The sequence below is a fragment of the Setaria viridis genome, chromosome 7 (genome assembly GCF_005286985.2).
Source record: "Setaria viridis chromosome 7, Setaria_viridis_v4.0, whole genome shotgun sequence".
In the NCBI taxonomy this organism is placed as follows: domain Eukaryota; kingdom Viridiplantae; phylum Streptophyta; class Magnoliopsida; order Poales; family Poaceae; genus Setaria; species Setaria viridis.
Window position 1 is genome coordinate 24,459,853 of NC_048269.2, and position 60,948 is coordinate 24,520,800.

A 60,948-nucleotide genomic window follows, 5' to 3' on the forward strand; every position below is an offset into this window, starting at 1 on the left:
CAATATCAATATAATATATAGTACTATAGTAAGTACTAAAGTGTTGTCCCTTTCGTATAGCGGTTCAAGATCTCGTCTTTTCATGTCGAAGACACGGGTTCGATTCCCGTAAGGGATCTGATTGCTGAGTTCACGCTGTCTATCTGTCTTTGGTCCGTCAGCTTCCTCTCTCGAAGCAAGATGAGATGAGATCACCCCTGATCTAATTGAACAGGTTTAGAGGGTATTTCCAGATGCTAGCAGCCTCACCTCACTGCTGCTGAGGAATGGAAGAGATTGTACCAAGTCCATAATGATCAAGATTCCACACAGAAGGGTAAAATCAAGGGCCTTAGCTTGGAATCTCCTAACTTACCTTAGCACTATTTTCTCACTGAGGCAGGTGAGGCGGCGGGCAACGAGGGTCGGGACCAGGCTCGGTGATGGCCGGTGGTGACGAGAAGGAAGGGCAGCGACGGTGACGAGTCGGAAGGGCAGCTCTCTCTCTTCGGTGCGGGGCTCAAGTGTTGTACGCCCGGAGCTCCGGCGCTCGGGCGGACGACGGCAAGGTGCGGCCGGGGCTCCGGTCAGCGGAATTTTTTTTAATTTTTTAATACCCCTTTAGTACCAGTTATTTATTGCACAACTGTTACTGAAAGTGGATTTTCCAGCTGTGACAGTTGCAAAGATTGCACTGCACTGCAGATTTGCAATGTATCCGGCGTTTTGTTCTCATCTGCACGCAGCTTGGAATGGCACAGGAGCGAGGGCGATAACGACGAGGACCAGGCGTAGGGCAGCTAAAGCTACGTGCAAGTTGATCGCGCTCTTGTAGTCTTGTCCACTCGCTCAAAGACCTGGACTACTGTGCCCAGGACCTCCTTGGGGCCCTGCCTGGAAAAAAGTTCAGGATCTACCTTTTCGACATGTCCTTTCACAAGGGTAGAATTAATTTTTTTATTTATTGAATGCAAAAGATAAAAGACTAGCTTGAGATGATCTCGCTTATTTCCCAATTCACTTATCCCTCACTGCACAATATTCAAGATTGGCTACTGCACACTTTCTCTCTTCTAAATTCATGGACTTAGAGCTAGTGCTAGCTACTGCACACTTTCTCTCTTCTAAATTCATGGACTTAGAGCTAGTGCTAGCTCATACCATTGGAGACGCTACGAGCCACTGCTGCGGCTGTTCCTCAATAAATGGTAGCAGTTTATGCAGATCCCCGTGTTAATTATGTTGCTGCAGCACTGGTCCTGTGCTGATTGTTCTTTTTATACGAACTTATTTGAGCTAAAGAATGTTGTGGTTATTTTTAAAGTTTTCATGACTGTAGCTTGTTAGGAACAACTCCTCTTCTTCTTCTTTTTGAAAAGATAACTCCTCTTCTTTAAACAGGTAAGAACAAATCGTTGAGCCTGACCTACCATGTGTCTCTGCAGCGGCTATGCAACCAGGAATCATAAGAAGCACCAATTAGCTAGTAATATCTTTTACAATGTAATAATATATAGGCAAACACTAACTTTGAAACCAAATTGGAGCATGGGAGGAGAGCATAGTGTCTGTTAAGTTTATGAGAAGTGAAAATATCCTACCTGCTAGAGCTCCTAGGAGGCTGCACGGCTTTGCTCTTGTTCAGTGTCCTTAATCAATCCCTTGAGCAGGAAGAAAGCGAGTAGAGCGTTGAACCTTTAAGCTAAATAATTGGGAGACTCTCTATTGGCTCTTTCCCTGTTCTTTTCCTTATTTTTGTTTTTTTTTGGCGAAAACTTTATTTTTGGGTTTGGTAGACAAGATGAATTGAAAGCTGGAGAGAGGGATAGAAAAAACATGTGGATCGAACCAAGCGGCAAGAGGTGATAGCTTGTGTTGGAGGAGAGACGCGAGGGACCAGGGAAAATTGTGGCGATGCACACCAGCACAGCACGATGGATTCGATGGATCCTCGTGGGCACTAATTAACATGAGAGACAGAGAGAGGGAAACGGAAAGAAACCTTGTGAAAAGCATTGTCAAACACACAAACTCAAACATCGTTCGAGGTGTCGCTAGGACAGTGTTTTCCACGATGATCACGCACGCCCATGAAACACACCGAATTCGATCTAGAAATCCTGCCCCGGTTGCTTCTGGGCTTGCGTTTGGGAAGGGATGACTAATGAACATGCGTGGTGTACGGTATACCATATATCTCGTGTTGGGGTCGCGTTGGCTTTGTCATTTGTGTCCACAACGACGACAGTGAAAGGAGGAACGATAAACGGTCAAAGCTCGCCGTCACATGTCACAACGCTCACAGGTCGTGGTCCGGCGTCGGAGCTCGATGCCTGTTCGCACAGGAGCTAGCGCGCGGGGGTCCTATCGCCGGGATCTCGTGGGATTCGGACGCTAGCTAGTGCCCCGCATGGCGCCAAGCCGCGGCCGACGTGTCAGCTCCGCGATGCTGGACGGACGCCGTAGGCCTGAGCTGTAAAATCACGTGCGGATTGTGTACGCCTCTCGTCTGCCCATCGGCGACGCCGCGGCAGCTAGCGTACTCCCAGCGAGAGCTACTGCTTACTCGAAAGCCTAGAACGCACGGCCGTCCTGTGCTCCTGCCGCGACGGATACAACAGATAGTATGTACACGGTCGAGCACTTTGTGCCTTGGACTTGATTATTACGCAAGCCGTCGTAATTCCGATCCGGCACCTGCTGGCTGGCGCAAGACGACTGAGCCATGCCGCGAGCAACACGACGGCCGCGTGTAGCCAAGTGCACAACATGTCGCAGCAGCAGGCAGGGCGCCCGAGCGCGATACGCAACGTGCGGCCTGCGAATCGACCGAACACGGCTGCGGCTGCAGTCCCATCGGTCGGGCCGCGTACGCTCGATTGGCATCTCGGCAGGATAGCAGCCCTAGCCGACGAGGCGCGCGTGGGTGCGTGCCTGCATTGATCCTGGAAGACTAGCTACGCACGGCCAGCACCTGTCGGGGCGAGACTCGAGAGGGGAAGCCAGCCAGCGCCCGGCGGCGTCGAAGCGCATGAACGCAGACCGCAGGCGCCGCAGACGGGCGCGCAGACTGTGTGTGTAGTGACCCCCGTGGCCGTGTCGACCACCACTTAAGTTTGATCAAGATCGTCCTCCTCGTGTCGCGCGCAGTCCAACGCCGAAGATACCGCGCAGATCGGATGGCAATCGATCGATGGCGCTGCCGCGGCCGTAGCGTCTTCGTCAGGATTCAGAAACCGGGCGGTCGATCGCATTCATCCCGTCGATCCAAGGTGATGACCATGTCCAAATAAAAGGTAGCTCGCCACGCGCCATTAATGTCGCCGCAGCATCAGCGGCAGCGACGACCGCCAACCGGATCGCAGATGATCTCGGCTTCGTAGCCGTGAAGGTCGCTACTTGCTCCGATCGGCGTCGGACATTAAAGACGCGCACTGTCTGTAAGCAGCGCAGCAGCCAGGCAGCAGGCAGCACCACGACGAAACGGGAGCAGACGTTACACGAGTGGTCTGCACCAGCACTTGACTGAGTGGCCGGCGGATCCCGAGGGAGACAGGGAGATCTCAAGTGCATCCTCTTGGGAGGGCGGGGGCCAATCGGCCGCCGGCTGCCGTGGAGGCGTGGCCGGTCGCGTGGAGCCAGTCAGACTGCCACAGGCGGAGCGGAGGCATGCTTCATCAGCCTTCAGCCGAGAGGTGGTCAGTGCTTGGACGGCCGGAATACGCACGACAGGCATTTGCAGCGACCCTTTTATTTCCTTTTTTTACACTGTACGGAATAAAGAGGGTTTATCTTCATCCCTTGGGAGCATTTACTAGCTATATAGCACCATGGTCTCTGGTCTCCTAACGTTACAACACTAGGACCCAACTCCAACTGTGTCTTTTTTTTAACTTCTTGTGTACTTAGCAACACATCGTAGCCCATGGATCCCTCGACTCCTCTTTGTTAAATAAAAAATGAGGATGCTTTAAAAATTGCAACATTCTTTTTGAAAGAAATCAAAATATCTTTTTGTCACGCAAAGTGTACGCCGAAGCTAATAAGGTTTCATCTTTTGGCCGTGCCATTCTCCTTCAAAGGGAGTATATAGTTCAAGCTATTCGAGTTAGTTTATTCTTTTTTTTTTCCGTGAGTGCCTAAGCACCTTTCGATTAAGAAGAAAGCAGTTTATAGATACACTCTCAATGAAGCCAAGCAGAGTTTGACCAGCACGAGAGCACAAAGGACCAAAGAAAAAGAAACACTGAAAAAACACACAAACAACCACCACATGACGTGAAGCGCTTTCTTCTTCTGACGTCTCTAAAGAGCTTTCTTCTCCTCCTCCAATACAAAGTTGCACAAGTCTTTTGCGTATAGTCGAGAAAAGGCACACAACTCGTTGTTGGATGCGGATACCATCTTTGAAAAGGATTGTCTTACCATAATTATACGAAATAATGCACCTCAACACATAATCGTTTACGCCATCCGTCAGATTGAAATTCAGGAGTCTTGTTCATCTTTTATCTTATGATTGGTTTTTTTTATTCCATTTCTAGCCTCTCATGTAGATCCATTTATCTGATTCAATCTCTCTTGCCGATGATATTCATTTGTTGTCATCGGATCTTCCACCGTGCGCTCCTTGATTAACAATGCTCTCATGATAATATCTTTTAAACTATGCATTTTACTTGCAATCAATTTGCTCCGAAATATTCTCCTCATATTTTTGTAAGCAAAATAAAATCCACGGTGGATATCTATTAGCAAAAAAGAAAACTTACCACAATTTTAACAAAGTTTGTCGGTCATGGTAGCAATCCAAATACCATTTTTTCCTCTCTATATTTTGGCACTGCCAGGAATTCGTTTGGCCATGATGAAGCACCATTCTTTTGCTCCATTTTAGCTTTGATCAGATTTTTTCATCACCAAAAATTTAGTTTGGCTCACTCATGTCATAAATCAAACATGCCCCTTGGATCACATTGGCGGATACTGCTTCTTTTATGATTCTGATTCGTATCTCGAATCATTTACATGGTTTTTATGACCGTGATTCGCATCTCAAATTATTTACATGCTTTATGACGCTGACTGATTCGTATCTCGCATCCTTCAACAATGAGACGAGAAGCTGTTGAAGAAAAATAAAAGAGGTCCAAGAGTGGCTGCTACTAAAGAGTGTTCTTCTACTCCTCCAATACAAAGTTGCACAAGTCTTTTGTGCACAGTTGGCACCTAACTCATTGCTGGATGCGGATGTGGATATCATCTTCAAAGGAATTGTCTTACCACAACGATACGAAATAATGCACTCAACACATAGTCGTTTACGCCGTCCATCGGGTTGAAATCCAGGAGTCTTGTTCATCTTTTATCCTAGGATTGGTTTTCTTTATTCCATTTCTAGCCTCTCATGTATATTCCTTATGTGATTCAATATCTGTTGCCGATGATATTGTTTGTTGTCATCTGATCTGCCACCGCGCGTTCCTTGATTAACAACGCTCTCATGATAATATCTTTTAAACTATGCATCTGATTTGCAATCAATTTGCTCTGAAATATTCTCCTCATATTTTTGTAAACAAAACAAAATTCATGGTGGATATCTATTGACAAAAAGAAAACTTACGGACCTGATGTCATACCCGCAATTTTAACATAGTTTGTCGTGCATGGACAGCATGGTAGCAATCCAAATACCATTTTTTTCCTCTAGATTTTGGCATTGCCCAGAATTTGATTTCGCCATGATTCAAGCACCATTCTTTACATCAATTTCAGGTTTCATCGGATTTTGTCATTACCAAATTTTAGTTTGGCTCACACTATGTCATAAAATCAAACATGCCCCTCGGAGGGTCGGCATCGGCTGCTCAAACAATAGTTGCCATGAGCAAAGAAGAGACTAGTCTGCGCAGTAATTAAGGACACGTCACACGAGCGCATACATTTCAACCACTCATTAAATACCACTAATCCACATGAGGTAGAGCCCATCTGCATGAGCGTTCCACTGATTGCATGGCAAATCGCTCCAAGATTGAAGGACGCGTTTCGTGTTTATCTCCTGACCAGTGATCAGACGCAGGCAGGCGCGGGCCCGCGTGGATCCCCCGTGCCCCGACCCCGGTTTCCATTAGATCCTCGGCCCCGCCGCGGCAGCGACAACACCACCGGCTATATATAAACGCGCACCCGTCTGTGAGCTTCATGCCTTTGGCCCTGTCACCCCCTGCTCTCTTATCTCCGTCGCCTCTCGCTGCTTCTCCCTTCCCGTTCCATCCATCCACAGTTCCTGTGGGAACCCAGGGATCGATCTTGACGGAGACGTCAATCACCGATCAGGACAGCACGACGCCTTATTCTTCGGTCTCGTCTCGGCCCCAAGCACCGGCAAATGCGCTTGCTTCCTTCCGTGAGCTGAGCTGTCCCGGGTTGCTAGGTATCGAGCAAGAAGCTTGCTAAGCCATGGTGCTCAAGGCGCTGTACCTGTACGCCGCCGTCGTGGTCCTGCTGCTCTGCTCCTCCGCGAACTTCATCCAGAGCCCGAGCGACGTGTTCGGCCCCGTAGCGCTCCTGGAGCCGACGCCATCCGCGGCCCGCGACTTCGGCGCCGTGGTATCCGAGGCGCCCGTCGCGGTCATGCGGCCCGGGTCCGCCGCCGACGTCGCGCGGCTGCTGGGCGCGCTGTCCTCGGCGCCGGCGGGGCCCGGGCGGCGGCCGAGGGCGTCCGTGGCGGCGCGCGGCGCGGGGCACTCGCTCCACGGTCAGGCGCAGGCGCGCGGCGGCATTGTGGTGGAGACGCGCGCCCTGCCGCGCGCCGTGGAGGTCGGCGGCGGCGGCGCGTACGCGGACGTGGGCGCCGGCGCGCTGTGGGTGGAGGTGCTGGAGGAGTGCCTGAGGGCCGGGCTCGCGCCGCGGTCGTGGACGGACTACCTGTACCTCACAGTGGGCGGGACGTTGTCCAATGGCGGCATCAGCGGCCAGGCGTTCAAGCACGGCCCGCAGATCAGCAACGTCCTGCAGTTGGAGGTCGTCACAGGTACACGCTCTGCCGCACGGGCACGGCCCCGCTGCGCGCATGCAGCTTCTGCCAATTTTCTTTTCGCTCCCTTTTGTTTGGTGGAAGAAGAGGGAGAAGAAAGCAAGGATACGGGTGATCAGTGGCCTTTGTTTCTTTCCGTTTGTTTTTGAGTTGTTTGTCCCGTCGGTTGCAGGCACAGGCGAGGTGGTGACATGCTCACCCACCCAGAGCCCGGAGCTTTTCTTCGCCGTCCTTGGTGGCCTTGGCCAGTTCGGTATCATAACCAGGGCAAGGATTCCGCTGCAAGTTGCTCCCCCCAAGGTACATACATGCACGCAATCTAGAAATAGAAATATGGAAATCTTCTTCATCGATCTCCTCCACACGCCTTTTTGTAAATCTCAAGCAGCAGCTCCGGCCGATAATTTTCTATGGTTGCTGTCCTGGTCGATCATTAGGTGAGATGGGTGAGGGCCTTCTACGACAGCTTCGAGACCTTCACTGGGGACCAGGAGCTCCTGGTCTCAATGCCGGAGCTGGTGGACTACGTGGAGGGGTTCATGGTCCTGAACGAGCAGTCCCTCCGGAGCTCCTCCGTCGCCTTCCCCGCCGAGGTCAACTTCACCCCGGACTTCGGCTCCGACGGCGTCGGCGGAGGAAAGAAGGTCTACTACTGCATCGAGTTCGCGGTGCACGACTTCCAGCGGCAAGACTCCGCCGCCGCCGACGACGGCGACCATGTCAGTCTCCCTTTTCGTCACTGCAGCTACCACTCATCAGCACACGCCATGTTAACATCTTTCACCAGTAACCACGAGAAGGACCGCCGGTCGATTATTGAACGCTGAACCGGCCTTTGTGGCTCTCGAAATTCTTGTGTCGTCTGTGCAGGTTGTGGAGCTGGTCTCCGGGAAGCTGAGCTTTCTGCGGCCCCACGCGTACAGCGTGGAGGTGGCCTACTTCGATTTCCTCAACAGGGTGAGGATGGAGGAGGAGAGCCTCAGGAGCCGGGGCCTCTGGGACGTGCCGCACCCCTGGCTCAACGTGTTCGTGCCCAGGCACGGCGCCGCGGCGTTCAAGGACCTGCTCATGGGCACCGTCACGCGGGGGGAGTTCGAGGGGCCCGTCCTCGTCTACCCCCTCCTCACTGACAGGTTCGGCCCGCTTCCCACTCTTTGCAAACAAAAAAAAGGCCATGTACGCCTAGTTCCATGCTAAATTAAGTAGAGTACTGGCTTTCGATAGCTTTAGCCATGAATAAAAGCTGCTCGTACTTCATATACTAGCAAAAAGGATTCACTAATAAAGGGGTCCCTTTCGCAATATTAATTTGCAAGATTTGGCTGCGCAAAAGAAAAAAAATCGTTTGGATGAGGTGGCGTGATCGGCCTTTCACCCGCAGGGAATCTCAAAGTATTCCAAAAATAAAAAAACAAAGCGCAGGCCTTTTTCTGGGTGATTTATTATATGCAGAACAGATTGCACATCGAGTGCAGTCTTGTAGACTTGAGGCTTTTGTTAGCTTAGCATTTTTTTCTTTCTCGTGCTGCTTTCCCGTTGTTGTTATCATCCCAGAAATGGTTTGCCAACCCTAGGCGCAACATGTTGGCCCAATTGTGACAACGCCATGGCATCTCTCCCTCACAGTCACAGCCTCACAGGGGCCCTGTTAGCCGTCACCTCATGCCCTCCCTCCTTTCTCAGCACTCAGCAGCCAAGCCATCGACAATTCACCTTGCACCTTTTGCATCGGCTGGGACGCTGGATCACACTAACCTGCTGGCTGCTGCATCTTCAGTCAATCAGGCACAGTGACAACTAGTCCCTCCCCCCCCCCCCCCCCCCCCCCCCCCCCCCCCCCCCCCCAATCCCTGTAGTGTTTGGCAGCGCGCGATCGGTCTTTGCCTTGCCTGTCTACACAAGAGTCAAGGGTCGGCTGTCAACAGCTAGCTTTTAGCTTGGGGTCTCCTGAATCTCTCTGTAGCTGTGACTGTGTGAGAAAGACAAACAGAAGGGGGGCAACGCCAGCAGGGAGATGGAGATTCCACGAGATGATCGGACGTGCCTTTTTGCAAGTTGCAGTGCTTGCTTGCCGCAGCTGGTGTGGACTGTGTAAACAGTGTGAGCACTGAGCAGTGCCTTTTAAAAAAAATAAAAAATAAAAACAGCGTTAGCAATCGCTTGGGCTTGTTTAGCCAGGCCTGCTGCAAGTCGCGACTGGCGTGGGTATTCAGTGCAGTGCAGTCTCCGCAAATAGCAGCGCCAGTACCCGGTATGGCGCATTGGTGGTGCTGGGCGCTGGCGCCTTGGGCCTCTTCTCTTCCAGTCTTCCTCCTTTCCGGGTCATGGTCATTGGTCAAGCCCTATCTGACTGACTTTGACCTCTCATAGCTCCCTACGTACAGCTTAAAAATACTACGCTGCACTGTACAGCCGAGCCGAGCTACTGTTGGTAGCAGGATCACTGTAGTATACTGTATCCACGGCGTTGCTTCTTTTTATTGTTTTTTTTTCAGTTCCTGAAAACATTGTTTCTTTTCAGCTCTGTTTGCTTGTACGCAGCATGTGTTCAAGGACTCTGAACATGCCTGCCCGTGAATCCGTGATGTTCAGAACTCGGGATTAGCGGACCAGGGCCAGTCATGTTCGCAGCAGGCTTTGCCGCTCTGCTCCCCGCAGAGGATGCTTGCACGGCCAACCTTTCTGCCGGTCAAATAGATTCTCTGCTTTACTAATTTTCTTCAAAGAAAAATGAAAAGATTCTCCGCACTCAAAACCCTTCAGAGCTGACATGATCCAGGATCTGAAATAATGTCCTGCTTTTCCCGGACACCCAATTCACATCCTCCTGCCATGCCAGGCCGGGGGGCCTCCACCCTGTCACGGGCTCACGGTCCCATGCCCCCCTCCTCCTCCTTGCCATTTTAGGAAGGAGTTCGGAGTTACAGGGCGCCACCACCGTCCATTAGAGCGTCTCGTAAAATGGATCGCTGTCCTTAAAACTATAGGATAAAAAACAGTAAAAATAAACCACTTCAACAGTGTTATTCCTAAATTTTTTAGTTATAACCTATATTCAAATATACCAGTTGGATTGCTAAATCCTCCTCCTCCTGCTGGCGGGAGAGCCGACCGTCCCGCACTGAAGCTTCAGCGCCGCCTCCATCACTTCCGCCCTCACGCCGCTGGCGTCCTTCCCACCTCCGACCACCGGCGCCACCATGGAGACCCTTCCCGCAGCCTCTTCACCACTCGTCCCATGCTCTACTGACCTCGAATCGGCGGCGAGAACGAAGGCAAGGTGGAGCTAAGGTGCCGGCGGAGCTCCGCCGGCTCAACTTCGGCGCGGCCGATGCTCGTCGATTCGGTCGCGAGGGGAGCTCGCGGGGCCAGCGGCTCGTCGATTTGGCCGTCGGGGGACCTCGCCGCCGTCTTCCCTCACCTCTCCGCCCATCGCGGCCCCACACAGCGCCGGCCGTCGCGCAACCCCACATCAAGCCGCCGGCCGCCGTGCTGCTCGTTCACATGCCGGCGCGCTCTGCCCTTCGCACGGCCACGCGTCGAGCCACCGGCCACGGCCTCGCACGGCGTTGCCCGCGCAGCGCCGCCCGCCGCGCCGGCGCACATCCGTCCCGACCTCTGGCGGCCTCCCTCGCGGAGGCGGAGCTGGGGCCGGCGCCGATTCGAGTAGACGGCGGCGGAGGAGAAGAGGGCGGTGGCGGGAGGAGCGGAGGGCGGTGACGGGAGGAGCAGGGGGCGGCGGGGGATCTGTGGAAGAGACGGGAAGGAAGAGGATAAGAAGAGAAGAAGGTTGATTTTGCATATTACTCCTAAAAAAATATTCCACTCGCGGATTAGTCCCTGTAAGAATCATAGGTATCCAATTTTATCAAAGTTGTTGGAGAGAGCGCACGAGTTATCTACTAAAATAAATTGTAGGTCACCAGTTTTACAAACCTGTTGGAGATGCTCTTAGCGTATAGTCATGTTGGATTTAGCAAACGCATCAATGCCGTGTCCACTGCCGGATCCTCCGAACGTCTTTTATGAACTCTGATGATTCTGGTCGCAGGCAGATCGGGGTACATACAGGAATATACGATGCTCCGCACTGACCGATTGGTTCGCTGCGACGTTTTTTTCAGGTGGGACGGCAACACGTCGGCGGTGGTGCCGGCGGTGCCGGACGGGGTGGTGTACGTCTTCAGCGTGCTGCGGTCGACGGACCCGGCGCGGTGCGGCGGCGCCTGCGTCGAGGGGATCCTGGAGGAGCACCGACGGGTGGCCGACGAGGCCTGCCGCCGCCTCGGCGCCAAGCAGTACCTGGCCCGGCAGCCGTCGCGGGCGCACTGGCAAGATCACTTCGGGTCCAGCTGGGACCGGTTCGTGGCCCGCAAGGCCCGCTTCGACCCCATGCGCATTCTTGGGCCGGGCCAGGGGATTTTCCCCAGGACGGACGATGTGACGGCGGTGGTGATGTAACTCACTCACTCACGTAGTTTAGGCTGATGAGTAGTTGATGCTAGCTCAGATGAGATTATTCATTCACGTTGCTAGGTACTTTGTTGGCAGAGGCTCAAGGGAGAGTGTTTGTTCCTTCTTTTTTGGCACTGTTTAGAGTATTTGTGGGTTGTGGCCTCGTAAAAGGTGTTGGGCGGGAGGGGAAAAGGAATTTTTCGTCAGTATCTTCACTATATTTCAATCGTGACAATGCCCATTGTTTTTTCTTCTTGCCAATGCCAGGGAATGTTCGGTTCAAAAAAGTATCACTTGAGGATTAGTAATTTTCGCAGAAAAAAACACTGATGGCCTTAGTGGAAAACTAAGAACAAGAGATAGGTAACGGGGCACAATGTGTTTGGCCCAAGGACATCTTCCGATAACTAGACCCACTAACAGGCTCTTTTCAAGGAACTGCTTCATGGTTTGTTGGCAGGGGAGAGAAGCAAGAAATCTCTATCGCAAAATGTAAATGTGATCTAATGCCCTAATCAGAGATACCGATCTTAGCTTGTACACGAAATGCACAGCTCAAGCAAGAAGCCAATCGTCGAACACTCCAAAATTTATTAGGCACCCATGCAGAAATTGACTGATTTACGAACGCAAACTTTATCCACATTCAAGCTACAAAGTAGATCAACTTCTCCATGTTCATATACGATGATCCCCCGTTCTCCAACGCAGCTTTTGCTTTGGCCTTCAGCTCCTGAGCCTTGCTCCTCCTACCCTCCCCGTCGATTCCTCCATCCATCAGCTTGTTCAGGGCCCTCTTCACTTGCTCTGTTCCCACCTCCGGCTTCGTCTCCTCAACGCCTTGGACTCTGTTCAGCAGGCCTTTCGTGGGCTTTGTGGCGCCGACGGACACGCCGGTACCCAGGACGTCAACGATCAGCTTCTCGTTCAGAAACTGCTCGGCGTAGAATGGCCAGGTGGCCATGGGCACGCCCGCGGCCACGCTCTCCAGCGTCGAGCCCCACCCGCAGTGCGTCAGAAATCCGCCGACGGCCTGGTGCTCTAGGATGGCCACCTGCGGCGCCCACCCGCGAACCGCAAGGCACTGGCTCCCTGAGACGCCGTCGGCGTCGGTGTTGTGCTGTAGCCACTTGTTGACGTCGTCGGGCAACGTGTCCGCACCCTTGATGACCCAGAGCACAGGCCATGGGCAGGAGACGAGTGCCAGCCCGAGCTGCATCAGCTGCGCCGGTGCCATGCGCCCGTTGCTGCCGAAGCTGACGTAGAGCACGGAGTTGGCTTTCTTGGCGTCGAGCCACGCCATGCACCGCCTGGCGTCATCCGAGCCGGCCCGCGAGTCGAGGAGGCCAGGTGCGCCGCAAAGCGAGACCGGGCCGACGGCGAACACGACCTTGCCCGTGGCCTCCGCGAGGCGCGCGGCCGAGCCGTGTTCCAGCTCCTCGAAGCTGTTGACGACGATGCCATCCACGGCCATCTCGAACTCCCGGAACTCTCGAAAAGTGTCCTCTTTGACGTTTGAGGACGGCTGGAACTGCACCGGCAGCTGCCTCCGCGTGAACTTGCACTCAAAAGGTGGCAGGACCGGAAGATCGAAGCGCTCGTCCAGTGACGCGACCGCTTCTTGCGGCCTGTGCGTGTGCAGGTACTCAGAGCACAGCAAGCCGAACGCACCGAACCCGTGGAAGACGAAACAAGGCGCGCCGAGTTCACGCGCCACGCCGTGCGCCCACGTGTTGCATATCCCGGCGACGATGGCGCTCGGCCGGCGCGGCGCCATGAGGCGGCAGTGCCGCGCCACGGCCTCACCGAACAGCATGGCGGCGTCGAAGAATCTCGGCACGAGGTCAACCGAGGGGACGTGGTCGAGCCTCTCGCAGCCATCCGGGAGGCCGGCCTCCGCGGCCGGGAACGGGATCGCGGCGACCGTGATGACCGCCGAGGAGCCTTCCCTGGCGCGTTCCACGCGGCGCTGGACGAGCTGCGCGCTGGCGGGCGTGGTGATGACGGTGACCGGCGCGCCGTGCGCGGCGAGGAGGCAGGCGACGTCGACGATGGGGATTATGTGGCTGGTGCCTGGCCATGGGATGACCACGAAGTGAGGCTTCGGGCGCTGGGTGATCTCCATTTCCTTTTCCTAACACTCTGTCGAGACTCTGCAACAACTCTGTCCCGGTTGTGAGTTTGCTTGTAAGGATTCGGAGAGTGTCAGTTGGAGCAAGAGTGCAAGACAATGGTGACGAAGATTGATGGCGACATATGGGCTGTAGTTTTAGCGTGCCGAATGTTAAATTAGCCTCTTCTTGTTAACCGATAAGGACTGGCTGGATCTGTCCAGATTCCACAAAATAGAAAATAAGATTCGCATCAATTTGATTTGATTTGCCAAGTGCAGCGGCACGAAATTCACGAAATCTCCGGGGCTATCTCCTCCACCTTGACCTCTGATAGATGGAATGGCCCAGTAGTATAAATGGGCCTAAAAGGGCCTTTTTCCACCAACGGCGCCGGCTCAGATGCTCTTCTGGTGGCCCACCCAAGCCCACGTCAATTAATCAGTAGTCGTGTTCGTGTCTGGTTCGGGCGGGCCGCGGGCGCATCCACAGCAGCATCAGCGTCAGCTCGAACTTTGCTGCAGCACAGCAGGCAGTAGCTGTGTCCCATGCTGCAATGGCCAATACTTCTGTCAAGGGATTCCTTGCCGGCTGCCGGTGCTTGTCAAGCAACTTCACCTGCATTTTTTTCGCTCTACGTTTTGCGAGTTTTGTTTTCTAAAGGGGCACTGAATTAATGCAGATGGAGCTTATAAAGAGAAGTTGAGAATTGGGAGGTTGGGGATTTGCAGTTCGTAATTCTCAAAAGGCTCAGGTTCTCACTTTTGCTGTGCAAGCAGTGACGATAACGGTGAAATTCAAAAGGAGAAGTAAGTAATCTAGAGACAGTTTTTTTTAAACATAGTCAATCACATGTACGCATAAAGTTACCATAGCCGCCTCGTTGTTGATTGCACGTCGCCTACCGAAAATACGAGTACACATGCACAAATTTTGTATAAACATATACACTCCCTCCATTTCAAATTACTATTCGTTTTGGTTTTTCTAGATACATATTTTTTCTACGTATCTAAACATACATACATCTAGATATATATCAAAAGTTTTATATCTAGAAAACTCAAAACGAATAGTAATTTGGGATGGAGGGATTACATGATTGCGTGCTACGTTCATCTATTTTTTTATTAAAATCTTTTGTGACGAGGGGGCGCGATAGCTTTCTATGACTAGAGTGTTGAGTGCTATGCATGCATTCACGTGTACAGACGTTTGCGCATGGAGCAATCATCAAAGCAATAGGAGCGGAGGGAAGTGAGAAGTGCTCGTGCAAGAAGAGAGAACGGAGAAGCAGTTCAGCGTAGTCTGGCTCGTACGAGGGAGCCAGGCCGGTCAGGGATAGGCTCAGCGCGTGTAAAGAGACGTATGATCAGGGGCGGAGCTAGGAAATGTCACATCCGATTATTAAAGGCAAAATCAGATGAATAAATTATATGTGCGTCAGGATCAAGTTTCACATATGCAACGACTTCATTAAATATCATAAACAGTGCGTAAAGAGAGTATTAAATTTATTACATGACCGAAAGTCTTTAATTCCAATAGCAAAACGAGTTTTATTCTAGCAGCGGAACTCCAACCAGGACGAGGACTCCACAGGTAGTTGACTGGGGGCACACGTACACCTAGAACTCCTCGAAGTCTTCAAGAACCTCCTCAAAGTTATTTTGGTCTAAGCAGCGGTTTTAGCAAGGGTGATTACACTTACGGTTGGTACTCAGCAAGCGTGATGAATATGTAGTGTAAGGCTATGCAAGGATAGGCTATGGTTTAACAGCAATTCAGCATTTTAATTGGTTGGTCAAATTTTATTAGCAATTACTAAGTATAAGTTTATACCACCCACATTAAGCATGATCAGAGATAAAGATAACAATAATAAATAATATCAATTTAATTCAACTTTCGATAAATTAATCATGTGAGGTCCAGCCCACTCTTGGTCGTAAGCACGGCTATTATAATAGTTTTACACTCTGCAGAGGTTGTACACCTTTGCCCACAAGTCGCGTAAAAGTTCAAATGGATTTTAGATCCAGCCATGCTGTACGGGCCAGACACAGTACCCCACTTATGAGGTGTGATTGCATAGGGACGCTACGAGACCTTTACAAAGATTTCATAGTAAGTAGTAACATGCTAAGGTTTCAGGTCGAAGCAGAGCATAAACCTCTCTTAAGACTACAAAGCTACCATAGAGCAGATTAGCCTGAGGGCCGAGCTATACCCCATCAACGCCTCCCCTCTTGCCCTTTCGGTAAGAGTACCCTAGACTAGAGTCTCTAATTAATTAGCCAAGACCAGAGCCATATAGTTCTTTTGGTTGTACTGTTTTCCTAGGTGGTCGCTCCATGTTTCAATTAAGCATGATAATCTTGTATTAATGGAAGGTATAGCATAAATAAAACAAGTTTAAGCATTGGTTCATTAATACCACCATACCTAGTTAGAGCAACTAAGTAAGAACTACCCAACATTAAAGTAAACCCAGGTTGATCAAGGTGCAGGGATAAAACTAGGCACACCTTAAATAGGATACATCATGTTTCTATACTTAAAGTGCATGTTTCTATACTTAAAGTGCATAGCATATGTGTAATGAACATGAAAGTTAAGGTTGCATAGGATCAAATTATGATCAAGGGCATGACTTGCCTTCCTGAACTTGCTCTTGCTGCTCAAAGTCTTCAAAGCCTTGCTCTTCGAATCTCTCGAACTGCAATCCTTCTATGCACACCAAACAAGTACATACAAGCAAACAAAGGACTAAAATAAGAAAATATTACATCAAACAGTAGCAACATAGCAAAATAAGACCATAAAACTAATCTATGTGTTAACACGAACTCGCTTAAAACAGATTTAAAACGCTAAAGATATGAACTAAACAAGGTTTAGAGGCTTAACTGCGAGAAAACTAAACTTTTAGGGGTTAAACTTAAAGAAACTAAGGGCTAAAACCTAATTAACCATATATACAGACGGTCTAACGCATAAAAGAACCGAACAAGATGGCGGATGGAATTTTATAAAAGAGCAGGGGCTAAAACAGAAGAAAAAGGATTTAGATTGAAATACTTTTGAACTGGATGGATCTCGGGTGTGAAAAGAGAAAACAGCGAGGGTCTTTTTGCAAAAGCAGCACGAGCGGCTTGGGTTGACCAGTATTAACCCGGGTCAGATTCGATCTGGGATGTCGGTTCCCGATCAGATGGATGCGGACGACCAGGAGGAAGCGGCGGTGCGCGGGCGGCGGCAAGCACAACGGCGAGCGACGGCGCTACATAGGACCTCGCCGAAATTGAGCGTAGCTCGAGTGGCGGTCCACGATCTTCGACGAGGACTGGCTCGGGACGAAGCTGGCGGCGTAGCAAACCGATCTAGGCGGAACTCGTGGCGGCCGAGGTGACGACGGGGCGAGGCAACGCGGCGGAGCGGCTCGATGCGGTAGCGCGTGATTTCGGCAAGCTCATGTGTGCGAGAGAGGGCACGGGAGCGCACGGGATCTTCACGGGCGGCTTCCTTACCACGACACGAAACTCCGAGTGGTGTTCTTGTTGACGGCAAGGCGACGGCGGCATGGATCGTTGGCGGCGGGTTCGAGCTCCAGTGTGGCGGCGCTAGGGCTCAAGGCGGTGGGCGGTAGGGTTTGGTGAGGTCGAGGGGGGTGCAGCGGCTCAGTTTTATAGCCCGGGAGGCGGCCTTGGCATGCAGGCCTAAGGCTGGAGCCGAACGCGGACCCGGAGCAGGGGCGGCACGAACTCGAGCTCGAGTTCGGCTCGGGCGCGGGCGTGAGGAGGGAGGTGACGGGTGGGCCCCGGGCGTCAATGGGAGAGGCGGAGAAAGCGGGCCACTGCTAGGCTAGCCTGGGCTACGAGCTGCTGCTGTTGGCGCGGGCTGGCTGCTATTGCGAGCTGGGTCAAAAGAGAAAACATGCCAAAAGGAAGGAAGAAAATAGAAAGAAAAAGGAAAGGTTTTCCTATTTTTTGAAAAGGGATTCAAACATGAATTCAAATACAAATTTGAATTCAAGCAACCAAAATCAATGCACCAGTATGAATGCAACAATGAACTCTTATGATTCATTAACTTGTTTTAGAAAAGATTTAAATGCTTAAGAACTTAAATAAAATCTTAGAAAATCCTTAAATCTTTAAACAAAAGCAATTAAATTCTATCAATTCTAACAAATTGTATTAATTTGCAAAAAATGAAAATTAGGGTGTTACAAATCCTACCCCGTTAAGATGAATTTTGTCCTCGAGATTCGAATGGATTAGCAAAGAGTTGTGGAGATTCTGCCTTCAGTTCATCCTCTCTTTCCCATGTTGCCTCATCCTCTGCATGGTGACTCCACTGTACCTTGCACATCTTGATCACTCTGTTCCTGGTGACTCGTACTAAGGTATCCAAGATTTTGATAGGATATTCGGTGTAAGTGAGATCATCCTATACATTCAATTCCTCCATAGGTAATTATTCCTCTGGAACTTTAAGGCACTTCTTCAACTAAGAGATATGGAATACATCATGCACATCTGAGAGTCGTCTCCCATTCTGTATAGAACTTTGAAAGGTCCAATAAAGCGAGGTGACAACTTCCCTTTAACCTTGAATCTGCGTATACCCCTGATAGGTAATACTTAAATATATATGTAATCACATTTCGCAAAAGTCAATTCTCTCCATCTAGTATCAGCATAACACTTCTGCCTGGATTGAGCTGCCCTTAGGTTCTCTCTAATGATCTGAACTTGTCTTTCAGCTTCCTAGATAATCTTTGGTCCAAACAACTGACTCTCTCCTGTCTCACTCCAATACAGAGGAGTTCTGCACTTCCTTCCATATAAAGCCTCAAATGGTGCTATCTTGAGACTAGCTTGGAAGCTGTTGTTATAGGAGAACTCAATATAGGGCAAACTTTTATCCCAACTACCTCCATGTTTTAGAGTGCAGGCTCTCAACATGTCCTCTAGAAGCTGATTTGTCCTCTCAGTCTGTCCATCTGTCTGAGGATGGTAGGCTAAATTGAAATTCAATTTAGTACCCATGGATTCATGAAGTTTCTGCTAGAAGCGAGATGTGAACTGAGTACCTCTATCAGACACTATTTTCTTGGGCACATCGTGCAGACACACAATCCTTGACATATACAATTCTGCCAACCTAGCTCCAGAGTGAGTGGTCTTCACGGGAATAAAGTGAGCTACTTTAGTCAACCTGTCCACAATTACCCATATAGAGTCATAACCAGCTTGAGTACAGGGCAATCCCACTATGAAGTCGATACTGATCTCTTCTCACTTCCATTCTAGCACCCTTAATGGTTGAAGTAATCCAGCTGGTCTTTGGTGTTCAGCTACATGTGCGGCCACATCCCTCTTCAATCCATACCACCAATACTTGTTCTTGAGGTCTTGGTACATCTTGGTGCTTCTAGAATGAATAGAGTAGGCTGAATCATGAGCTTCCCTTAAGATAGTGTCTCGGAGATTTCCCACATCTGGCACGCAAATCCTTTCCCTAAACCATATAGGTCCTTGGTCATCCTCTGTGAAATCTGGAGCTTTTCCTTCTTCCATAAGTTCCTTGATCTTGGCACTAGAGTCGATTCTACTTCCATAGTTACTCCTTCAGTACGAGCAACTATCCCTAAGTTGTTTCTCAAACTCCCTCATCAATTCATCAGTCATGTAATATACTAGAGCCATGTTGGCATGACTCTTCCGACTCAAGGTATCTGCAACCAAATTTTCTTTACCAGGGTGATAGTGAATCTCTATATCATAATCTTCGATCAGCTCCAACCAACGGCGCTGCCTCAGATTAAGGTCCTTTAGAGTGAAGATGTACTTCATACTCTTGTGATCAGTATAGATCTGGCACTTGGTTCCAAGAATATAATGCCTCCAAATCTTCAAGGCATGCACTATTGTTGCTAACTCCAAATCATGAGTAGGATAATTCTGCTCATGTTTTCTCAATTGCTTGGATGCATAGGCTATAACATGCCCCTCCTGCATAAGAACGCAGCCTAAGTCCTGTCGAGACGCATCACATAGATATCGAAACTCTTTTGCAGATCTAGCATCACTAGCACTGGAGCTGTAGTCAACCTCTTCTTCAACTCCTCAAAGCTGGTTTGGCAGGCTTCAGTCCACTTGAATTCCTTTCCCTTCTCCAATAGTGATGTGAGAGGCTTCACTATTTTAGAGAATCCTTCAATGGACCTACGATAGTATTCTGCAAGTTCAAGAAAACTCCTAATTTCTGTAACTATTTGTGGCGGCATCCATTTCAGAACATCCCTGACTTTGCTTGGATCCACTAGCAACCAATCAAAACCAGGTAACCAATCAAAACCTTTCTATGCTTGAACTCTTTTTGCATGCTGTGGGTCAGACCCAGTACCTAAACCAGGTAACCAATGATGGAAAGTGGGGCGATTCTTCTTCCTGTAAAGTTTCATTTCATGCTCACATCCGGTCTTCTTTGTACAATAGTGTTGCTTCCAGTTCTATGCTATGTATGGTAGTCGTTTGATTCGGGAATCCTTGAGCCAAGCTTTTAGTCCGTGCCTGGCAGTTTCAGCCGTGGTCCAGTCCAGCAGCCTCTTTGCGATCCAAGAATCGCACGAGAAGAAAGCTTCCGGTTAGCTTCAATTAGTTTTAGTTAGATAGAACGAGAACCTCGTAACTATGCCAAGCTCGTTCTTGCCTGGAGCCTCGATGAGGGGGCATGCAGCGAACCAATAGTTATTGCTGTTTGCATGGGAAGGGAAGAGAGACGGAGATATGCACGTGTCGCCTGTTGTGCAAAAGAACAGAAAGGCCGCGTGCGCGTATATCTTCAGGTTCAACCCCGAAATTAAAATTAAGGAAAGCCGACTCGTTGTGATGCCAAGTTGAAAGGAGGCGTTGGCGCAGTTTGTTGGAGGGGAATGGACGCGAACGCAAGGATTATCGTTGCGGAGTCTCGTATGAGCACCGTGCACGGATGGAGATGGCCTGCGTGCCAATTTTGGCCGAGCACCACATGGTCTCGATTGTACGGGTGGCTCACCTAGGTCTATAGTTTAAGGTGGGTGCGTGCACGAGTTTTGCACCTAGTACTGATGATTTGTGAGCTCGCTATTGTACGTGCTAGTTGTGTGGATTGAACCATTAATTGAGAGCGAAGGGCATTCCGACCTGACATCTATTGCTATTGTAGTAGTCGTGTGTTCTTGAGTTGTCTTCATCGTGTTGTATGGTCATCATCATGAGATGGAGCCGAGTATCTGCGTAACAGTACCAACTTCAAATTGAATACAATTGAATAAATAAAAGTAGGCAACCTTAACTATGAGGCCACGCATAGGATAATATTTCGCTACATTTACAACATGCATTTTTTTTTGTTATGATAAGACTTTGACTAACAAATACTCCACTAATATTTCATTTGTGTGATACAAGATTATGATCATAAGTATTCTGCATATGAATCTAATACAATTTTTGTGTCACAAAAATTATGTATCGATAGAGTGAATTTTTTGGTAAAAACTTGTCTAGGTTTTATAATATCAAACAGAGGGAGTAACAAGAAAAAGCAACAACCTAAACATAGAACAATCATCCAACAACTAGCAAAATACAACTAGAAATTGGCATGCGAGGACCTTGACACGATTATTGGTGTAGTTCAGCCCCACCGCAAACACTCATGTTGCCATCACAACTCTTTTGTCCAAAAAGTCTTAAATAGCTTGTAGCAGGCTGCTTTTGAATTTAAGCAACGCGATCATAGAACTTACGCAACCATTTATCCATACAGGAGCATGTTATAAAATAACACAGCAGGTACATCAGGATCAGGTTGGACATATCTCGTGAACAAATTGTTTCTTGGTAAGAAGAACGAAACCACTATTGCATATCTTAGATGTGATTTCACATACTACAGAGAGCAATCAAACTGAACTTTGTAACAGATTGAAATTGCAACATGCATGTACTAGTTTATTTTATTCTTCCTGCCCAGCAGGAACAAGCACACATGCAAGAGTTCAAGGAAAAAAGCCAATCTCAAAATACATTTGAGAACCAAACAATGCAAACTATTACGCAGAAACAAACTGGTTCCGAGCTGATACTGATCCATTTTCATTTTCAACCAGCAAACTGTATCAACTTCTCTAGATTCATAAATGACGATCCTCCATGCTCCAAAGCAGCCTTTGCTTTGGCCTTCAGCGCCTCGGCTTTCGTCCTCCTAGCCTCCCCATCCTCTCCTCCATCCATCAGCATGTCCAATGCTTTCTTCACCTGTTCCATTCCCACATCTGCCTTCGCCCTGCCGGCACCATTTTTGTCACCAGTCAGCACGCCCTCCGTGGGCTTCGTCACGCCGACGGACACACCGATCCGAAGCACGTCGACGATCAGCTTCTCGTTCAGGAACTGCTCGGCGGTGAACGGCCATGTGGCCATGGGAACGCCCGCGGCCACACTCTCCAGCGTCGAACCCCAGCCGCAGTGAGTCAGAAAGCCGCCGACGCCCGGGTGCTCCAGGATGGCAACCTGCGGCGCCCAGCCTCGAACAGCAAGGCACTGGCTCTCTGGGAGACCGTCATCATTGGTGTTGTGCTGTAACCACTCGTGGACGTCGTCTGGCAATGAGTCTGCACCCTTAATTACCCAGATGACAGGCCAGGGGCACGACACGAGCGCCAGCCCAAGCTGCATCAGCTGCTCCGGTGGCATGCGCCCGGCGCTGCCAAAGCTGACGTACAGCACAGAGTTAGCTTTCTTGGCGTCCAGCCACGCCATGCACCGTCTGGCGTCATCCGAGCAGGCCCGAGAATCGACGAGGCCAGGTGCGCCGCAAAGCGAGACGGGGCCGACGGCGAACACGGCCTTGCCCGTGACCGCCGCGAGGCGCGCGGCCGAGCCGTGTTCCAGCTCTTCGAAGCTGTTCACGACGATGCCGTCCACGGCCATCTCGAATTCCCGGAGCTCTCGGAGGCGGCCCTCCGGAATGGAGCAGGAAGGCAGGAACTGCAGCGGCAGCTGCCTCCTGGCGAACTTGAATTCGAAAGGCGGCAGGACCGGGACGTCGAAGAGCTCGTCCAGCGACGCGACGGCCTCGTGCGGCTTGTGCGTGTTCAGGTACTCGCAGCACAGCAGGGCGAACGCGCAGAACCCGTGGAAGATGAAGCAGGGCGCGCCGAGTTCACGCGCCAGGCCGTGCGCCCACGTGTTGCACATCCCGGCGATGATGCAGCTCGGCCGGCGCGTCGCCGTGAGGACGCGGCAGTGCTGCAACACGGCGTCGCCGAACCGCATGGTGGCGTCGAAGAAGTTGGGAACGAGGTCGAACGAGGGGGTGTGGTCGAGCCTCTCGCAGCCGTCCGGCAGGCCGGCCTCCACCGCCGGAAACGGGATCGCGGTCACCGTGATGCCCGCCGAGGAGGCTTGCCCGGCGCGTTCCACGCGGCCCTGGACGAGCTGCGCGCTGGCGGGCGTGGTGATGACGGTGACCGGCGCGCCGTGCGCGGCGAGGAGGCAGGCGATGTCGACTATGGGGATCATGTGGCTGGTGGCTGGCCATGGGATGACCACGAAGTGAGGCTTCGGGCACAGGGTGGCCTCCATTTGCTGTGTTCCTGTCACCTTATCTAGATTGCGAGAACTTTGTGCACTTGTTGGCTTGTTGCAAGGAATCTATATAGAATTGTTGCGGCAGCCTCGCAGACTTGCAGTGCACAAAGCGAAGCGAGACAAGACTGGTGCCGGCACATGCATTGTCGTTTCTGCGTAGCCTGAACTAACTGACAGGGACTGGCTGGATCAGTGCAAACGTTGCTATATTCTGGGGCGGAGGAGTAGAAGATACCCGAAGTGCAGTAGCATGAAATATTTTGCCCGTGTGTGGTACTCTAATGTGGAAGGAAAACATCAGTAAATTGTTCTTTTGAACTGCGGTGATTAATGCCTCATTATCCATAACTCCATCGATGATCTCTGTATACTATGCTCGGAACAGGAAGGAATATATCTTCATTCTGTGGCATCCAGAGGAGCACGATCCAAAGAGCAGCATTATCGTCACGCACCTCAAGTAACACTATCACAGAAATGACTCTACAACGTACTTAATCACTCACGAAACATATGATATGATACTATGCTCTATGCATTAGGGTGATTGTATCTTTTATAGTTTCACGTGACTCGAGCTTCGGACTTCGGAGAGTGTGACAAGACATACTCCCTCCGTCCCATTTTAACTGCAATCATGAAATTAAAAAAACGTCCCATATTAAACGTGCTCATCAGCCAAATCTCAAATGTACCAGGCTGTGCGAGTACACGTGGGTCTCGTTTGCAAAAAAAAAAAAATCCAAACACCCAGCGGGTTCAGCCATCCACCGCATGAGGAGTCTGACATGTTCTCGTTTCTTCCGCACTCTGCTGTGCATGTTGCTTCCCTAATTCATTTTAAAGTATATAATGCTACAATGATTACTGCTATCTATTCCCTGTACATAGGGACAATATCATTTCCCATCCATTTTAATTTCATGTTCAAATCCTTAAAGTGCACTTATATTAGGACGAGGGAGTACAAAAGATAGTGGTTAGCCTAACCACATCGCGGGGGTGTCCATCTCCTGGAGTGACTCTCTGTCTCAACTTACGTAATCGATGACGCCAATGAACATATGAGATTTTCACTAATCAGCGATTGATCAAGTGAAAGGGACCGATTACACAGGAACGTGCACGCGAACTGTGAGTCTGCGTGATCGCTAATGTGTCTGGTCATTTAGGCTCGGAACGCCCATTTTGGCTGGACATTCAGCTCCACAGAGAGCCATTTATGGTCCTTGGAGTACTACCCTACAACGCATCGCCAAACGAGAAGTAGAAAGATATACGATTTCAAATTTGATTCTTAGGTGAAGATTTTGTATATCCTACAGTAAACTATTGGTTAACATAAACAAGTTATGACACTCAAACTTCCTTTTATTGGAATTTCACAGAATACCAAGGCAGAATCTCAAATCCCCCTTCTCTTTTATTGTCATACTCCCTCCAATCTCTAAATGTTTGTCGTAATCAACACATTTTAGCTTCGACCATCAATATTACTTTAAATATTTATGCTTATTTTTAAAATAGTACGACTAGATTCGTCTTTAACAATAGTTTAAAATAGGAAAAAGTCTATTTTGGACCATCCAACTAATGCCTCGGTTTGATTTCATCCAACTATTTGATTCCATCCAACTCGAAAATCATGAATCTTCTGTTAAAACCGTTCATGTTTGACCATCTAGCAGTTTTGATTGGTGGTTTCGCTGACGTGGATGACACATTTGCAGTGAGACCCACATATCAGTTTTATCTTCTTCCCCTCCCTCTCCCTTTCTCCATCTCACCACTCTAAGGCACCCAGTAGCACCAGCAGCCGGAGGAGCAGCTCATGTGCCTGTCATCATCACCTGCCGCATGTTGGCCACCAGCCGCGCCTCGGCCCCTCATTACGTCGGGTGCCCCCAGCCGCCCCTCGGCTCCCGGGAGGCGGAGGCTGGTGAGTTCCTGGAGGAGGAGGCTTAGGCAGAGGTGGGTGCCAAGGAGGCGGTAGAGGAGGGGGCGGACTCCGCTGCGGTGGAGGAGATGGTGTAGGCTGGTGGTGGTGCGTGGGTGCTATTAGGGAGAAGAGGGTTGGTCGGCAGCGATGGCGGGGCTGTTTCAGATGCAGCCTTTTTTTCATTTTGAAGAGTGGCATCCTATGTTCACTATCTCGATCGAGGTATGGAGGTCAAAATAAATAGAATAATGATGAATGGAAAAAAGAGAAAATCCTTTAGCTGGATAAGAGGCGGATATAGCTAAGTGGATCAAGGCAGTGGATTGTGAAACCACCATGCGGGTTCAATTCCCGTCGTTCACCCATCACATTATTGCAAATTCCAAAAATACAATTTTCCATATTGCTAGTTACGTATTTACTTACGGCGACGAAGAATAAAACTATCACTATATTTTTTCCTTTTCCTAGTTCTTCTTCCAAGCGCAGGATAACCCCTGCGGAGGAGCTCGTGGGGTCAGGAGGTGATGCGGAGGTGGAAAGCGGGACGCAACACAGGAGGAGGCGGATGAGGTGGTGGCGGTGACAAAGGGGCTGGCCCGTCGTTCGGGGAACTCGCACGTTCTGTGGCCGACGGTCGGGGCTCGGTGCGCCTTCGCTGCGCCTGGGGTCGTCCGCGCCTGGTGTTGCCCGTCGCCAAGCCACCAGCCCACGGTGCCTCGGTGCGGGCGTGAGGACCGAGAGAGCACCAGCAGCGGCGGCGCCAAGAAGAGGAAGTGGCTGGAGGGAGAGAAAGGGGAGGGAGGGGAAGAAGATTAAACTGACATGTGGGTCCCACTACCATGTGTCATTCACGTCAGCGAAACCACCGACTAAAACCGCTAGATGGTCAAGCATGAATGGTTTTAACAGTTAGGTGGTTAAAGATTTCTGGTTTTCGAGTTCGATGATCTAAACCAAACCGAGGCATTATTTGTATGGTCAAAAATGAACTTTTTCCTTCAAAATATGACACATTTGCTAGATTTTGAATGCGTTCATTCGAACCAACGAAGGATTTCAAGGGCAATATACTATTAATTTATGGTCAAAACATGTCTTGCTGACTATATCGCTTCATGAAACGACAATTATTTGAAGGTTGAAGGGAGTACAAGTACAACGTGTATTCCAAACACACACCTATCATAGCGGTACAACAACTTTATCCGACAAAAGAAATCATACCAAATAACCAAGGGGTGTTTGATGTTGATACTAATTAGGAGTATTAAACATAGTTTAATTATAAAACTAATTGCACAGATGGAGTCTAATTCTCGAGACGAATCTATTAAGCTTAATTAGTTCATGATTTGACAATGTGATTTGACAATGTGATGCTACAGTAACCATTTGCTAATGATGCATTAATTAGTCTTAATAAATTCATCTCGCGAATTAGACTTCATCTGTGCAATTAGTTTTGTAATTAGTTCATATTTAATCCTCTTAATTAGCATCAAACATCCAATGTGTCCCTGATAAAGTTTAGCACCTCGTATCCAAACACCCCCTAAATGTTCTGCAGTAACAGTTCGGCGGACGAGTGTGTTAAAACCCATGTGTTAGTTAGAGGCATCCAGCTTCAAACAAAAGATTGGATCAAATTCTCCAGATTAACGTAGGACGATCCTCCCTCCTCCAGAGCACCCTTCGCCTTCGCCTTCAGCTCCTGAGCCTTCCTCCTCCTTTCCTCCGCTTCAGCACCCTGATCCATCAGCCTCTCCAAGGCCTTCATCACCTGTTCCATCCCCACCTCCGCCTCCGCCTCTGCTTTGCTGCCATCGGTTTTACTAGCGCTCAGGATGTTTTCCGTTGGCTTCGTCACGCCTACGGACACCCCGACACCAAGCACGTCCACGATGAGCCTCTCGTTGATGAACTGCTCGGCGAACAGCGGCCAGGTGGCCATGGGCATGCCGGCGGCGACGGCCTCCAGAGTCGAACCCCACCCGCAGTGCGTCAAGAAGCCGCCGACGGCCGGGTGGGCCAGGATGGCCACCTGCGGCGCCCACCCGCGCACCACCAGGCACTTGGTGTCCGCCACGCCGTCAGCGTCGTCGGTGTTCTCGCGCAGCCACTTGTTGATATCGTCGGGCAGGGAGTCAGCGCCCTTGACAACCCAGAGGACAGGCCAGGGGCACGAGACCAGAGCCATGCCGAGCTGCATGACCTGCGCGGGTGGCATGCACCCGGCGCTGCCGAAGCTGACGTACGCCACGGACCTGGACGCCTTGGTGTCCAGCCACGCCATGCATCGCCTCGCGTCTTCCGACATGGTCTCTGGATCCAGACTAGGCGAGTGGCTCAGCGAGACGGGGCCGACGGCGAGCACCTTTCTGCCCGTGGCCGCCGCAAGGAGCGCGGCGGAGCCGTGCTCCAGCTCCTCGAACGTGTTCACCACAACGCCGTCCACGGCCACGTCGAAATCCCGTATCTCCTGCAGCGGCCCTCCGCCCATGGAAGTCGACGGCGAGAAATGCGGCGGCAGCTGCCTTCGCGAGACCCTGCACTCGAACGACGGCAAGACCGGGACGTCGAAGGGCTCGTCGGGGGACGCCACCGCCTCGTGCGGCCTGTGCTTGAAGAGGTGCTCGATGCAGAGCAGCGCGAACGCGCCGAACCCGTGGAAGATGTAGCACGGCACGCCGAGCTCGCGCGCCAAGCCTAGCGCCCACGAGTGGCACATCCCGGCGACGATGCAGGTCGGCCGGCAGGGCGGCAGGGAGGCGCCGCCGAGGCAGTGCCGCGCCACCGCCTCGCCGAACCGTTTGTTGGCGGCGAAGAAGCGGGGCACGTCGGCGGGGGACCGGAGGAGGTCCAGCCTCTCGCGGCCCTCGGGAAGGCCGGCCTCCGCGCCCGGGAACGGGATCGCGGTGACCGTGATCCCCACGCCGCCGCGCGGCGGCGTGGCACGGTCGTCGACGCGGCTCTGCACGACTGGCGCGTTGGCGGGCGTCGTGATGATGGTGACCGCCGCGCCGTGGGACGCGAGTAGGATGCCGATGTCGGTCATGGGGATGATGTGGCTGATGCTTCCCTGCCATGGGATGAGCACGAGGTGAGGCTTCGTGGTTTCCTCCATCTATGGCGTTACTCTTTGCAGTCGATGTAGCTAGCTTTCTTCTTGTGCCAAACTGACAGTTTGCTGGGCATTGTATAGCAGGTTGTCTTATGGCCGGTGCACTTTGTATGCTGGAAGTGTCGACATACGAGGTTCATGTAGGGGGCCGGGTCATGATTGATGACTACACTTTCTAGGTGTTTTCTGCCTGTAACCTCACGCCAGGAACAGCACACATGACACAGCATGGAGAAGTCCAAGATTTTGAAAGATACAAACTTTTATTAGCTAATCGGAAGGGTAGCATAGTCAATCCCGTGATGTGTTCAGCGATGATTTCGTTTGTTCAGCAAGACTGTCGCATACGCTTTTGCTGTCTAGCCATCTCTCGAGCGACTTTTCTCTACACGACTTATGCTTGACTTTGCATAGATTTGTGAGGACATCATGCACACATATAATCGGCACATAATATCGGCTCATTCTATATCTTTGACTCGGGGAAAAGTCGCTACTCAAAACTGATGGCAACGAATCTGGAAGGGTTAAGGAGAATCGTACGAACGTTGTAAGGCATGACAATTGAAAATGTTTTCATCTTATCTCTAGAATGTTTCATTTGTAGCATCCACAAACTTGCGACGATGATTACCACGTCAGCTGCGATTGTAGCTTTTGCAGGTTTGAAGAGTAGGGTAGCCATTACGTGTGTCGATGATCGATGATACGTGTGATGCTTGATGAAGTGAGAAGTGGATACTGGATAAGAACTGAAGAATTGTACTTGCGCTTGCGCACGGCGCACGACTTTCCGGATACAGCAGCACACAGGTAACCATCGTGGGGCTTTGGTTTCCCGACCTCCCTGGACTACTGACTCTTGTTTTCAGTCGTATAAAAAAATGCTCTTGTTTTCAGATATACGTCATCGATGACGCCAATGACCATGTGTGACAACTTTAGTGGATGAAAATTCCGTAACCATAGGATTGGGATTTCACGCGCCACAGAAAAATTCCATGCAGCGATATCTTACTGTTTGGCAAGTTCTAATTTCAGAACTTTTTTGAATCAATTGGAGCTAGTTATTGGTGGTTCCAAAAAATATCTAGACTAAAACTGCATGTATATCAGGAGCATCTAGACTAATCATTTGAACATAGCTTAGACTAAATACATATATTAGGACCTATGTTGGAGTTAGCTTGCTAGGATTTTTATTTATTTTTTTAAAAAGAAAATCCACAATCTTCTATTTTAGAAATTACAAGGGAAAGCTAACTTGGGCTTCCTAGAACCCGATTTTTCTGCTCCGTAACACCCTATTATTGGACCCTCCAGCCATCTTTCTCACCACAGCAAGGCTCCAGCCATCTTCATCAACCACAACGACTCCACGACGACCCTAGTTAGTGTTTGGAGGTTTGGATTGGTTGGGGGCCGGGGGCGAAGGGAGTATCGATTCAAGAAGGAGGCCGCGGGCAGTGGAGAGGCAAGGTGGCGGTGGCGCATTCAGCCAAGCAATGGTGGACAACTAGTAGGTGGGCCTGAGTGGTAGAGGTTGCTGCGGGCTACGTAGGATCTCGTCCGAGCTCGATGGCGGTGGACTGCTGGCATTGAGAGCTCTAGCCAGACCCTATCCAGCCACAATGGGGCGGTGGCACGTGGGGGGGGGGCAGTGGGGCATGTGTGCTCGTGAAGAAGAACGGTGTCAGGTGTGACTTTGTTGCTCAATAAGATAGGCAAAGCATGACAGTCATTGGATCTTGATCTAATGGTCGAAATCGAGTACTAATGTGCTATCCTGCCTTAAAACACCCAAATATCCTGTAGACACTCCCAAATTGTTGGAAGGGCACCTTCAATAGCGCCACGTCAGCAAATAAGTTTTACAGTGAACTTCTAAAAACTTATAGAATTTTTTTAAATTTTTTGAAAAATAAGGTGATCCTAGAGTATAACTTGTTTACAATGAGCGAGAGAAAAATTGAAAAAATAAGGAGATCCTGCAGTATAACTTTTTTACAATAAGTATGTGTGTTGGGGGGTGGGGGGGAGAAAGAGTTTGGAGGGGAATGTTGAAGAGCCGAGCGAGTGACCATATTACCTTTTTCTTCACAATTTACACACTTTTCAGTATAACACAAGCGATACAGATTTTAAGCGCATTGCACCTTAGTACAAAATTCATATCTCATATTAAATTCTTGTAAATTGTCGGGTTTCATGGCATACCCCTCTTCTTACTTATATTTTATGGTACTCACGCTGAAACAGATACTTGTGCTGGTCCCACGCGTCAGTAAGACATGTCGAGCTTCAAACAAAAGATTGGATCAAAATTTCCAAATTATTGTAGGATGATCCTCCCTCCTCCAAAGCACCCTTCGCCTTCAGTTTTAGCTCATGAGCCTTCCTCCTCCTCTCCTCTCCTTCAGGTCCTTGATCCATCAGCATCTCCAATGCCTTCTTCACCTGTTCCATCCCCATCTCGGCCTCGGCCTCCGCTTCGCTGCCGCCGGCGCTAAATGCGGTGAAGATATTTTCGGTTGGCTTTGTCACGCCGATGGACACCCCAATGCCAAGCACGTCCACGATGAGCCGCTCGTTGATAAACTGCTCGGCGAAAAAGGGCCAGGTGGCCATGGGCACGCCGGCGGCGACGGCCTCAAGAGTCGAGCCCCAGCCACAGTGCGTCATGAAGCCGCCGACGGCCGGGTGGGCCAGGATGGCCACCTGGGGCGCCCACCCACGCACCACCAAGCACTTGCTGCTCGCCACGCCATCAGCGTCGGTGTTCTCGCAGAGCCACTCCTTGACATCGCCGGGCAGGGAGTCGGCGCCCTTGATGAGCCAGAGGACAGGCGAGGGGCACGAGACCAGAGCCATGCCGAGCTGCATGAGCTGCGCAGGCGCCATGCGCCCGCCGCTGCCGAAGCTCACGTACACCACGGACCTGGGCTCCTTGGCGTCCAGCCACTCCATGCACCGCCTCGCGTCACCCGACGTGGACTGAGGATCGAGACCCCGCGAGCGGCAAAGCGAGACGGGCCCGACGGCGAACACCTTCTTGCCGTTGCCGGCGGCCTCCGCGAGGAGCGCCGCGGAGCCGCGCTCCAGCTCCTCGAAGGTGTTCACGACGACGCCGTCCGCGGCCACGTCAAACTCCCGCATCCCCTGCAGTGCCTTGCCGCCGACGGAGGCGGGCGGCAAGAAGTGCGGCGGCAGCTGCCTGGTCGACAGCCGGCACCGGAACTGCGGAAGGGCGGGGACGTCGAACGGCTCGTCGTCCGACGCGGCCGCCTCGTGCGGCCGGTGCTCGTACAGGTACTCGATGCAGAGCAGCGCGAAGGCGCCGAACCCGTGGAAGACGTAGCACGGCACGCCGAGCTCGCGCGCCAGGCCCAGCGCCCACGTCTGGCACATCCCGGAGATGACGCAGCTCGGCTGCCGGCGGGGCGCCTCATGGAGGCAGTGCCGCGCCACGGCCTCGCCGTGCCCCTTGTTGGCCACGAAGAAGCGGGGCACGTCGGCGGGGGACCGGAGCAGGTCCAGCCTCTCGCAGCCCTCGGGCAGGCCGGCGTCCGCGGCCGGGAACGGGATCGAGGTGACCGTGATCGCGGCGCGGGCGCGGTCGACGCGGCTCCGCGCGATCGCGGCGTTGACGGGCGTCGTGACGATGGTGACCTCGGCCCCGTGCGAGGCGAGGAGGCAGCCGAGGTCGGTCATGGGGATGACGTGGCTGATGGTTCCTGTCCATGGGAAGAGCACGAAGTGTGCCTTGGTGGCGCTCTCCATTTCCCGCGCAGCCAAGAGTTTAAGCCGGATGCTCGATGACTGCGCGCGAAATGGCTAGCTTTGCTGTGTGTCTGTGGGCTATGGCCTACGGCAAGCTGCTGACCTCTTTGCCACTATATATGCAGGTCCAGTGTGGCTTCGCACGCTGCGTACGCATACACGGCATGAGGATGAGTTTAGTACTGGTCCAGAGACAATGCCAGCATGACAGATGCACATGCACGACGACGGGGAGAAGAAGAAACGGAACTAGTCATCTAGTCGCTAAACTCCTCAGGAAAAAGATGGTTTGTTCGTACAGCAGAGCCGAACTGAGCATTGTCCATTCTGGACGAGAAGGAAATTGCTGATGACTAGGCCACTGGCTACCAGGCCCTGGACTAAGCACCGGATCGCCTTTTCTTTTTCGTAAGAAACCAAGGACGCGGCTGAAACGGCCTGCCCCGGCTCCAATTTTACTGCAACTGGTTCAACCCATACTTTATTTTCAGCTTTTTTGGTTCATAGATTTCATTCAAAAGCCTCCTTCTCAAACAACACGTACGGGCAAATCAGTCCACATCACCTTGCAGACACAGCATCTGTAGAATAAATGAGCAGTCGTTACGGCTCATTTTCATTGCAGCGGACGTGTTCCGGGGATCTGGGCAAATGAACGTTGATAGTCGAGACAAGGGACGTTTTAGTATGTGTGGAATTCTCCTTCGTTTTCCTATTTTGAACAGTTGCGAGTTGTCTTGCAGGAGGGCAGAGCTATCGCATGACGTAATGACTTGCATCAGTTGGAGTCGCGCATGTCATTGGTGACGTCGAAAAGGTTTCTGTACGCGACTCTGTAATCGTATGTGGGACCAGATGTGCTGCAATTCATGCGGCCGGGCCGGGAATATGGAGCTCTGCCGCGAAAATGCTTCCACGCCGAATTCGGCAATGAGAACTGCGGCAACAAGTGCTGGGCCGGGTGCCACTACAGCGTATGCGACTACGCGGTGTTCCACTATGTAGTAAGGGTAAGGTTCCGATGCAAATATGTGTATGGAATATAGAAATAAGATGAAAACGTTTTGAAAATGTTCCTTGCTCGGCATATAATTCGCTATAGTGTCATGTGATGTCATCGCTATACGCACTTAGGTCGATAGCCAACATAAAAAACATCGGCCCAACAAAAAAAAGCACAATTTTGTTTGTATGGCGTGTTTTATCTAGGCCCGGCCCAAGCATAAGAGCGTCCGGTGCGGCACGCGTGCAGGCCCAGGTACGGCCCGTCAAGGCCCGTACCCCCTTCTCAACCCACGCCGGCACGCAGCCACCTCATTTTTTCCCTCGTTCCCCAGCCGCCGCCGCGCGCTGGCTCCTTCCGGCTCTCCCCCCTCCATTGCCGCCGCCGCCGCTCCCCTCGGCCGAGTTTGACGGCGGTCGGCGATTCCTCCTCTCCCCTCCCGCCCCTGGCCCACCTTTTACCGCCGGGTGCCGGCATCACCGCCGCGGCCACCCGAACAGCGCAGCGCGTGCCTGGCTGCCTGCTAGGCGTTCACGGTTCACCCCTGCCCCTCATCTCAGTTTCTCTCCCCGTCTCTCTTCTCTCTTCGTCTTCCTTTCCTGGCGGCGACTACTGGGCGAGCGGCGGCGCTATTTGGTCTTCGCAGCCGCAGGGCCCTTTGCCGGCGACGAACAACCATCAGGTATGCCCTCCCATCTCTTCCATTCCTGCTGTGCGATAAGGAGCAACGCTATTGTTCTAAAAAAACCATAAGCTATTGGAAGCTATTTATATTCCCATTGTATTACTATTACCTATAAGAGCTTCGATTTTGTTTGCAAAAATATCGGGTGTACATGTGTACACCTATGTCCTATGCTGGGTCCGCCCGCTGCATGATACCTTTACTAATCCAATCCATGGTTATCCTTCCTCAGTGCGCAAGATTGATATTACTTGGTTACTAATCGAGGCGCGGGTGCAATCGTTTGTGTGTTTATCCAGCTGAGCGGCCATGCGCCAACCAAGGTCCGGGCCAGGGAAGAGGCGGGGCCGCGGGCCGCGGATCCCCGCGACGACGCTTCGCAAGCAGCAGGCCGCGTTGGCGAATGTCGACCAGATCACGGGTGCCAAGATCCCCAAGAGCTTCGTTTTCTCCCGTGGCAAGCTCCCCTCCACGCTCCGCCACCTCCAGCAGGACCTCCGCAAGGTCATGCTCCCCTACACTGCTCTCAATCTCAAGGTCCATCCCTATCCCTATTGCCTACTCAGCAATTGACAAGTGACTGAGGTTGTTCTGGTGCTCACAAGCTGTAATTGGTGTTCCCGCTTGAAACAATTGGCAGGAGAAGAAGCGGAATAACCTCAAGGACTTCGTCAATGTTGCCGGTCCGTTGGGAGTGACACATTTCTTGATCCTCTCGAACCCCAAGAGCCTGCCACATTTGCGCTTTTCCAATTCGCCACAGGGCCCAACCTTCACTTTCCAGATAGAGGAGTACGCACTCGCGGCAGACATTGCAAACTCCCAGAAGCGGCCAAGGTGCCCACCAGGGATATTCAAGAACTCACCACTGGTATATGCCACTAATGTGGAAAATTGTATTTGGATAGTTTTTGATGAAGATATCGGTCGCTGATACCTTGTTTTAATGTTAAATTCATGGATTGAGCAGGTCGTGCTGAGCGGGTTTTCAGGTCTTGGCAACCCTTTTGAGAGTTTGGTCGAATACTTTCAGCATATGGTCCCTGCCGTTGACCCAAGCACTGTAAGTATCGGGTGATAATGTCAACTTAATGTCTCAGTATTGCAATATTTTGATAATAATACTGTACTGTGCATAATAGGTCAAACTGGCAGAATGTCAAAGGATTCTGTTATTAAAATATGATAAAGAGAAGGAGGTTGTCGATTTCCGGCATTACTCCATCAAGCTCCAGCCTATTGGGGTCAGTCGCAGGATTAGAAAGCTCATGCAGAACAATCAAGTTCCTGATCTAAGAGACCTTAAAGATGTTAGTGATTATGTGACAAAGTAAGTGCTGCTTTGCCGTTTATTGCAATTAGATTTTTTTTTTCAATTTTTCAGGAACGATGAACTGCATAGAAAACCATGAGAGCGAACAACACAAATTTGAACTTGTATATGGGTGCACTAAACTAATGTGATAAATTTAAGTAGCTTTTTTGCAAACACCATAGAGGGTGCACATAAAAGCTGCCAGATGTACAAATGGTTTAGTGAAATAACATGAAACAACCCTTTTTATGTCAAAATCATTTTTCAGATAATCTTTTTCAAAATTCATGTTTGCCATCTCAGAATTCGCAATATTCCCTGTGAAGGTTTGGGAGACATGCTGTGTAATTTTGTATTGTCATATGCCTCTATCGAAGTGCAACCAAATCTGATGTGGGTGCTTTATTTTTGCTGCGGGCTTATCCAAATAATATTGATAATATTTTCATATTATACATTAGTTACTAATGTTCATGAGGGTCAACGTAGTTAATTAAGTGCAAAAAGGAAGGTTATTGAAAGGAAGTGTTTGTGGAGGGAAGTGTAGTGAACTGATAGAACTAGTAGCATAACTGACTCTATGGAGACTGATGGCATTGCAACCAGCAACTACAGCTACAGGTAACTATTGTCATTTAGGTTACAAGTTATAATAGGGCAAGAAGGATTGCATAGTAGTATGGAACTATCTTGACAGTGTGCAAACAGATTTTGATCAAGTTATGTGCTTCCGCTATATCCAACATGTTAATATTTTACTAGCATACACTAAGCTCTTCATGTAAGAAGAGGCTCCTCGTCAATAGTCTCAAATCACTATGGTCCAAGCAGGCCACCCATCCAGTAACTATAGTGGTGGCATGTTAAGCTGAACATGTGAAGCTACAGCCTACAGATGCTCTCAATGGTGGCATAGCATAGGCATAAAAGCTTCAGGCTGAAATGCTAAATTGTGTCAACTACTGTGAAGAAAACCATCAAGCATATAAAATTAGTGAGACTTCCATAATCTGAGCTTATGACCAGAGATAAACTAGCTGTAACCACCTACATGGATATCCTAGAACTATATATTGCACGCATTGCCTATACTTTCAGTAAATGTGATATTTGTTTTCAGCAAAGAACAGAGGAATAGTAAAGCACAAAGAAGGAACAAAAATTATGACCAACATGATTCAGAATAGTAAAGTTTTAGGAGTTACTCCATTCTTTGTGTTTTGAGTGTGTGAGTCTTCAATGCACCCTCTCAAAATAGATAGTTAATATTTAGATTAGAGACGTCATGACATTTTGAGACCCTGCCAGTGTATATGATGGTGACTATCTGGTAATCACAGCGCCTCATAAACTAAGTACAATGTTTAAGCACCCATGGACAAGAAAACAAAGTGAAAAGACATAATCCTAAGAAAAAATAAAGACTAAAACTCAACACTTAGCAGGCTGCCGTGGAATGTCTTATTTTTCACCTGAAATGATCCCGTCGCTCTCAACTTCTGATTTGTTAGTTTGCTGCGTCCAGATTATTTTAATTAAAAAAACTGTTTGCTTTAATGATTAGGTAACTGTGCTGACCAAATATTAGTGCCTGCTATTGTGTTTTTATAAGTAATGCACCTTCTGTTGCTTGGATCTAATTTTGTATAATAAACCCTTGTGTTCACATTCACCAGAGCTGGATATGGATCTGAAAGTGAAGTAGATGATGAAGCAGCAACGGTAAGCCTACCAAGTGATGTTGACAAATTAAACCGGGCATCAAGAAAAAGCGCTGTTAGACTCCAGGAGATCGGACCACGGATGACTATGCGCCTTGTTAAAGTTGAGGCTGGGCTATGCTCGGGAGATGTCTTATACCCTTGGCCTGGTGAGTTTCCTCCGATGCTGTAATCTCCACCTCAAGTTACTTTTTAGTGTCGGTTGCATTTCTTTTCTGATTTTCTTTTATGTTACAGTGGCAAAGGAATCTGTGGGAGAGAAAGGGAAAGTAACTGAGGAAGAGATAGAAGGACAAGAAGAAACTGAGGATGAGCTGGAGGATGGGTCAGAGGACGAGATGGAGGAATAGCAATTTCGATGAGCTCATCAAAGCACTTATCACCCAGCATCTGCCTACAAGGATAGTCCACAGTGTGAAGCCACCACTCTCCTTCAACACTAAGGAGAACTTGGCTCATCCCCAGATGAAAACAAATGTGGTATATGCAGAAGCAGGTGTAGTGACAGTCCTAGATGTTTCATGCCGAATTAAACGGGCTCTGAGTGTTGTAGCATGATGCATTCATGCCAGTTTTGTGACTCAAGGTGTCTAGGTTCAGTTAAAGGCCTGCCTACTTGCAACAAGGTTGAACACTATTCTGCGGTAGTTACAGATTATAAAGATTTATGAGTTCTTGTTGCAACAAAGCTATGACTCCCCTGTCCCCTCAAAGCTTGGTCACTATAGAATGGAAAAATAGCATCATTTTAAGCAACCGGCAAAATGGGACAATGTCATCCACAATGCTGCTGACCGGCCTGGCGTCCCGTACGACGATGCTCCCTCGTCCTCGCCTGGCATCACCTCTGGCGCCGCACCATTAGACGCCCTTGCGCCGCCTGCCGGCCCGTTGACCTGCCAGGCTCCCAGGCCTGAAGCTGCATCGAGTGGCGCGTATCTCCACCGCCTCCCGGTGCGTGCCCCGCTCGCCGCGCGATGTCGGCGGTGGCCTCCACGCAGACGCGCTCCCGCTCCACCTCCATCGACCGCTCCGCGCCCGCGCCCAAGGCGTGCTCCGGTCTCGCCACCACCGTGTCCGCGGCCGTCACGTTGACGTCCGCGCCACCCGCCGCGTCTCGGTAGCCGCATGCCACTCTGATCAGAGTCGTCTCGCCTCCGTGGCGTCATCCGCTCTTGGAACAGCCAAGGACTGCAAGAAGCGTAGCTCCTCGTCCGCGTAGAGCTCGCCGGCGGCGACCGAAGCGGCGCGGCCGTCGTCGTCAATTCGGCTCTCGTAGCGGCCGGACCTTACGGCGCTAATGCCAACTCCAGCATGGAGGCAAGCAATACGAACACGCGCCTGCTGCACGACGACGGAGAGCAGCCCGCCGATGCACTGTGCGAACACGTCCTTGATGACCGCCTCGTCCTCCATGAACGAGAACGTCCCGCCCGTCGCCTCCCTCGCCTCGGCAACGACGTGCATCGCCGCCGCGTCGTGGTTGTTGCCGAAGCCGAACGTGTGGATTGGCGCGGACCAGTCGCCGGTGTCGGCGCGCGCGAAGGGCGCGAAGGATGGCGGCACGAGAGCCCCGTAGTTGGGCCCGGCCGCCGCCCTGCGCCTGCCGTGGCACGGTGTACGTGTCCTGGCCGTCGGAGAGGAGAATGACGCTGGAGACGGCGTTCCTTTGGCGGCGCTCGTCGAGCACCTTGGCGGCTTTGCGGATCCCCTCCGCGATATCGGTGCCGCCGCGCGCGGCGAGGGACGCCACGGCCCTCGTGGTGGGACCCTTCCCTGTGTCCGACATGCGCGGGAGCCTGGTGCTCCGCGCCGTGTCCGAGAAGGACACGACGCAGAGGCAGTCGTGGGGGCCGAGGTTGTCGATGACGAACCCCACATGGCCTGCTTCAGCAGCGCGAGCTTTGCCCCCCTCATGCTGCCGCTGACGTCGAGCACCGTCACGAGGTCCAGAGGCGCGCGTGGCGCGTCCCCGCCCGCCCGTTCGTGGCTTCGCCGCCGATCATCCCTGGAGCCCTGACGTGCACGAGAACGTCTAAGTTGTCGTGAGATGAGTTCCTGGCGATAGCAGAGCACTCTGTGTGCGTCTTCACGACCAATGTTCCACTGGATACAGAAACTTCGAGTCTATTCGCTTCAGCTTATTGAGCCGGCTTATCAGTCACCAAACAGTGTTTTCCTCTCACAACAAATCAGTCATTTCAGCTTTTCAGCCGGATTATAAGCTAAAACGAACAGGCTCAATATCGGCGGCCGTCGTGGACAGGGGCTGCCATCTCCACCTGCTAGTCGTCGTCGAACACTTGTGGCTCCGCGAGAAGGAATGGTCGCTGGACCGCATGGTGTTGGATCGGCTGCCACCAAGCCTGCTGTGGACTACCGCCATGGTATGTAGCGGCTGCTCTGGTGGCGTCAGTAACGGCGTCTGTGTCGGGCGCACGAAGGGCAGCTCCGCCACGGCGCGTTGCAGAGCGGGCAGACGAAGTGGCCGTGCGCCACGCTCGCGGACTCCATGGCGCAGAAGGATTCGCGGTCAGATATCACCGCTTCCTCCGGGAGCAGATGAGCGCCGATCTTTTTGAGCGGGGAGATTTCTGGGTCAGATGGGTGGGGCTATGCACTTCCGGTGGGGGAGGAGGACGGCCCAGGCGGCGGCGGCGGCGGCAGCCGGCGCCGGAGGAGCGGGAGCCGGGAGGAGACCCGATCTGAACCAGGGGGCTATATTAAAATATTAGGGGTCATTTTGCAAATAATCGGATCGCGACCAATAGTCGCGAACCAAAGTAGGGGGTTAAAATAGTAAGGGGGTATTTTGCAAATAATCGGATCGCGATCGATAATCGCAATCCAATCCAGGGGGTCTTGTGCAAAGTTTGCGATCTGATCCTCCTCCGCGGCTCGCCGGAACTTCGCCTCAAGCCGCGCGTCCCTTCCCTTGGGTCAGTTGGGTGCTTCTTCTACCTCTTGCTCTTGCCTGTCTCGCGTCAGCCCTTGATATCGTGGATCAAAGGGTTTTCGGATCCCCCAAGGTTCGGTCGGTGTCCTGGAGGACAGGAAACGCCGTCTCTGAACCTGACGCCGCACGCGCGGGGTTCGCAGAAGCGGCGCGTACGTGGAGATGCACCGGAAGTGGAACGTGGGGGAGCACTCGGCCATGAAGATGGCCTGCGCACCGCCGACGCCCCATGCCGCCGAAGCATAAGCCATATGGCGCAAGGATTGCTCTGCAATCGAGCGAAGTATACGCATTCAAATTTCGAATGACTTGTTTCCACGATGAACAGGGACTCGAATCGTCCGAAGTCACCAGGAAATTGGCACTAAGTTATCTCAAAAGCAAAATGGTCAGGATTCCGGAAAAAGAAAAGTTAATCCCCAATCTGCGTTCTACCACCACCTCCTACTTCTGGATCAAATTTCAGATGGGAGAATTGCAGAATTGCTTCACCTGATCATGACCTTCCATCTCTGTGGGAAGCTCTGGGCTGTGGGAAACTGGGAATGGATATGAGCAACATAGCGAGCCAGCAGTGGTAGTATTTATATTAACAGAGAGCGAGGTGTATGCTTCGTCCAGAACGCAATGCCAGGATGCAGGATGTATTCGTTGCTAAGAAAGGGATGATTAAGATTTACTTGGTAAAAATGGGTATCCTTTTCCTTGATAACAAGTGAATTTAGGGGTTCCTATATGACTTCCGTGTGCTGAATAAGCAACGTGGCTTTAAAACCCATTAGATCCAAATTAGAAGATTCAACATTGTGTATCAGATTCAACATTTTAGCATATAGATTCAACATTTGCAAAATACTTGATTCAACATTTTATAAAAGATACATCAACATTTCGGAACACAAATTTCAACATCTTGAAAAAACATATTCAACATTTTCTAAACCTACATCAACATTTTTTTAAGAAAATATCCATGTTCCTTTTTCTCCGGTGCTGGCAGGGCAGCAGCCGGGGAGGTCCGACGGCACGCGGCGGTGCGGGCCAGCTGGCGGGTGCGGCAGCGACGCGTGGCCCGGTGGAGACAACGGCGGGGGTCGGGGGCGGGGGCGGCGGCGGCATAGCTAGGAAGAAGCTGGGATTGAGGAAGATAGGCACATCCAATGGGAGGAATTGCTTTGCACAAATCGAAGCCATATAGATAAATGGCTACCGGAAGCCAGATAGGAATAGCGGCGAATTTATCACTTATCAGCCCAACAACACTCACGGCAAATAATCTATCTGATGAAAGCCCAAGCCCACTTCCCGGTGCCTCCCAACCCAAAACTATTGGACCAAAATAGCCTGTAGCCAAATTTGGGCGAAGCACTACGGTATGGTGGGAAGTGGGGGATGGACCAGCGGAGGGATTTAGGCAGTGCACCCAAAGCAGACAGGAAGTCTTCTCGTCAGCTCTTAGGGTTTGTTTGGATCCCAAGAGCTAAATTTTGAGCTAAACTTTTAGCTCTTGGGATCCAAACATGTGGGCAAAAAGTGGCAAAGAGCTAAAATTTGGACTAAAAATTTTAGCTCCCAAAGAGACCCTAAAAGGGGCTAAAAGTGTTCCTCCCCACCATTTTCCACCCTCTGCCCCCCTTTCCTCTCTCTTCTCCGCCTCCCACCCGCCGACACCCTTCCGTCCGTCGCCGCCCGCCCCTGCCCACCGGCCTCCCTCGCCGCCCGACACCGTCACCACCCGTCCCCTCCCTCGCGCAGAGATCTGTCGACGCTGGCCCCCAGATCTCGCCGCAGCGGGCAGCGGTGAGTCCGCGGGAGACCCCGGCCTCCGCCGCAGTCGCCGGCGACAACGATGACGGCGCCGCCACCTCCTCCTCCGCCTCCAACAGCCACCTCCTCCTCTGCCTCCACCTCGCCCCCGCCGCTGCCTCCTCCTCCGCCTCCACCTCGACCTCGCCACCGCCGGCCTCGATGCCGCCGGTCGCCGGATCTGGGGGCCGCGGCCGCCGACAGGAGGGAGGACGACAAGGACAAGCTCGCCGCCCCTCTCGCTGCCTGATCTCACTGGAGGTGATGCCGGCGGCCTCCCGCCCGACCCCACCGCCTTCGCCGTCGCTGCCCCTTTCCCTCGCCCGACTCCCGCCGCCGGCCGAGGAGAGGGCCGCGGCTGGAGGAGCGAGCGGACGAGGGAGCGCGTAATGATGAAGGCTAGAGAGGGGTGGAGTGGGGTCACTAATGAAGGGGCAAATCAGTCATTGTTTGATGAGAGACTAAAGTTTAGTTTATGGATCCAAACATCCTAGTAGAACTAAAGTTTAGAAGCTAAATTTTAGAAGCTAAAATTGCAAGAACTAGTGATCCAAACACCACCTTAGTCCCGGGACGAATTTGATCGCAACGATCTCGGGGGACGGAGGGAGTCACACACCACACACACCCTCGCACTGCACACCTTCGCCGTCGCCGGCACACCGCTCGCCCAAGTTCACGACCTCACTGTTGATATGCCCGCGCTCGAACGGTTGACGCGCCGTCCTCTCTGCCCGCGCTTTCACTCGATCGATGTGCGAGCGGCGAGAGGATCGGAGCATGCAGGCTCGCCGCCGGTCGTCGTCGTCGTTTCGTCGTCTAGGGCCGTGTAGGCTGTTAGTACCAAGTACTAGTAGGACTGTAGCCATAGGGGTGGCTAAACAAGGGGACAATCTGGGTCCAATCTAAACCGTCGCCAGGGATGCGTTGCGTGTGAACTGATCAGACACATGCAATGCTGTACCGTGCAGTCGTTGCAGTATCCAACACGGGATCCTGCAGGCGGCGGCTGCTGCTGCGCTGCATGCCGTCAGCGTCGAAAGATCTGCTCCCTGTGTAGGGCGCCTGCCACTGGCCAGGCCATCATTTCCAAATTTCTATTTGCTATCAGGCTATGGACGCAGGTCATCAAGTCTACGAGTCAAACCTATAGTAAATGAGCTGCATACGCTCCAAGCTTTATACACCAAGGCCATACTTAGTTCCCTAAAATCCCAACTTTGACACTATGCAAAAAGAAGATTTCCCATCACATCAAACTTGCGGTACATGAAACTTGCGGTACATGCATGGAGTACTGAATGTAGACGAAATCAAAAACTAATTGCACAGTTTTGTTGTACTTTGCGAGACGAATCTTTTGAGCCTAATTAGTCAATATTTGGACAATAATTCATAAATACAAACGAAATGCTACAGTTGTGCTACAGTAATTTTGGTTGTCCAAAGTTGGGCAACTAAACAAGGCCCAAGCAAGGTCATTCTTAGGACACGATTGAATACCTTTGCTAAACTTTAGCAGCTAAAAGTTGCTAAACTGTAGTTGCTAAACTTTAACCATGGCTATTTGGATCCATGAGCTAAACAACATTTAGGGGGTGTTTGGGAGAGGGGTGCTAAATTTTAGGACCCCATTTTAGTCACTTTTAGCCACTAGTGCTCCCAAACACCTAGGCTAAAATGGAGGGGCTAAATTTTAGCCCCCCATAATCCATTAGCCCCTCAAGATGTGCTAAAATGGACTAAAGGGGCTAAAAGTGATCCCCCTTATCCAAAATTCCTCCCCTTGCCCCTCTCTCTCTCCTCCCTCTCACTCCTCCAACATGGCTAAATAGATCTTTTGTCAACATAAGTGCTAAACTTTAGCCCCTTACCCAAACACCCCAAGGGCTAAACTTTAGCCTCAACATTTGAGAGGGCTAAAGTTTAGCCCAAGGCTAAATTTTAGCCCCTCCTTCCAAACAAGGCCTTAATGAGATGGAGAAAGACATAATTGCCCCTAATCATTGCTACCCCTCTCTTCTCTCCCTCCTCCCAGGCTGCTTCACTCCCGCTAGAAGTCCGAGACGCTTGGCACCATCTTGCTCCTGGCACCATTTCCTTCATGCCGCCATCTTCCAGCACGGAACGGTCCCGGAGCGCGACTCCGCCAGCGGGGCAAGGGGGGTTCTCGACGTCGAGCGCCCGGCCCGCCGCCTCTGGATCTGCTGCTGTCGCCGGCCGCGGGGACGAGGGTGGGGCACAGCCTCCAGCGCCTGACGCGGAGGAAGGGGAGGGGCTGCTAGCACGCAGATTTGAGGCCGTCGGTGCAGAGGAAGGGGATTCGAGGCCACCGACGCGGAGAAAGCTGAGGGGCCGCCGGCGCACAGATGGAGGAAGGGGATTCGAGGTCGCCGGCGCGCAGATGGAGGAAGGGGATTCAAGGCCGCCGGCGCGGAGGAAGGGGCATGCCGTTGACGAGGGGGGAGAGAGAGAATGGTGCGCACCAGACAAGCAATAATGAGGGGAATGGGTGTCCAGCCCCAAGTTTGACAAGGTTTAGCAACCAAAAAGTTGCTGAATGGCTAAACTTTAGCAACCATAGTTTAGCAAAGTTTAGCAAGGGTGTTTAGTAAATTTGTTGCTAAACTTTAGCAAGGGTATCCAAACACCCCTTAAGGAAAAAGAAGTTTTACAAGTATTAAATTGTATGTTATATCAACAGACTTGATAATGTCATTATGACAGGAAAGAAGGAGAAGTCTCATACTTCGGTCACCGACCGACTTTAGAAGAGTTTTATCTTTTGATATATTCAGTGGGAGTAATCTTTCTTAACATATTTTGTCCCGTAGAAAAGCAATGTTTTGACAGATTTTGTTTAACTGAGTAAGAGACACACTCATGTGACAATGCCTTAGCACGATATATTCTTTTGTGAGTTGAGCGTAGCTCTGCTGTTACGGTGGAATCCGGCCCTCTAAGATCTCGTATTCTCGATCCTACGAATACATGCACGTAACCCTACTGCTATGATCACCTCCGAAAGATCGAACCGGCAAATCCTCGAGATTGACGAAATCACCGCTGTCGATAGGCACGTCGCCAACCACTAAAAGAATAGTGCCGGTTAAATCCTTAAAATACGAGCATCAATGCTAAGTTGAGGATTCGGACCCTGGTGGGCACATTTCAACACAAGGAACCTTACTAGCTAAGCTACACTTTGTTCGCATATTATATATTCTTTTGCTAGTTCCCAAGCAACGTCTTTTGGGAAAAAACATAATGCGACTTTCCCTTGCCTAGCCGGTATATTGTTTTAGTGGTTTTTACTATCGTTGAATAAGCTGCAAAATTTAGGGAAAAAGAAGGCAAGGAGTAGGAGGAAAATGAAGGAAGAAGGAAGCCACGATCATTGTATTCCCACATAAGAATTTTGACTGCTTTATGAAAATAACAATAACATTTAGGATATCGCATTGTTAGGTAATTTTATGTGGTAGATATTAATGCTTTTCTCTACCCAGTTAGTCAAATTTATGCTTGTTTGACGACTTAGGATAATTTAGAAATCCTTATATTCTAGGATTGGTGGACTACAAACTTGAGAGTGCTGCAAAGGGTAAAAAAACAAAGAGCATAGTTGGGCACGAGTAAATGGCCAGTTGTTTACTCACAGCACAGTATAACAACATAGTTTGCTCAATTTGGAGCCAGTACGATCTTGAAGAGTCAAGTGCGTTACACTCTACACGCACTGCCTACGCCTAGAGCCCTAGACAACTATAGACCCGTAGAGCTGTAATCTGTGATGCGCTCTGCAAATCTTTTTTTTGTTCGTTTTGCTCCCTAGTTTGCTTGTGCTTTTATGGTATGGCCATTGACCAATGTTTACCTCTTCCCTGATCGCTGGCCAGCTGGCAGCTGAAACGCTGAAATGTCAGCATTCCAATCTTTTGCCGGCTGCAAGCTCTGCCGCAAAATCTTTCACAGTTTCGTCCCACCCAAGACCTGCATCGCTGCCATTATCTTCACTCAGTTTAATTCAGTTAAAGAATCTGAGTCAACCATTTCCTTCAAAGGCCCTATACAGATTCTCAGATACACTCCAAGGTGAGCACTTCTCCAGCATTTCCATCACTTCCCCTGTTCCCCACTCCCCCTGCCAGTGCCACAGGCTCAAGTCAAGGGAAAGGACTCAGGAGACCATGCTGGCAATGGCAATGGCAGCTCAGCGTCAGCTCACACGCCATGATGTCACGAGAGCGACGGCAGCATGCAGCGCACGGAAGATTTCCCTCGGAACTCGCCCAGCTCCAAGATCCGCCCATGCCAGCGGAGCCAGGCGGTGCAGACTGCAGAGCGCCAGAGCTCGCCGCTAACGTACGCGCACCGCCTGCAGCAGCCAAGCGGGGCGCAGGACACAGCAACAACCATAAATGGGTCCCCCAAATCGGTGCAAGAAGGCCGAAGTCAATGGCGTGCAGCCGTGGAGCTATTCTCCTTTCTCCGACGGTGCCTGGTTTAGTTGGCCCAATTTGGGAGATGCAAAATTACTGTACCAGCACTGTAGCACACTGTAGCATTTCGTTTGTATTTGTGAATTATTGTCCAAATATTGACTAATTAGGCTCAAAAGATTCGTCTCGTAAAGTATAACAAAACTGTGCAATTAGTTTTTAATTTCGTCTACATTTAGTACTCCATGCATGCACCGCAAATTTGATGTGATGGGGAATCTTCTTTTTGCATAGTGTCAAAGTTGGGAGTTGGGAGGTAAGTAAACATGGGAGAGAGGAACTCTTGCATGGATGAGGATGACAGCATCAGCAGAGCGTGATGCACGACAGATGACACCCGGAAAAGCCTAGGCAGGCTGCAGGCAAGCAGGGTTGGCTTCCATGCCGATACCGGTGCCTCCGGGCCTGTGTGGAGCTAATACGTTAGGGCTCGAGCTCCAGACTTCTGCTGCAGTTCCAGCTGAAACTCCAAGTTTGGTTAAAAACGGTTCCACTCCTGTAGTATTAGAGGAGCTGGTTTGGTCAAAAACGATTCCACTCCTGAAGCATTAGAGGAGCTGGAGATATTTTATACGAAGAAGTGGGAGCTAAAAAAATATACTCCTCTGGCTCCTTCTTATTTTAGGAGGAGCTAGAGCCCTACCAAACTGTCTCATAGAAGACATGCTATGGGACAGAGTAGTATGCTGTGCTATCATTGCTACCGTGATTATAAAAATTATATTTTATTTTTTAAAAAAATATTTCCACTGTCTCAACGCATATTGTTGGAGACGCTCTCCTGGGCACACTGATTTATGATTTACCTCTGTCATCCACATTGGTCTCACACAAGCATTCTGGTCAACCCAAACCAGTACTCTAGGAGTAAACCTTCGTCAGGAGGGAGTATCATTTTTGTATCTAGGAGATTTGTCCCTACAGGGTGTAGAGGATAAATTAAGACTCCTTTTACTGATTAACGTGCTTGCTTCTTTTTTCCGGCCTCATATCTCTCGGTCATATCATGAGATTGGCAAAGTTATATTTTCGGTAACAAAATACGCTAATGGCCTAAGTAAACGATCAATTAATCCCGTAAGTTGCGCCAATCAAAACTTTAAGTATTGTATTGTAACGATTAGTATATGCTATTTTTCTCAGTTCTTTTAAATTACCATAAAAGTCCTAAAATCCCTTATCAATAGAGACAGAGGGAGCAGTTTTCTAAACTTTTTTTTTACATGTCTTCTTATTTAAGAAGCAAGGATTATGGTGTTGCGTATCATTGTCCTGAATAAGTTCCTTTTTGTTGACGTGGGTACAAATCAGTTTGGAGGAAGTACAGTGTTTGTAGCTGTACATGTATACGCGAGTAAAGGAAGCACTCGTGAGGTTACTGCTGTACCGAGCCCTATTAAGTGAAGAGTTGATGGTGCATGGACGCCAGAACCGATACACGCACGTACTAGTACGTATCCAAATCCAAGTAGTGAAGATGCACTACAGTTATACAGTACAGTGTCATCTCGGTTTGGAAGTAAATGGTGGCACAAATCAGCCCTTCAATGGTGTTAATGACGGGAAGATGCATGGAGATACAGCACATAAATAACTACCTAGGTACTACTCCAGCGTACGCGTACCGTGATTGCCGAGATTTGTGAGCTTAATAACGTGCCATCAATGTATCACGGCGGTGTACATCGTATCCTCACGTGCTGTAGTTTGTCTTCGAGCCTTCGCTGGATGGCTGTACTCCATCGATCAGTCGCTCTGTACAGTCCATACTGAACTGTGAACTGGCCAGTACAACATTTATACGGAGAGAGAGGATAGAGGGAGTATGCTGCAATGCAACGCATTGAAGAGGAAAGATCCGGTGCGTGCCGACGCTGCTCGCCAATGGCCATGGCAGCGACAAAAGATTTCTTCGTTTCGGGGCGGGCCGCCTCGCCTCGCCTCTGGGATGTGCATGCGCCGCGCCAGCTTTTGCCCGGCCCGGCCGGCCGTGCCGGATGCCACCGCCCCCCGGATCCACTGCGCCGGACCGCCCGCGGGCGCGTCGCGCTTTACCCTCTGGGATGGATAGGGCAGCACTGGATCCGGCCGTACCCGATCAGCCGAGACCCCTGGCCCCGCGCGCGATATCTCTCGGTCGCCGCACCGCCGCTGCGTCGTGATCTCCTGGTATCTTCCTTTGGCTCGCCTCCCCGCCTCGGCTTCGGCTCCTCCTCTGTGTCTCTTACAATCTCTCTAGCTAGCCCCCACCTCCCAACCGTCCTGTGTGACGGCTGGCCTACTGGCCTCGCCTCGCCTCGCCTTTATATAACCGCACCCCGCCGAAGGGCTCTGACGTGCTCACATCGATCGGTGTCCTAGTGCCATCATACTCAGTCCAGAGGCCATTTTGAGGAGAGATCCTAGGTGGCGGTGCTCGATCGGCAGAGAGGTAGAGGAAAGGGAGTGCCTGAGAGGGAGGAGATGGCGAGCTGCAAGGGTCTCGGCGGGGAGGGGAGCGCGGCGGCGCCGCACGTCCTCGCGGTGGACGACAGCTCGGTCGACCGCGCCGTCATCGCCAGCATCCTCAGGAGCTCGCGGTTCCGCGGTGAGTCATTAGTCTCCTGGAAATGCTGCTGCTTCTGTCTTCTCTGTTGTGGTTTTTGTTGTGTAACCTGAAGGCTTCGAGTTCTGCATGCAGTGACGGCCGTGGACAGCGGGAAGAGGGCGCTGGAGCTGCTGGGCTCGGTACAGAACTGAATCTCTTGCTCATTCTGTTTCAGATTCCACTTCTTTCTATGGGTTTTTCATGAGAAGATAACGTCTTGTTGGGTTGCAGGAGCCCAATGTGAGCATGATCATCACGGACTACTGGATGCCGGAGATGACTGGGTACGAGCTCCTCAAGAAGGTCAAGGTGCGTACGCGCATGGTTGAGCCGCATTTCTTTTCTTCCGATTTCAGCATCCGCAGTATATCGTCATAGATGCAGATCACTGAATGGCTTTCCTGCATGCAGGAGTCGTCCAGGCTGAAGGAGATCCCCGTGGTGATCATGTCCTCAGAGAACGTCCCAACCAGGATCAACAGGTTAGCATCATATGCCCAAGCATGTCTGTTGGTTTAGTCCCTATATTCTTTTCTGCTGCTTGTTGACATGCTTTTGGTGGCGATGGTTTTGTCAGGTGCCTGGAGGAAGGCGCCGAGGATTTCCTGCTGAAGCCCGTCCGCCCCTCCGACGTGTCGCGCCTCTGCAGCCGCGTCCTCCGGTGAGCACGGCGACGGCGGCACGGCGCGTCCCGGCATGCGTGCTCGGAGTCTTTTGGGGTGGGGGCATATGGAGTGGTAGTAGCAGTAGCGTTCCAAGTAGTAGCAGTACAAGTTGTTAGATATGGCCTGGTGCCGTTTGTGTATTTTGCTCCCCTCGATCTCTTGCTTCTCTTAGCCTTTTGTCGTGCCAGTAGAACTCGCAGAATTCAGGCAACACATCTTGCCAGTAATGTTCTGTAACCCTGCATGTTCAGCTAATCAGTTAGGTAAAGAAAATAGTTGTGTTCCCTGCAAGTTTTCAGTTGGCTTGAGTTCATACGGTAAAACCGTAACTTTGCATTGGTTCATGTGTCGGCAACGGCACGTCATGCCCGCTTCGTTTACATTGAAAGCAGCAGTCGAGAAGATGTTGTACAGCAACTTTCTAGCACAGCACACATTCAAGCATGTACTGATACCGATCTCAAGTGACGTGCTTGCACACGTACTATGGGACGGTGGGAGGTGGGGCTGCGGGAGTAAACTAGCAAGATCTGCATCCGCTGCTGAAGGAATAGGATACCAGATTGTACTTTTGGGTGGCACAGTGAGTTCCAAGGGCTTTTTGGTTAGTACTTGGAGGGTAGTACTGCAGTGTATGTCCTGTGCTCATTATGGTCACGGTTGCAGATTAACTGTCGGTTCAATTTTGGGTTTGAAAACTTTTACATTTCTCGCGCTCCTGAAGATGCGAGGTAAAAGAACGTAATCTTAAAACAGCGTACAGCTGCTAAGGAAGCTAGCTGTTCTTTTTGAAGAGGAGTCACCTGACGTTGTGCTCTTTTTTATCTGCTCTGGGGTTCATTTTCAACCAAGCAGTGCGAAACTTCCTAGCGTTTTCCTTCGAAAAAAACTTCCTAGCGTTTTTTTAATCAAACCTTTCTCTTTTTTTTTGAAAAACTTTAATCAAACCTTTCTAGCAGTGAGAGTAGGCTTCGACTGTTCAACTTTCTTTGGCTAAGTTTCAACAACCTATTATGAATAGCATACTTTTGAATTTGTGATGCACCTATTCTGAATAGTAGGTTCTACACTGACGTCTGGCCCATCTACTTTCACAAAACAAAAGTACATTGCTGGCCTCGTATGGCCTACCTAGGCCCAGTGACTGGAAGAAACTGTCCCTTTCTCCGGCCTGCTAGGGGAAGTGCTCGTGTCCGGGTGAATTGAAATAATCGATCACTCAACTTTAGTCTTCAGACCTCCTCTCAAAAAAAAAAACTTTAGACCTACCATCATTGTTGAACTTGAGAGTTCATTTATCTTGTTTCAAAAATAGAAACAAAATAAAGAGTGTGTTTGATCTTTGATGATGTGATGCAATTGAATTTTGCACTACAATCGCGAAGTAATACTCTTTCTGTTAGCTACTACTAGCTCTTTACATTTACAAACTAGCACCAGTCACGTTGCACAAAGTCGCCATCGATCGGACAAACAGAACGCAGCTCATGGTGACATGAACGCCGAAACAAATCCGTCAAATTTTCTGGAGTTTTGTTCCTGACAAATCATTTCTTTCTTGAAAAACAAAAGGGAGAAAAAGTTCCTTTTTCAAAAAAGAAGAGAAAAAAAAGGCTAGAACAGCCAAAACTCAAAAACCTAAACCCTTCCGCGCACCGCCGACTGCCGTCTGTCCCTCACGCACACCATGGCCTTCGCCGCCTCCCCATCCCTCTCCTCCCTCACTTCCTCCACATCCTCCGCCGCCGGCGCCGCCGCATCCGCGGCCTCCTCTTCGACCTCTTCTTGCAACGCCTTTCACGCGCCGAGGCCCCTCCACCTCTCGCTCAAGCCCGTCTCCCCGCAACCCAAGCCCCAGTCGCTCTCCTGCTCCGCGCCGCACGTCCCCTGCGCCGCCGCCGGCGACGGATCGGGCACCGGGAACCGCGGGGATGGCTCCGGAGGGAACGGCGGCAAGGATGGAGGAGGCGGCGGGGCCGGCGAGGATGACGACGACTACGAGGAGGCCGAGTTCGGCCCGCTGCTCGGCTTCGACGAGGTGCTGCGCCTCGCCGCGGCGCGCGGCGTTGCGCTCCCGGGCGACATGATGGAGGCGGCTAAGGACGCCGGCATCCGCGAAGTCTTGTTGCTCCGCTACTTCGATCTGCAGGTACTCGAATTGCAGGGGATTTGTGTACGGAAGGTGTGAGCGTGGCCGTTTTTCCTCATTCCTTTCGATGTTGATCTGTGCAGGCTGCGCCGTGGCCGCTGGGCGCGATGATCCGGGCCTTCTCGATGCTCCGCAACCGGATGCTTGCGGACCCGTCGTTCCTCTTCAAAGTTGGAACAGAGGTGGGTGTGATTGCTTAGTTATTTCTTAAGTGATCGGATTATGAGGGGTTTCAGTTTCAGTTACAGTTCTGTAGTTGCTTAATTGAGTTTTGGTTTTGGTGCAGATTGTAATTGACTCTTGCTGCGCCACATTCGCGGAGGTGCAGAAGAGGGGAAAGGATTTCTGGGCAGAGTTTGAGCTGTATGCTGCTGATCTTTTGGTCGGGGTGGCTGTTGATATTGCGCTCGTGGGGCTATTGGCTCCTTATGTGAGATTCGGGAAGCCATCTGCTTCGACAGGGCTCTTGGGAAGGTTCAACAGGATGGCTGTGTCTTTGCCAAGCAGGTGAAATTTCATTTCAGTTGTTTTCTATGGATATTGGTAGCAACACCATGAGAACGGCTTGAATTTGAAAGTCTGTTCAATTTGTATTATATTGTTCTCATGACCACTTCTTGATCTAATAAAGTGAAGGTGATGGTGTAGATGTGGCAAATCAATAGTAGTGTATTAGAGCTTGACTTCAAACATTCTCCTGTATGATACTATGATTTTGAAACTGCAGCGTTTTTGAAGCTGAAAGGCCAGGCAGCAGGTTTACAGTTCAGCAAAGAATTGGAACGTATTTTTACAAGGTAACCAATCTTACATGGGAAGGTTGCTCTAAATTTGGAGCTATAGTTGATGTTTAGCTCTAATTGCTGGACCACTATTCTGTTGTTTGGACAGTCTTTAAAACATGTCTGTTTGAATTGCAGGGTGTCCTGTATGGCTCAGTTGGATTTGTCTGTGGTATAATTGGTCAAGGGATTGCTAACATGATAATGACTGCCAAGAGGTAATGGCCAATTGTTATTAGTGCTTCTGCCCGTCAAATTCCAGAATATTGTTATGCAATTGGACGACTAATTTCATAGTTTGCTTCTGAATTTATTGGTTGCTGATCCTATTGAACTAGTGTATTTTGTTTCCATATACAGTTTATTTTTTCTTATTGATATCAATCTATCATGTTTATATGTTTTGTTCTCTCCGTAACTAGTGTCGGTTAATGTATTATCTGATCCTCCCCCCTCCCCCCTACTTTGACTTGTGTGCTGATGCTTGTTCCTTGTTCAGGAGTGTAAAAAAATCAGATGAAGATATTCCTGTTCCACCTCTCGTTAAAAGTGCTGCACTTTGGGGTATGCTTATCATCTGTTGCCTTTTATTATCACATTTACCTGGTCTGAGATACATTTTTCGTGATTGCAAATAGCTAAGTATTGGTTTGATGTCTACTGAGACAGTGAGACATCAAGATGCAGCAGGGCATATTTCAGTGTTGAATGCTTGGCACTTTGCTAATCTTACTAATATTGTCATCATTGTTCATATAACTATATTGGATCAGATGATCTCAGAAATGAAAGTTCATTTTAGTTATGTTGCACATCTTCTGGTACCTTTGCTTATGCTACTTTTATGCAGCTAACTGTGTCATTTGTGTGTTCAGCTAGGATATAATTTATGTTGTTCCTATTCAACTGACAAACTGTGTTGGCATGTAGGTGTGTTCCTTGCTGTATCATCTAACACGCGCTACCAGATTATCAATGGTCTGGAGCGTGTAGTGGAAGCATCGCCTGTCGCAAAGCGCGTTCCACCTGTTGCTATGGCTTTCACCATTGGTGTTCGTTTTGCCAACAATATCTATGGTGGAATGCAGTTTGTGGACTGGGCTCGCTGGAGTGGTGTTCAGTAATGGTGGGTACTCTTAGCTGTTGCAGTCACCAAAACATCATTAGGTTTAGGTGGTGGAGCTTTGTTGTTTGTTTCCTTAGATTTCATGGTAAGTAGTGGGGGCTGGAGCTCTGTGAAAGTTAGGAACTATTGCTTGGAGAAACCAGGAAGCGCATCACATCATATGGTTGGCATGCATGAACTGAAAACAAGAAATCCATTTCTATTGCTGTTGGGGGCAAATGTTGTAGTGTGCGTTCGAAATTGATCATCTGCACTTTTGCCAGACTGAATGAATAAAGGCGACCTGAATTACCCCTAGATCTCTGTCTTGTGTTGTTAAGCTCTAAGCTGAATTCTTGCGGCTGCAGCACCAGTTACTCTAAGCTGCTGTAGCTTTGATGGCTAGCGGCTGCTGCCGCCAGCTGCAGCAATCTTTGCCGATCAGGTGCTTCAGTGTCAATTCTTCACGGAGATGTCAAGTGCATGAACATACTTTTGAATGAAAGCTAGACGGTAAAGGTCTCAGATTTTGGTGCGTCGAGGTCGATCCCAATTGATCAGACCCATCTAGTCACAGCCGTGCAAGGAACATTCGTACTTGGACCCAGAATGCTAGCACACTGGCCAACTCAACGAGAAGAGCGACGTTTACAGCTTTGGAGTGATACTTCTCGAGCTATTAGTAAGGAAGAAGCCAATCTTTGAGAGAAAAACACTGTTTGGTGGCTGATAAGCCGACTGAATAAGCTGAAGCGAACAGGCCCGAGAACGGCAAGAAGCAGAACCTGTCGAACTATTTCCTATGGGCGATAGGTGAAAGGCCCCTCGAGGAGATAGTGGACGACCAGATTCTAGGGGAAGCAAGCGAGGAAGCGATCGAGGGCACAGCTCGGCTGGCACAGGAGTGCCTCAGCCTGACGCGAGGGGAGCGGCCTACCATGAAAGAAGTGGAGATGAGGCTGCAGATGCTGAGGACCAGCCACGCCGTTGCTCCAAGGTCCAGGATGGACGAGGCGGTCCGTCCTCAAATCAACGGGATTATTGGTGCTGTTCCGGTGGCTGCTGGTCACCACGGCTCACGGCAGTACAGCCTAGAGCAGGAGTTGTAGATTAATTGCTGGCAGTGCGTCTCGCTGCTGTGTGCATTTTCTAAATAAATTGCTTGTCGTGCCGCTATAATTTTGTACCGCAAACCTCATACAGAGGAACATGTACCCCCTTCAAAACTTTTTCGAGCAAGTATCTTCTTCAGAACTGATATGATCAGGAACAGGATACGGCTGCCGGAGTGTAATCTGTGGATGCTAATTGGTAATTGCTACATGTCTTGGATTGAAAAGAATGGAAATGATCATCTGGACCATAGCTTGATTTCCGTTGCCCTACCCCTACTTGGGCAGGCTTTTGTAAATGCTACTCAGGGTGTCTTTAGTAGTGTCACGTCGGAGTGTCACGTCGAATGTTCGGACTAAATATGAGCTAATTATAAAACTAATTGCAGAACCTCTGGGCTAATTCGCGAGACGAATCTATTAAGACTAATTAATCCATCATTAGCAAATGGTTACTGTAGCACCATGTTGTCAAGTCATGGACTAATTAGGCTCAATAGATTCGTCTCGCGAATTAGACTCTGCAATTAGTTTTATAATTAATCTATGTTTAATACTCTAATTAGTATCAAACATCCGAGTGCTGAACTTTAGCAGGTGGTATCCAAACATCCCCTCAAGATACCTGAGGTACCCGGCGGCGGCCACGCCAGGCAAGAGGTACTCCGGCGGCGGGTCGTCTCTGATGACCTTGGCGTACCTCCTCTTCCAGAGGTCCATGTCGATCTCGGCGGGGTCTGGCTCGCGCCCGGCCGCCTTGTCCTCCTCGACCTCCCTCAGCGTCTCCTCCATGAAGCGGTCGACGTCGGCGTGCATCGCGGCCAGGTGCTCCCGGGCGGCCCTCCGCTCCTCCCGCGTTGGCCACCTCTTTCTTCCCCTTCCCCTTGGTCTGCGACGTCGCCCATGACGAGACGAGGGCTCGGCTGATCAGCGGTGCTCCGTCCTGGTAACGAACACGCGTCGGTTATCTCCCTCCATGCGTGGCGCGGCGTGCCATATTTGTAGCGCTTTTGGAGTTCGGACGGACCGCCCCCCAGTCGAATCGAATCGGACCCCGATGGCGGCGAGCCCTCATCGGACTCCGGACTCCGCGTTGCACGCTCCGCGCGACGAGATTTGGGCCGGTTACTTTTGGTTGGGCCAGTTTGTTAAAAAAAAAGTTTGGTTGGGTCCCTTTCTCCCGTCTAAACAAGAAGCCCAAATGCCGGTCACTTCTCACTCCAGCCTTCTTTGTCCTCGAGCGCTGTGGAAACTGGGCCGTATAGCTATATTCATCCTGTATATATACGATAGTTGAAGAACATTCACTCAAAAGAAAGTAATAACAGCTTTTTTTTTCTTCAAAAAAAGGGTGAGAACAGAACAGTCCCTAACTGTCCAACTTCCTCCTCGCTGACGCACATATGAAATGTATCACACTTAATAGACCAACAGGAATACTACAGCTTTTCATCAACCTGTACATATTTTTTTCATCTGATATTAATCTCAGAATATTGTCCTCTCTCTGACATACGGATTCACAACGGAAAAGACTATTCCCCACTACACGCACAGCAGATGAGAAGCAGGCGGAACATGAACTTCACAAGTCACAACTATTAACATTTCATCTCCAGAAAACATTCTACGATAGCGTTGTAAGGAAAGCATCCACCTTGTCGTTCATCGTCCTCGACAGGAACTTCATGCAGATCGGAGGCTTCACCTTGGCAAGAGCCAGCACCGACTGAGGCAGGACCCATATCCCATCGCCACAGATCATGCCGGACGCGACCGCAGGCGCGAACGCGTCCGCCTTGGCTCTGTCCAGCCTCTGCCACACGAACAGTATCACCGTCCCGACGAACATGTCCACTGCGAAGTACGCCCCGATGTAGAAAGGGATGGCCATTGCCATCGGGATCGGGATGAACCGCGACACCTTCTTGGGCACCAGGTCCCTGATCAGGTTGATGACGATCGCCGCGGCGAAGAACACGTAGCAGAGTGTGAGGCAGTTCTTCGGGAGCGAGGAGAAGCCGTCCACGCCCAGGATCGCCATGCTACGGAACACGGCGGCGTTTGGCGCGGGGTACTCGCTGCCGTTGGCGCCAATGTTGCCGAAGGCCTTGTAGAAGAGCCAGAACACGCAGGGTGCGATGACGCAGCCCATCGCCGTGCCTATGACTTGGCTGATGAACATTGACCTCGGTGAGGCCAGTGTCAGGTATCCGGTTTTGAAGTCCCCCATCAGGTCAGCAGCTGTGCCCACAATGTTCATCATCACGCCACAGGCAGCCAGCCCAGCAAGGACGCCACCATGCGAGGCGCCTACCCATGCACCGAATGCAAAGATCGCAAGCTTTCCGTAGGTGGTAACTAGAGACCAGTCAGTGAGACCAGATCCATAGGCATTGCAGAAGGCAAGTAGAGGAGCAAAAATGTAGGCTACCAGGATGTGGTACCACTTCAGCTGTGGAAATATCTGCGGCACAGTACCGATAGATATGGCAGCAATAACAACATAGCCTCCAAGTGCAACATACCAAGGAATTTGGTCTTTGGTGAAGAGTTCATTGCGCCGCTCTTCGTCGTATGAGACAGGGGCGGTGTCGGTAACTATGGCATCATCAGAGATAGGAAGTGTACTAGCATTACTTTTCTTGAGTTGAGATCTTAATGAAACTGCTGTGAGAATGGATATCTTTAGGACGTTGTATATACCATCTCCAAGAATCAAGGCAATGGCCATGAAGACCTGCAATACCGACAGAATTTAGTGGCTGAAAGGAAAACTGAGTCCTCAGGGAAAGAACACACAACATATCCTTACCCGGTAACCTTGCATTCCATGAAGATTGGTGTCAGCGAGATCAGCAGAGAACCAAATTCCCTTTTTCTTGGCTATGAGGGGCCACATTATTCCCCAGGAGAGAATGGCACCCAGGAGAATAGATACATTGACAATATGTGAGCAAATCATTCCCACTCCAACATACGTAGGAGAGAAGTCAAAGTAAAACCTTGGAAAATAAAAAGAATGTTCGATTAATGAAGAACATAGAAAAAAATGTGATCTGCAGAAGAAAGAAACATCAAATGTTGACATGTCGTAGTTGGATGGACAATAATTCTTACCTGTTGTCAAAAGCTTGCATGCCTAATGATGGAAATTTTTGGAATCCACATTCTTCTATGTTAGCAGTATAGAACCACTGAAAGAAACCCCAAACAAAGCTAAGGACAAAGAATGTGCCCAATTTCTTCACTTGCTTCCTGTAAACAACAAGAAACACAAATGAACTTCTCAGCTCTTGTGCCCTACTAGAATATAAATGAATACTATTCTGTATTCACCTTGCAAGCTTGGCACCCTGGGGCGTGTGAAAGCCGTTTATGAGGTAGGCTGTTGCAGTGCCACTGGGATATGTCAGCTTGTAGTCGACGATCATAACCTGAATAATTCATAGTAATTTTTGTTAAAATGGTGCTGACGGGATTAACCAACAAAGAGGGTTGGTCAGTTGGATATAGAAATTGACCTTTCTCAGTGGCACAAGCCCAAAGAGCCCAATGAAGCTGACAAGGAACAAGAAACCAATTATCCATCCAAGTTGTGGATTTTTTATATTTTGAGCATCGTTTGCCTCAGTTGACATGGCAGCAATTTTATCACTCATGGCCAATAGGTAGCTACCAAAGCCCCCTGGAAAGTCAGCATGTGAAAACTAAGAATGCCAGCCTATAACTACTTTAATTTAGGATTTTTGCAATATCATCTGTAAATAATTTATTGGTGGACAGCTACAACATATTAAAGTTAAGTACCATGCAGCCCCTTATTTGCCAACATAATAAGGTATTAAGGTTACACTTTGCCACTGTAGAGTCTGTAGGAAGAAAAAAGTTTTCACTATTCTACCAGCTTGCCACTAGTTATGAATAGAAAAGCAACATGCAACAAAAGTGCTGTTATGTTTTCTTACATTTTTCTCCATCCTAACTGGATAAGCTGTGTTGCCGCATGTTGATATCAACCTAACTTTTTAATTCTAAGAGATAGGAAGTCTTTACAGCAAAAAAGGATGGGTTGTTCTGAGATTGTGACAGCTAGATGGGAGCTTGGGTTGTCTAGAAGTTGCCTATCACTGTCATGAGCGGTAGCTTACAGAGTCCAGCTGACTGTTTAGAATTATCAATTGCATTAGCAAATTAAACCAGTTAAATAATCTCTGGTAGTTTAAGTAATAGTAGCTGTAAACCAGACGTTTCCTCTCATTCTCTTGAGAAATTAGTAAACCAAGAAAATGCAGGCTCCTTCTAAAGTGTCCTAATACAGAGAGCAACCCAGCTAGGCACTTCTGAATCGCGTCACTTCCAAGCATGTTCTTCCAAATTTGTCCTGCACTATGCTTCCACACTATTTTCTTTATTCAGCCATTGACAGATTCGTCAAAAACTTGTAGCTATATTGGTACAAGGACATTTGTTTGTATCCAGGGACAGACCTAGGGCAAGGCGACCCTGGGCGCCCACCCAGGCTCCACATCTGCCAAAACCATGAGCTTATTTAGTGTTTAGCTGTTGGGTAGCACGATTTGTAGAGCTGTAGAGTGGAGACGCCCAAGCTCATCGAAGTTGCTGGGTCCGACACTGTAGCCTTAGCTCTCAACTGGGTTCCCAGGTTGCTCCCACAAAACACACACACACAAACACAGTGGATTGTTGCTGCTGGAACGACTGCAGCTTTTCTGGTTCTCTTCTACTCCATATATAGCTGAATAAGAGCTACAGTATTTGATATGGAAAATAACTGCTCTAATTTGCCTACTACTGCCATTATTCTGTGCTGAAAATTAGCTAGCTCTAAAGACTATGCATCTAAACAACATCACGAACCTGGACATGCAGGATTATTTTCCAATAATTTCATAACAATATCAAGACACACAAGGTACAGTGCGCGTGGGCCAATAATACGAAACCACAAGCAGATAAATTCAGTAGACTTGGCTTTTGTACCCTGCAATCTTAGCGAGGACTAACACAGAGGAGAAGGAAACCAGGCTACTGATCTACTGCAAGCATAGTTGCAAAGAATTATCCAGTCGATTATTTCTTTTTCTGTATGATGCATAACGAAATCACGAGTTCACGACCATAATACTAGAAACATGCCAAGAGATTATGATGACTGTAAACTTAGACTGTTTGTCCCTAGATTATATAAGCTGGATTATGGTCCAAGGATAATAGGGTAAATATCTGTCTTGGGATCACTTGGGGACCACAAATAATTCAGATTAGTTTTGGTCCCAGGGTGATCCTCAAGTGTTCTTTTACCATAATATCCATAACCCATAATCTAGATTTATAATCCGAAACTAACAGGACTTAATAGATGGGAAAAAGACGATCACCGCTAAAGGCGAGGCCGCAGGAGGCGACAACGCAGGTCTGAATGACGGTGTTCTCCTGGCGCGTGAAGGGCTGCTTGAGCAAGCCCACGCTCTCGATGGCCTTGGTCCAGAGGCGGACGAAGAAGAATCCGAGGAGCCCCGCGGAGATGTTGAGCGAGGGGATGATCCCCGTGGTGAGGTTGAGCTTCATGACGATGATGCTGAACAGGACGGCGAGGAAGAAGCTGACCACGAAGGCGCGCACCGTCAGCTGCTCCCGCCACGACGGCACGGGCTGGCCCGCGAACGCGCGCTCCACGGAAGGCGCCCCCGCCGCCGCCTCGTCCTCCTCCGCGCCCGCGCCCACCTCCGCCCCCGCCCCGTCGCGGGCCGGCGACGCCGCCGAGGCCGCGCGGCCGTCGCCGGGCTTGCCCCGCCGCCGGAGCTCGTTCGCCTCCACCATCTCGACGCCCTCGGCGCCGTTCGAGCCCGGGGCCTCGCCGTGCGTCGCGGTGGCCATCTGGACGGGGACCCGCCGCGGCAGCCTGCAGCGGAACTTGGGGGAGGTGGAGGTGCGCACGTGCGGGAACTGCTATGCGCCCCTGCTGGGCAGAGCACGCGCAGGCCAGAATATTTATGGAGGGTTCTGGCTGGCAACCGGTTCGAGGTGACGTGGCCGTTGGCTAGGCGGCTCTTGGCTGGAAGTTTTGACTGGTGCATGACGTCACAGCCGGGTCGAGTATGACGCCCGTTGCATGGTACTGTCTCTCAGTCAGCCTGTCACCAGCGTAGCACTCGTACAAAATCAGGCCGGCGGGGTGAACTGTCTCCGGCGAGCCGTTAGGCAAAATTAGGTTCCTGATTCCGTGGAGTAAAGTCCATGAATTAAATATGCTTAACAGGTTCGCGAATTAGCCTCCATACGTGTAATTAGTTTTATAATTAGCTCATATTTAGTCCTCCCGATTAGCATCCGAAGATTCGATGTGATAACTACTAAACTTTAGCTCAAGGATCCAAACACAGGTCCAAAACATATATTTAACCCATGTACTAAACTTTAGTCCCTACCCTGTTTGGATTCATGGACTAAAGTCCATTA

General features: G+C 50.3%; 9 protein-coding genes and 1 pseudogene across 10 annotated transcripts; 4 read left to right on the forward strand and 6 right to left on the reverse strand.

Annotated features, from left to right (window-relative positions):
• Nucleotides 1-6,162: 6,162 nt before the first annotated feature.
• LOC117864264 (cytokinin dehydrogenase 8) lies at nucleotides 6,163-11,729 on the forward strand. 2 transcript variants are annotated; one of them, XM_034748301.2, is made up of 5 exons: nucleotides 6,163-7,018; nucleotides 7,194-7,321; nucleotides 7,459-7,740; nucleotides 7,892-8,154; nucleotides 10,090-11,006. In XM_034748301.2, exons 1-5 carry the CDS (start codon nucleotides 6,445-6,447, stop codon nucleotides 10,739-10,741), a joined length of 1,899 nt encoding a protein of 632 aa, XP_034604192.1. In that variant the 5' UTR covers nucleotides 6,163-6,444; the 3' UTR covers nucleotides 10,742-11,006. The 2 variants fall into 2 exon arrangements, with proteins under 2 accessions (XP_034604192.1, XP_034604193.1); XM_034748302.2 differs by lacking the exon at nucleotides 10,090-11,006 and adding an exon at nucleotides 11,146-11,729 and having other exon boundaries at nucleotides 6,164-7,018.
• A 318-nt stretch (nucleotides 11,730-12,047) lies between these two features.
• LOC117864267 (UDP-glycosyltransferase 73D1) lies at nucleotides 12,048-13,840 on the reverse strand. The gene has a single exon (XM_034748305.2). It carries the CDS (start codon nucleotides 13,599-13,601, stop codon nucleotides 12,123-12,125), a length of 1,479 nt encoding a protein of 492 aa, XP_034604196.1. The 5' UTR covers nucleotides 13,602-13,840; the 3' UTR covers nucleotides 12,048-12,122.
• Nucleotides 13,841-21,566: 7,726 nt separating this feature from the next.
• On the reverse strand, nucleotides 21,567-23,273 carry LOC117864266 (UDP-glycosyltransferase 73D1). The gene has a single exon (XM_034748304.2). It carries the CDS (start codon nucleotides 23,226-23,228, stop codon nucleotides 21,744-21,746), a length of 1,485 nt encoding a protein of 494 aa, XP_034604195.1. The 5' UTR covers nucleotides 23,229-23,273; the 3' UTR covers nucleotides 21,567-21,743.
• Nucleotides 23,274-26,288: 3,015 nt separating this feature from the next.
• Nucleotides 26,289-28,551, reverse strand: LOC117864349 (UDP-glycosyltransferase 73D1). Its single transcript, XM_034748416.2, has one exon. It carries the CDS (start codon nucleotides 28,298-28,300, stop codon nucleotides 26,801-26,803), a length of 1,500 nt encoding a protein of 499 aa, XP_034604307.1. The 5' UTR covers nucleotides 28,301-28,551; the 3' UTR covers nucleotides 26,289-26,800.
• A 1,823-nt stretch (nucleotides 28,552-30,374) lies between these two features.
• On the reverse strand, nucleotides 30,375-32,461 carry LOC117864350 (UDP-glycosyltransferase 73C6-like). The gene has a single exon (XM_034748417.2). The coding sequence runs from the start codon at nucleotides 32,075-32,077 to the stop codon at nucleotides 30,599-30,601; it is 1,479 nt and encodes a 492-aa protein (XP_034604308.1). The 5' UTR covers nucleotides 32,078-32,461; the 3' UTR covers nucleotides 30,375-30,598.
• A 942-nt stretch (nucleotides 32,462-33,403) lies between these two features.
• On the forward strand, nucleotides 33,404-37,489 carry LOC117864351 (peter Pan-like protein). The gene is made up of 7 exons (XM_034748418.2): nucleotides 33,404-33,762; nucleotides 34,065-34,302; nucleotides 34,406-34,636; nucleotides 34,736-34,828; nucleotides 34,908-35,095; nucleotides 36,757-36,950; nucleotides 37,039-37,489. Exons 2-7 carry the CDS (start codon nucleotides 34,075-34,077, stop codon nucleotides 37,149-37,151), a joined length of 1,047 nt encoding a protein of 348 aa, XP_034604309.1. The 5' UTR covers nucleotides 33,404-33,762; nucleotides 34,065-34,074; the 3' UTR covers nucleotides 37,152-37,489.
• Nucleotides 37,490-37,590: 101 nt separating this feature from the next.
• LOC117864786 (E3 ubiquitin-protein ligase WAV3-like) lies at nucleotides 37,591-39,315 on the reverse strand (annotated as a pseudogene).
• Nucleotides 39,316-48,003: 8,688 nt separating this feature from the next.
• Nucleotides 48,004-49,615, forward strand: LOC117865025 (two-component response regulator ORR5). The gene is made up of 5 exons (XM_034749103.2): nucleotides 48,004-48,652; nucleotides 48,746-48,792; nucleotides 48,884-48,961; nucleotides 49,064-49,134; nucleotides 49,230-49,615. The coding sequence occupies exons 1-5, from the start codon at nucleotides 48,529-48,531 to the stop codon at nucleotides 49,315-49,317; spliced, it is 408 nt and encodes a 135-aa protein (XP_034604994.1). The 5' UTR covers nucleotides 48,004-48,528; the 3' UTR covers nucleotides 49,318-49,615.
• Nucleotides 49,616-50,949: 1,334 nt separating this feature from the next.
• Nucleotides 50,950-53,671, forward strand: LOC117862618 (protein RETICULATA, chloroplastic). The gene is made up of 7 exons (XM_034746120.2): nucleotides 50,950-51,466; nucleotides 51,550-51,648; nucleotides 51,753-51,973; nucleotides 52,194-52,263; nucleotides 52,387-52,466; nucleotides 52,748-52,812; nucleotides 53,179-53,671. Exons 1-7 carry the CDS (start codon nucleotides 51,005-51,007, stop codon nucleotides 53,370-53,372), a joined length of 1,191 nt encoding a protein of 396 aa, XP_034602011.1. The 5' UTR covers nucleotides 50,950-51,004; the 3' UTR covers nucleotides 53,373-53,671.
• Nucleotides 53,672-55,869: 2,198 nt separating this feature from the next.
• LOC117865167 (probable metal-nicotianamine transporter YSL13) lies at nucleotides 55,870-60,446 on the reverse strand. The gene is made up of 6 exons (XM_034749307.2): nucleotides 59,868-60,446; nucleotides 57,990-58,153; nucleotides 57,805-57,902; nucleotides 57,586-57,723; nucleotides 57,281-57,470; nucleotides 55,870-57,205 (listed from the first exon to the last, which is right to left on the reverse strand). The coding sequence occupies exons 1-6, from the start codon at nucleotides 60,364-60,366 to the stop codon at nucleotides 56,093-56,095; spliced, it is 2,202 nt and encodes a 733-aa protein (XP_034605198.1). The 5' UTR covers nucleotides 60,367-60,446; the 3' UTR covers nucleotides 55,870-56,092.
• Nucleotides 60,447-60,948: the final 502 nt, after the last annotated feature.

Bases quoted from the DNA above. Each gene is read 5' to 3' on its own strand.
- LOC117864264 (XM_034748301.2), top strand. From the start codon at position 6,445: ATGGTGCTCAAGGCGCTGTACCTGTACGCCGCCGTCGTGGTCCTGCTG. The intron at 7,019-7,193 runs GTACACGCTCTG...CGTCGGTTGCAG, and splicing joins GCAGTTGGAGGTCGTCACAG to GCACAGGCGAGGTGGTGACA. The intron at 8,155-10,089 runs GTTCGGCCCGCT...CAAATATACCAG, and splicing joins TACCCCCTCCTCACTGACAG to TTGGATTGCTAAATCCTCCT.
- LOC117864267 (XM_034748305.2), bottom strand. From the start codon at position 13,601: ATGGAGATCACCCAGCGCCCGAAGCCTCACTTCGTGGTCATCCCATGG.
- LOC117864266 (XM_034748304.2), bottom strand. From the start codon at position 23,228: ATGGAGGCCACCCTGTGCCCGAAGCCTCACTTCGTGGTCATCCCATGG.
- LOC117864349 (XM_034748416.2), bottom strand. From the start codon at position 28,300: ATGGAGGAAACCACGAAGCCTCACCTCGTGCTCATCCCATGGCAGGGA.
- LOC117864350 (XM_034748417.2), bottom strand. From the start codon at position 32,077: ATGGAGAGCGCCACCAAGGCACACTTCGTGCTCTTCCCATGGACAGGA.
- LOC117864351 (XM_034748418.2), top strand. From the start codon at position 34,075: ATGCGCCAACCAAGGTCCGGGCCAGGGAAGAGGCGGGGCCGCGGGCCG. The intron at 34,829-34,907 runs GTAAGTATCGGG...TGTGCATAATAG, and splicing joins CTGCCGTTGACCCAAGCACT to GTCAAACTGGCAGAATGTCA. The intron at 35,096-36,756 runs GTAAGTGCTGCT...CACATTCACCAG, and splicing joins GTTAGTGATTATGTGACAAA to AGCTGGATATGGATCTGAAA.
- LOC117865025 (XM_034749103.2), top strand. From the start codon at position 48,529: ATGGCGAGCTGCAAGGGTCTCGGCGGGGAGGGGAGCGCGGCGGCGCCG. The intron at 48,962-49,063 runs GTGCGTACGCGC...TCCTGCATGCAG, and splicing joins AGCTCCTCAAGAAGGTCAAG to GAGTCGTCCAGGCTGAAGGA. The intron at 49,135-49,229 runs GTTAGCATCATA...TGGTTTTGTCAG, and splicing joins GTCCCAACCAGGATCAACAG to GTGCCTGGAGGAAGGCGCCG.
- LOC117862618 (XM_034746120.2), top strand. From the start codon at position 51,005: ATGGCCTTCGCCGCCTCCCCATCCCTCTCCTCCCTCACTTCCTCCACA. The intron at 51,649-51,752 runs GTGGGTGTGATT...GTTTTGGTGCAG, and splicing joins TCTTCAAAGTTGGAACAGAG to ATTGTAATTGACTCTTGCTG. The intron at 52,264-52,386 runs GTAACCAATCTT...TTTGAATTGCAG, and splicing joins TTGGAACGTATTTTTACAAG to GGTGTCCTGTATGGCTCAGT.
- LOC117865167 (XM_034749307.2), bottom strand. From the start codon at position 60,366: ATGGCCACCGCGACGCACGGCGAGGCCCCGGGCTCGAACGGCGCCGAG. The intron at 57,903-57,989 runs GTCAATTTCTAT...TGAATTATTCAG, and splicing joins GGCTTGTGCCACTGAGAAAG to GTTATGATCGTCGACTACAA. The intron at 57,206-57,280 runs GTAAGGATATGT...TCGGTATTGCAG, and splicing joins ATGGAATGCAAGGTTACCGG to GTCTTCATGGCCATTGCCTT.